This window comes from Pezoporus wallicus, unplaced genomic scaffold (assembly GCF_028554395.1).
Source record: "Pezoporus wallicus isolate ANWC-B61680 ecotype Strahan unplaced genomic scaffold, APGP_CSIRO_Pwel_v1 contig_8188, whole genome shotgun sequence".
NCBI lineage: Eukaryota > Metazoa > Chordata > Aves > Psittaciformes > Psittacidae > Pezoporus > Pezoporus wallicus.
The window spans coordinates 748,450-820,538 of NW_026640104.1; the positions used below are offsets into that span (position 1 = coordinate 748,450).

Genomic DNA, 72,089 nt, shown 5'->3' on the forward strand with positions numbered 1-72,089 from the left:
GCCTCCCGGGCTGCGCAGCGCGGCCGGCGAGCGGCGCGGGGCTGCTCCCTCCCTCCCCCTTCTTCTTCTTCCTCCTCCTCCTCCTCCACCTCCACCCCCCCCGCAGGGCAGAGCCGGTGGAGGCGGCGGGCGCGGATGGGAGAACGGCGGAGGTAGGAGCGAGGGGGGACGGGGATGTTGGGGCTCCCCAAGTTTGGAAGCGGCGGGACTTTGCGGGAAGTTGGGCAGGCAGCCGGGCAGCGCGGCTCGGCTCGGCTCGGCTCGGTACGGCTCGGTACAGCGGAGCGGAGCTCGGGGGGGGCGGACCCGGGGTTGTGGGGCTCCCGTTGCTGCAGCCGCTATGGAGGCGCGGAGCTACCCCTGGCTGCTCCTGCGTTACTCTGGGGTGAAACCTGGGGGGTGCTTCCCTAGCAAAGGGGAACCGGGAGCCTTCCTCTCCCCCCTCTCCTCCTCTTCCTCCCCGGGCTGGGGGTGCAGCATCCCCGGGCAGGGTGAGCGGAGGGGTGGCACTTCTCCCAGTTCGTGCCCCCCAGCAGGTTAGTGCTCCGGGGAGGGTGGAATGATGACAAAGATAACGCTGCTTGCTGTCATCTCCTGCGCTGGGCAGACCCTGCTGCCCGCCGGAGAGCCGCTCCTTGGCTCATCGCGGTGGTTATACGGCGGTTTGGGCGAGGAGACACTTGTAAAGCGGCGTTCCCTGAAAGACTCGTTGAATTCCGGCAGCGCATCCTACCTAGAATGAAGCCGGGGATGATGTTGCCATTCACTGACGAATATTTTTAGGTGAAGAGGGGTTTTTCTTATATGCAATCTGTTGGCTGTTGAAAATAGCTTCGTAGCATGCTTTTGCTGAGAATGCAGTCAAGGTTCAGCGATGGGTTATTACGGTTAGAGTCTGTTAAGCAACAATTCACCAGCTGAACTTTGGTGGTGTCATAGATAGGTTTGGGTTTTGTCTGTTTTCTGTGCTGTTTCATTGTAATACTACAGCTGTGCTCTGCAGTGAATTGACTTTCCCAGACTCAGCTAGATTTGTAGGTGAATAGGAGAGGGGATAGTATGCCTAGGCTGGTGCATCTAAACACCTACCAAACTTTCCGATATGGAAATGTATTTATTTCTATGATATGGTTCTGTGGCCAAAAGTTCTCTGCTTATTGATTTTTCTTGTCTGTAATGCAAGAACGGTTTCACTTCTTGAACTGTTAGCCAGGCAAAAAACATCATTACCATCTCCATACAACAAGCATGTATCTTGTGTATTTTGCCATTAGAAAACCCCAGGGTAGTCAGCTGAAATGATTACAGATTAAAACTCAAAGTTTGCTGGCACTGTTCATGAACAGTAAATATTTTTAAGGCTTAACTCAAAATCAGATGCACTCTTGTGTGTAAACAGAAGCCTAATTGAAGAGCGCAGCACTTGGTAGTAATTGGGGACTACTTGATCCCTGGCAAAAGGGGAAATTTCCATCAATAAAAGGTCACAACATACATATTGTTATACAGTTGTATTTATATCTATGGTATTTATATACATTGGTATATGTATTTTATATACAGACACATATATATATATACACACGCACTCACCTACAAAACAGTAAATACTAATGGAATGGTTGTCTTGAAGCTTGGTTTGTCGGTGATTAAAGCGTTGTCACACGTCTCTTGCCCTGAGAGCTTCCCTGCTGCTGCTGCTTCACTCCTGGGCATTGAGTCAAAGGATTCATCTGTCTCTTCACATGCCAAAAGAAAGAAAATCAATTTGAATGCAGAAAAGAGGAAACTACTTGTATGAAGATTTAGTAGTGAAACTACCTTGGGTTTTGTTGTTTTTTCTAGATGTTACTTAGATGCTGTGTCTGTAAGTGCAGTCAGCATGCAGCTCTGAAATCAATGAGAAAACAGTTTTAAGGTTCAGGTTTTGTAATAGGAAGACTGATCTCAAATTCAGAGTGTTTTATTTGGCGGTCTGTAACAGGAATATAGTGAAACAATGGAGATTTACATGACAAAACACTTTATTCCCCATATGCAATGGAAGACAGCAATGGATTTTTATCATTGCTAAACAGAAAGTAGGTATCTGGAAACTGCATAAATGAGAAGGTTGAAGCAGACTCTTGTGTTTGAATTATTCCATGAGGTTGAAGTGGAAGGGTGAAGTTATGTAATCCATTAGCAGCATTAGCAAGGATGGAATTATATAGGCATAATCATAGAGATGCAAATAAGATAATTGCTTATATTTTAAGAGTATTTTAACCCACCTGCAGCATGAGCTCTGTGAGAACCAGGACTTTCAGTGGGCAAAGGTGATGTGATTTCAGTATTACTGTGCATGTTTCTATAGGCTGTGTCCCAGTACTAAGGTACCTCTCAAAGTATTGGTTTGTATTTAAGATCAAGTTGTGAGGTGGATGGCAGCAAACTCTTCCAAAGTTCATGTGGTATCACCAGCCATGATGCTACAATCCCTCCACCCCCCAATAGCGATTTCTTATCAAATTCCTCTGCCAATTAGGAAGGGAATCATTATTAAACTTCTGCACTGAGTGCTTCCTCATGTGCTCATGGGAGCAAATTCTTACGAAGCTGTAACTCAGCACTGTGTTACTATTACCTTCTGATATGTGTTCTCTAGAGATAAGCTAGTGGCAAGGGCTGATCTTGCCAAAATGACATATTGATTTAGGGAGTTACAACATCCAACTGTGTTTCTCTTTCGGTACAGATACATCACTCAGGTGAAGAAAGCCATGACTTAAACAGGTGCCAATATGCTCCCTCTCTTTCTTAATTACTCTTACAGTTACTGTGGCTTCCAAGGCTCTATATCCCACAATCAGAAACTCCAAGGAAATGTGCTATTAAATCACTCAGTGATACTCTGGATACTTGAGTAATGTGAATCACCCTGTTTCCAACAGCTTATAGAGTTTGCAGGAGCTGTACCCTGGTTTGAACTGGGTTTCTCAATTGCTGTTTTCAGGCTTCAATTCCTCCCTTAACCCACCTATTTTCCTCTGTACCTTGCACAGTGAGGGATATAACTCTGGATACTTCCAGCTTAGCAACATAACTCCAGCCAAGGAGAATGGTGGGAACTCAAAGTGCTATGGAAAACCAAGGTAGATTTCCAATAAGAGAGCTATTTTTTTCACCATTTCCCCACAAGTTAGTATTTCTTATTTATTTATGTTTTATAGCGAAGTGCACTGTTTTTCTTAGTGACAGAGTGCGGTGCCAGATTTGGAGTCTAAATACAGCTATTCACGGGAGGGAAAGGGATCTGTAAGCTCCTACAAGTCCTTATCTCAAAGCAGCCTGAATTACACCAATCTCTCCACTTATACTGCAGTTTCACTAAAATTAACTGTTTACACACAGCATTGTTGACCCATTGCCTTAAAAATGCATAGGGCTGCCGATGTACCTAACAGAAACCGGGTTGCACAGTCACACTGGCTGTTTGTCCTGGTTCATTTGTGTTTCCCGGGTTGAAAGACATGGTTACAATTCCATCCTGGTTACTCGATTGGGTTTTTACATGCGAGGGAGACAGGAAAGCTACCAAAGAGGTAGAGTTCAGCAGGCATGTTGCAATGGGAGCACTGTAATCCTTTGATTACACAGCTGTGCCTGACATGCCACTAAACAGCACTTTGAGGGCAAGCAGTTAATGTGGCTTTTCCATGGAATATTTATTAATTTATGTTACACTTGGTTTCCAGGAGCTGTTGAATGCGGTTTGTAAGCACTAGTTTTAAGGTGTGTGGTGTCCTGTCTAAGAAGAGATGAGCATGATAGCTTGCAAGAAGGAACAGAAGGAAACATGATGTCCAGGTGGGTATTATTGCCTGATGGCAATGACATCATTGAGGTGCAGTGGTGGTGTTAGACCATATGTGATGGTGAAGGTGAATAGGAGTGAGGGGTCCATGGCAGGCTCTGTCCCAGTGCTCTACTTTTCTCCCCTTGTGGCAGCACACCAGAAGTCATAGACTTGCCTACCCCAACCCATTGCTGTGCCTTTTCTCATTCCCAGATCCACCTTCTTAACATTCCCACAGTAGCTTGAGCTGGCTGAAATGCTTGTTTTCCAAGCCTCTGAAGTGGCAAGACTGCTGCTTGCCTGATGAACTTGCCAGAAATGAGGTGGTAGATTTAGGCTAACCCAGCTCCAGAAATACTTGTGAAGCTCATGGTGCACTGAGTCTTCCTCCTTGGGTTTGCAGAAAGCAGCTAAAGCCTCTGCAGCATTAGGGATGGTGAAAGGCACCTGGCTGCTAAGGAGCCTGCCTTCTGTGTAATGGCTTTCCCCTGAAAGTCCTGTGAAGAAGAACCGGGTGGGACGGGGCTTGGAGCAAGCTGCTCTAGTGGAAGGTGCCCCTGTGTGCAGCAGAGGGTTGGAACTGGATGAGCTTTAAGGTGCCTTCCAACCTAAACCATTCCGGGATTCTATGATTCTCTGGTAAGAAATGTGCTGGAGAGACAGGGAAGTGACATATAACAATATATATACCAAGCACTACCAAGCACACTTTATATTCTAATCCTTAATGTGTCATCATTTGAAGTCATCAAAAAAGCACACCATTCTATAAATGTGGGGGGCTTTATGCTAACTCTGTATCTAAGGTGGGTCATTCCTCACTGTACAAAGGGCAGATTTGTACTTAAATAGCAAAATCCTAAACCTGACTTTTTTCATCTGCTACACACCTTCCAGTGAGGAAAAATATGTTTCACAAGGAGATAAGTTTCCTGTATAAAACTTTGATATTCAGTGTGGGTGAATGCACCCTGAATTATTTATTTTAATATTAGAATTATTCTAATATAATTATTAGGATTATTATAATTAGAATCATGAGAATTATTCTAATAGAATTATTTATTCTAATAAAATTAGAAAAACTGACGAGATTGATAAAGACTTCTGTATTTTTATTTTTTATCCTGTATATTTGTTCTGCACATTTTTCAGCCAGGTTGGACAGAGCTTGGAGCAAGCTGCTCTAGTGAAAAGTGTCCCTGCCCATGGCAGGGGATTGGAACTGGATGAGCTTAAAAGTCCCTTCCAGCCCAAACCATTCTATCATTCTATGATCATACAAAAAGAGTGAAGATAAATGTCAGGTTTTAGGATGTACAGAGGAAAGAAGACTGAGTTGAAAAAAATGTGAACTTCTGAAACATCAATAGCAAAAATAATACAGATTTAACTGCAACACTTGTCCTTAGGGGATGGAAGAAGCCTGGTTGGTGGTCATGTTGAAAGAGCGCCATGAAAACGGGCAGCACGTTAGATGTGAGTTTGCAATATTGGATGGTTTCAGATGATTGAAGATGATAATGTCCTTATATGTTCTATATGCTGAGTTAGAGTTCAGGTCTTGGAGCAGTAAGGGGAAAAAAGCACCTTAATTAAAGTGCTCAAGATCTGGCACCAAATTAGTCGTGAGATACCAATAAATAACAGAGATCTCAGGAAAAAAAACATAGAAATCAGGATTCTGGAAAGTTTTGCACATGATTTGAAGAAAATATAAGAGCTCAGTGTTAACCCTGATGTGCCTGAGGTAGGATATAATGGCTTATGAGTGCCAGAATTTATTAAACCAAAGAAGGACTCAGTTTGACTGGTGCAGCCAGGAGGTTTGACTGTCTAAAGCTAGAAATGGGAGGAAATAAAGAAGGATGGTTTAGTAGATTGTTAGGTGTGTATATCAAATAATGAGATGGGATTGCCTGCAGGCCCAGCTCTTTGCAGGGGAGCTTCATCTCCTGAAAACTCTTTAACAGGTTCTTAAAACCAACACTGTTTTTTTCTGTCCATCAAATGCCTTATCCAATATTCCCTTCCAGCCTCATCAGTTTTGGCTACTTATAAGTTGAGAAATTTGTCTTCTGACTGAGCTATGTAGATATTATAGAGACAATGCTAAATAGATATTGTTAATTATAGAATCCCAGACTGGTTTGTGGTGGAAAGGATCTTAAAGCTCGCCCAGTTCCAGCCCCCTGCCACTTTCCACTAGAGCAGGTTTCTCCAAGCCCCGTCCAACCTGGACCTTCTTCACAGGACTTTCAGAGGAAAACAGGATGAACAGCCCCAATTTTCATGGCCTGTTGATGTTAACCAAATTAAATGGATAATAAACCTGAAACATCTAGGATTTTTCAAGGAATACTCTGAAAGCTTAGCTTTCCCTAAATCCATTTCACCATGTTAGGCCAGTGGTCATGCTCCTCTTCTGTCTTCATCCACCACTCAGTGCATTTATAGGACTGCTGCTTTACAGTTCACAAAATCATAGAATGGTTTGTGTTGGAAAGGACTTTAAGACCACCTAGTTCCAACTTCTGCCTTGGTTGCTAAAGCCTGAGGCAATTCCCTGAGGCCATTTCTGGAAGGGATTTTGGATGCTGCTGTGTTGAAGTGGAAGAGGAGCAGGTTGCATGTGTCCATCAGGTTTTGAGCCCATGCAGAGCTCCCTAAAGGAATATGGGTTCAGGGGTTCAGGATTAGAGAGTTTTGCTTGTTTCCTGGCTCCCTGGAGCTCTAGCCTGAGATAACACTGTGATGCGTGGGTTGTAAGTGCATTTATTGCAAGTGCAGAGGTCAGGTAACAACATTGCTGTGCATTAAAAGCTACCAATAGGAATTACAACATGAGATATAGTGGTGGTCTCTTCATTTAAAAAGACAAAAACATGTTCTTGAGCACTTCAGCACAGAGTAGTGCAGCTTTATGCCTTGAGTAACTCATCAGAACCATTCGTGAAGTGAATAATTTAGATGAAAAATGTCATAAATTATAGAGCTATGAAAACAGTATCTCAGGTTTAGGATCAACTTGCCTGAGGAACAGCTAAGGATAAATCAGAATGAAACCACTATCGCTCTTGACATTTAGTATTAGAATTACTTCAGAGAGCTATTTATACCAGCTTTACAACAGTTTCAGCAAGAAATGTGAGAGGTGAATAGAAGGGAACAGTGGAACTTAAGCTTATCCTGCTCTTCATAGGAAAGAGAGAAAATGAATTTCTCTAACATCAGGCTGTTTTGAACCCTGAAGTGTTTTAAGTCTTCAGAGAAGATTTTTGAACATTGCTGAGGAGATCAGCAAAGTTAAAAATAGTAAAATGGAATATTTGTTGGTAGCCATGGAAATCCCATGTGGATTTCTCTTGCATTAGAGTAGATCAAGAGTAATTCTGCTTTTGGTTTTCACTCCTGTAAAAGGGACCAGAATGTGGCTTCTCCAAACTGTTGGGCACTGAAAATGTTTTCTGGTTGGTTTGGAAAAGTCCAGAGTCTTCTGCTTGACAAGGTGTGTGGCTATAATGATAACACTGGTGAACCTAAGCATCAGTCTACTGTAACACTCTAGTACTTGACAGTGAGTAGCTTTTAGCTGAAGTCCCCACTAGTTAGAAAAGAAACCTTTAAAAAGACGTAGATTTCAGAAACTCTTTGGGTAAAATATCCTTATTAGATGGCTTCAAATGACCTGCTGCTTATTTGTGCATGCAGCTTTATAAACAATATTCTTGTTGTTTGATATCAGAGTTGTAATGATGCCATACATCATGCTGGTGTAATACAGGGGAATGCATAAAAAGCCTCTGCTGTGTTTTGATAGCTTTTTCTTTTAATGGTACCCATCAAGTGGGTGTAGTAATCTGTTCAGTTTTCCATTTTTTTTATCTTGCTGTACTAGTACATTGGATTAGATGTACTGTGAAAATACAGGTAAGTATGTAAATATCAACAGTGATTTTTGTTGGACTATTACAATTCTTAGATTCGAAGGCTTTTGGGTATTAGAAAATGAGCTGAAAATTTATGACAATGTATATTCCTGCATTAAAAATACTTGCCTGTTACTGAAACAAGATTATCCCCATGCTAACCACTAGAAATTTACACTGCAGTGTTTTAATAATCTTCTCTGTATATTTTTAAAGGTAACAATTCTGAAATAGCAAATACCATTAAGTTGCACTTCAGGAAAAAAAATGGAGGGTTTCAAATGAGGTCATATAAATGCTGTGTTCGTTCCAAACAGCAATTTGCAGGATGAACCTCTGGCTTCATTAAAGTCAATGAAATGTCTTCCTGCTGACTTCAGCATCCCAGGATTGAAAAACAAAGTAAATTGAAATGGGATCTCAAGAAGTTTTATTCTTAGGGATTGACCTGAGTTAAAGTCATTCAGATGCTCCTTTCTCTGCATATGTTCTTTAGTTCAGCCAAGCAGTCTTAAGGTGAAGATACTGTCTGGTGGGGATGAGAGTATGTGAAAAGGATATACTATTTCTCTTTGGAATAATCTATCAGTAGTTATGTTGTCCCAGAGGTCCCCTTTTATTGGGATACTGCAGACGTGTCCTCGTCTCTGTGCTAAGGGATGCTGACCGTGCAGGTTAACATTCCTGTTGAAGATATTTAGGCCTTAAAAGTGATGGAAAGCCCCAAAGTCTAACTCTTTATTTCAAGTATACTGCTACTGCATTGTGTCGGTAGGAGTCTAGGCAGTCATTTCCATCAAGTGCAGCCTTCAGGCATGGTTTTAGGGACATTTTTAGCTTTGTCCTTTTGGCATCAAGGATTTTTATGCAGCAGTTGAATAGGAGGAAGGAATTAATTTGATTTAGTGATGTCAGACTGAAAATGAAGTTCCTCCTAGCACATCCTTCGAAGAACACTCAATGGCTCTGGATTTAGCCTGCCATCCGCCTTATTTTTGCAGGGATATTTTTGAACTTCCTCTGCTGATAAATATTTAGAGTCTGTTTAGATTTCATCTCATTTCTCTTAGATTTTTTTTCCCCATAAATACTTATTACTGCAGAAATGGGTATTACAAGCCTTGAAATCGCAGTGCCAGCAGTTCTGTTGTTTTAACTGTGGCTGACTGACAGTGTATTTATTAATTATCCAAGAGAGGCTTAGAGCATTCAAAAAGAGAACTTCATTCCTGGGCTGTAGGAGTTGGAAAAGGAACTGTAATTGCTTTATGTCTGGAACACAGGTTTAGGAGCAGAAGGCTTGGCTGGATTAGATGTGACCATGACTGAGGATCGATAAGGTATGGAAAGTGGAAAGGCTGCTTCAGATCTGTAAAAGTTTCAGTCACCGGGATGCTTCGAAGCTCAGAATGAAAACTGGAGCTGTTCCTCCATGGTTTAATTAAAATTGAATGAAAAACAACTGGGAGCAACCTGAGTTGATATTAAAGACTTCAGGCACTTGAAGGATTTCCTTTGCGGAATTCAGTGCAGCCTTTCCTCACAGCCTGCCTCTGCGTGGCTCTCACTGGTGTTGCCCAGCTAAATCTTTGTGCTGTTTCGCTATGCCTTGCTAATTCCTTTTTGGAATCGTGTTTTTCCCGGTGTGAAGATGACAATCCCACTTTAATTAGATAACAGCAGTTGTCACCGTGCATGGGGACTGTGATGCCTGGGAGCCTCAGAAGTCTCTGTGTCAAAATGAATAAATAAAACATCTAAAAAGCTTTGCTAAGAAGCAGTAAACTTAAAACCTGAGTCGGTTAACAGCATTGAAATGAGTTGTCTTATTACATTACAGTGTGTAGCCACCAGATGTCACTTATTTTGTGCTGGGGAGAAACATGTCCTGGGTATATAAAAGATTAAAGAGAAAGAGCAACTTGCTCTAAGTGGCTTTGTTACTGTTTGTATTCATAATTGGCTACTGTCTTGCTCGAGAAATATTTTCATCTTAAAATAGATTGTATAGACCCGTTTCTCACAGGTAAGACAGACTTGCGTTTTTAATGAACCTTAAATGTCAGCAGTGACATTTTGAAACTCAGTCTTTAAGAAAATAATGAATAGACTCACTAAGTTTTCAGAAGGATGAAAGTAAATTTGATGGAATGGACAGTTTTATTACTATGAACTCTACTATCATTAAAGACACTTTAACCAGTGGCTTAAATGTGTATTCATCTTCAGCCAAGTTAAAAGCAGGGAGATGAGCCTTCAAGTCCTGCAGGGCTGAAAGCAAGGTGGAAGTACGTGCAGGCAGGGGAAGAACCACTTCTAAAATCAGAGCACAGCATCCACTTACAGAAGGATGCAATTCACCCTCAGGGTTTAAAGGCTTCAAAGAAAGGTGTAAATAAAGCTAGATGGATGGGGATATATCTGTAAAGTGGAAAAGGAACATGTAATACTCAATGCAAAACTGCTTTACTTGACCTGAGTGAGCATGAGCAGGGCGAGATGCCTGATTGCTCATCAGTGAGATGGAGCAAAGGGCTGGTGGTCTGGGTCATGGTGTTCAGCAGAGGTTTATTCCTCCCATTATTAGAGATGCTAAACCGACATGCGCAGGTATCCTTCCTGCTTCACGGTCACATAAGCATAATGCTTGTTTGTATTTTCTGATCTGTACTCTAAGGCAGCACCATTAGAAAGGGGAAATTTAATTTTCTGGACTTGAAGTAGAAAGCCTGAAAATGGAATGATTTCCCAAGGGGCAATTATTAGTATTTATTTGGGATTTTTTTTTCCTTCTCTCAGTGATAGCACTGTTTGCTTCTGGAACTTAAATGTGTATTCTACCTCAGATATCAGTTTGGGATGGAGTCGTACTCCCTCTGCGCATCTCGTGCAGGTTGGACATAAATCCATTGCTCCAAGTGAGTGATGTGAGGACTGCTTTCCAGATTATTTTCCTTTGGAGTCCTCAGGAGCAGCTGTTTTGAAAGACTGCCTGCCTTCATTTTTCACCTGAAAAATGACACAGGCATTTATTCCCCACCTTTCCTTCTGTGCTTGAGCAAATCTAGGGGTGAGCAAAGCCCTCCTTGACTATGGTGTTGACTTCAAAATGCAGTGAATTAGTGCTTTAGCAGCCAGTCTGAAAACAATTCTATTCATGAGCTCCAGCTCTTAACTGAGAGTTGGTTATGAGACTGAGGGTTTCACTTCCTAGCTGGAGGTCTTGCACCGTCACTCCTGAAAATGCCACCTGCCAGCACTGAAAACTGCTCCGTGCTACTGCTCTGCAGCAGCGTCCCAGTGTGGCTCTGGGATGGGGCGCTGGATTGCAGCTTGGGAAGGCTGGAAAAATGCCTCCTCTGTCTTTCAAGCTTCTGGAAAGACTGAAATTCACCCCATTTAATATGATTACTGGGGGAATTCAGGCTGAGTGCTGTCTTAGATGTTTTATGTAGAAATTGGATTGCCAATGACTTTCTGTCTCGTATATTTTGTTCAAAGTCCCTCAATCCCCATGTAATGGGATTCTGGATGGTGAGTTAGGAGAGCCTGATTTTTTTTCCTTGGACTTCTCCCATATTATGCCATATGGTAGCATAGGTAGCGCATGTCAGTACTCTGTCATCTTGTCAGCTGCAGATTGAAAAGCACCTTTGAAAAGCACTCTGACACCTGCTGTTGAGAGTTACTCCACAAAAGTGAATACTGTCCATGCCCCAAGGGTCCGATGCACATGGACGTTAACCAAAGTCTGAGATGCATTTAGTGCACTCCAGCATCCCCTGAGCCTTCTGTGTATGGCATAAACGTTTGCAATGAATGTACCACCTGTACTCATTTAAATAGTTTTTCAGCCTGGACAGAAGCTTCTATTAATAAAATAGTGCATATATTGTATTTAAATGGTTGTGTTTGGAGGATACATCTTTGGTTGTTCCAGATAAGTTTTGCTGGTGTAGCTTAGCCCTGTACAAGGAGCCTTTAGGAGGAAAGTAAGAATAACTTCAAAGTCAACTTTTCACAGGTAAAGGAAGAAAAAAGCATGTCATTGTAAGGTTTTATTCCAATTTGTTACTATTACCAAAGTCTAATTTATAACACTGTGCCATGCAGTAAAGAAACTCAGGTATGTTATTGGCGTATAATTTATTTTTTCACTTAATGAGGAACTGTGACATTTTCTGAGTTTATAGATCAGTCTGAACTTCTGAAGTCACTTACTTTGATTATAATGTTTTGGATGCTGAAGGCTTTTTTGCAGGATTTAAGCACGAAAGAAAATTCTAAATGAAACGGTCAGTGGTGAGGCTATCTCGTCTCTTACGCACCTCGGATGGATGGTTTTCTAGCATGCCTAATTCGCAGAATCACAGAATAGTTTGGGTTGGAAGGGACCTTGACGATCACCCAGTTCCAACCCCCCAGCTGTGGCTGCCCCATCCCTGGCAGTGTTCAAGGGCAGGTTGGACACAGGGGCTTGGAGCAAGCTGCTCTATTGGAAGGTGGCCCTGCCTGTGACAGGGGGTTGGGACTGGGTGAGCTTTAAGGTCCCTTCCAACACAAACCAGGCTGGGATTCTATAATCCTATGACAACACAGGGTGGAGAGGTTGAAGTGTCTGAAACTGCTCCTGCTGGTGGTTGAGTTGCATTCCTGAAGCTCTGATGGAAGACGTGGTATTTTGCGGCACTTTCTTGCACGTTGCTGTTTTTAGATGGGGGAGTGGAGTGATCTTTGTAGAACACAATGATTGATATGGCTTTTTGCAGCAGCTGCTCTGTTTTGTTAACACCATTCTCGAGGGTGGAAGGCATTAAAGGAAACTGAGCATGGGCCAGCTTCTGCAGTGCCTTATTTCTGAAACCATGCAGTTCCTTTGGGTGACTACTAAAAAAATAGGGTAACTCAATAGTGCTATTGATAGAACAGCTCAATATAGACCCATTTTTCATGTTTCTCTTGATCTGAGGCACTAAAACCCCCTGTTTCTGGAGCTGCAGTTTGGTTCATCAGCTGGACCGAGCTCTTTTGCTGATAAATACAGCATATTTCTATACCATTGTCTGCATAAAATGTACATATTTTATTTATTATTGTGTTGTAGTGGCTGCATCTCACTATATGAATGCTGCTTTCATAGAATGCTTGTGTTGCCACTTATTTGATGGGGTGTCAGGGGTTTTCCTTGGTGTTATTATTGATATTATATAGTAGTGCTTAGAAACCGTAAATGGGCTTGGAAACCATCTCTTCTAGCCTAAGACACCATACTAAGCTTTTATTTCAGTGTAGTTCCTGCTGCAGACACCTATTAAGGAATTTCTAGCTTATTCCACATAAAAAATACCCCCTCCAAATGCATCTGTATGCTCCCGATGCCATCTTAGTCTCCTGTGTGTCTGAAAGCTTTGAATGCATTAACAGCCTAACCCAACTTATTACATTAATCTCATGAAATCAAAGATTTGTGTCTGCAGCTCAAAGTAAACACTATTTGCAATAGGGAAGTTTAACAGATGGAAATACATTTCCAAACTTGGGAGGTATTTTTACTGGGGATGTTTTTTGGCTAGATGTGTTACTTCTGCTAAAGTTGGGTTTTTATAAGTCTTTGCAGAATATTTTGTGGTGTATATTCTGCTTCTGGTTCTCTGCAGAGTTTTATAATGTTAATGCTCAGTTTTTCTGCATTAGAAACGAAGCTTTTTGGGTTATCATTAACAGTCATGCATCTGTTCTTGAAAAGCTGGCTGCCAACTACAGCTGATGGAATTTCTGTCACTTCAGGGTTCTTCTGTGAATTGCTTCAGTAAATGGTTTATTTCAAGAAGTGGAACCTGAGCTCCAGAACTTGTGTTGAACTGATTTCAGCTGCAATGTCCTACAGCGACTCTGTGTCCCTCTTTATTTGTATAGAACCAAATATATCAACAAGAACTGCTGTTTAAAAATAAAACCTCCTTTTACCTCCCACTTTTCACTTCTGAGTTGTGCCCTCCTACCCCAGGGACATGGGGAGTTTTCATCGGACCGAGAGCTTCCCGGCTGGAACAGAGCATCTGGGAACAGTTTTTCTTCCTCTCTCCTTAAAGCTGCATCCTTAAGCTGTTGGAGTGAGTCCAGAGGAGGCCACAGAGATGCTGCGAGGGCTGGAGCAGCTCTGCTCTGGAGCCAGGCTGAGAGAGCTGGGCTGGGTCAGCCTGGACAAGAGAAGGCTCCTGAAGGGGAGACCTGAGAGCAGCTCCAGTGCCCGAAGGGGCTCCGGGAAACCTGGAGAGGGGCTTGGGACAAGGGCCTGTAGGGACAGGCCAAGGGGAATGGCTTTAACCTGCCAGAGGGGAGACTGAGATGAGCTCTTAGGCAGAAGCTCTTCCCTGGGAGGGTGCTGAGGCGCTGGCACAGGGTGCCCAGAGAAGCTGTGGCTGCCCCATCCCTGGCAGTGTTCAAGGCCAGGTTGGACACAGGGGCTTGGAGCAAGCTGCTCTAGTGGAAGGTGTCCCTGTCTGTGACAGGGGCTGGAACTGTGTGAGCTTTAAGGTCCCCTCCAGCACAAACCAGTCTGGGATCCTCTGGGCCATCTCAAGAGATGGTCTGTCCAACAAAGCATGTGGGATGAGCATCCTGGCCCTATGCATCCCTGTACAGCACCCACATGATGTTCAGGGAGGATCAGTGAGGATCACCGTGTGAATTATGCACTTGTGCCATCTATGAGTTGTCGAGGGTGGGTTTTTTTCTTTCAACCTTTCAATGAAAGGCTTCACTGAGTGAATTTTGACCTCTCCGCAGTGTCAGCAGGGGAGAGTGGAAGGTTAATTTGATAAAGTCTCCCTGCAACAAAAATTAATTACTTAACATCTTCATTGGAAGAAAAAGCCTTTTAGAGAGAGAACTTGCCTCAGATTACCTCTGCACCACAAATAAAGACCATCTAGTTTGCTAGGCTAAATGTTGGCTTTATGTTGCAGAATATGTTGCAGAAGAGGCAGGGTGTGAGGGAATGCATGCCACATTTTCTGTGGTGCGTTCATAAGTACGCAGGGTTGGGATTTGGTTTATGTCTTTTTCCTGGTTTCTTCCCATGGAAATTCAGTAAGGAAAGTTCTCAGATATTTATCTTGTTTGTTTACAATCTGCAGCCCAGCAAAGTGCAGTGCAAAGCATGAAAAGGTATTTGTGGTTGTGTTCTTTCCAAGTGGAAAACAAGTGGACTGAAGCCAAACATGGGCAAAACCTGCAGGAATACACAGTTGAGTCAGAGGAGGCAGCGACCCAGTGGCTGAAGATCAGATTTATCTTATTGCTCTGAATTTTACAGTAGTTACTTACCAGGTCCCATACATAGCATGGCTTTTTTTGTATTACTACTGTTGTAAACAGGGGTATTCGTGCAGTTGCAAGATTTCTGAGCTAGAGTTTACCGTGTAATGGATATCGTATTGAGAGCTGTGATATTTTGAGAGGCTGGTGAAAGAATGGACAGTAAATGAAGATATGTGAGTTTCTTTGAAGTCTGTAATAAAAGCGTTGTTCTGTTGCTAAAGATATGAAAGGACAATAATCAATTTTTAATCCATTAATGAGTGGATTAGGTTCCACATCAGTTACATGCTCTGCCTGTGAAGATATAATGTTCTAAGCCACAGAAAACAGGGTATATCCATGCAGAAACATCTTCAGAATGATTGTATCTTGTAAGATGGTTAGTAAAGAATTATTTCCCTTTGTGTAGCTAAAGAGCACATAATACAGATGAATGATGGAGTCTAAGCCTTTGATGAAGCACTTATGAATAGCAGTAGGAGACTATAGGAGTAAATGTTGCTTGACTTATGCAGAATAAACACTTTTCCAGGATGTTGAAAGCAATTTCATCTGTTATATCAGAAAAGCTTTGCTTAATTATCTGTAGCCAGAAGTTACCTGCAGGAATTTCATCTGATCTGCTTCACTTTGGATCAAGTGTATGGCTTTTGGTTAATGGGCTGAGATTTATCTGCTGCGTTGTTGCTTAAAGCGTTAAAGTTGTTGGACATTTATAAAAGTTACTACTAAGCTGGGAACACTTTTTAAAGTATTGAAACAAAGCCGCAGTTGTGATTTGGCATCAGTGAATGGTTTTTGTTGACTAATTTTTGTTTGAATTTACAAGAAACTTTAATGACAGACTCTAACACTGAGTTTGTCTTTTCAGGATGCAGCTGTGTATGTTTCCTTTCACCCACTCAGCGCTAGATGAAAGATGAAATGCCTTATTCATGAAAAAGCACTTTCAGGGTACTTATATACAAATGAGATATGTTTTTCCATCCATTTTAATGTCTGTCTCATGGAGAAGGTACCATAGATGAGTCATACCAACAAATTTCAGATGACTGCATTAAGATAGTAAAGTTTATGGAGAAAATTCAGTTTGGAGGTGGAGGAAAATCCCTTCTCAGTCACTAAAAATCAAATGAGCAGCTGTTAGCATGTACATTGCTCTCGAATTGTCACAACAATATTGTGTTTAAAGCAATGTTAAGTATCACATAGACTGATCCCCCTTCAGAAAGACTGCTTATTTATGAAGTGTGAAGGTATATCAAATGAATTCTAGTAGATACCATTTGGTTGCATTATTGCATGCAAAAACATTTTGCCACACCATGAGACAAACAGGCACTGAAGGCATTACCTTATGCATGTTCTATTTATTCCATATAATGTTACTCATCCCTCAAAAGCAGCCTTAAATTAGCAGCTGATCTCTCACAACCCACAAGATTTAGCGATTCGTACCATTTGTAGAGTGGCAGCAAGTATTACATTTCAGATGGTGGAAAGAATATGGTTCTCACTTTAAATCAGCTTGAGGTAGCAGCTGCTAAAATCAAGTAAAATCAAACGTGTAAAAAGAACAAGATGGTAATCAGAGTAACATAACTGTGAATACCCACTATTTTGCAGCATGTCGAGGCTGAAAATGCTTGGCAGGACTGTTGGAAATACTCTCTGAACATTTTTCTCCCACGTCCTGGTTCTGGACCAGTAATCAATGCAAGAGACAAAGGCCCAGGCTTAAAATAACTCTTGAGCACTGACAGATCTCTTCCTGCAAATTCAACTGTGCTACACTAGCTCTCCATCTCTCCCTCAAATAAATCAGCTGCCACTCTGAATGTGAGCATTTATTCTTCTTTAGCACAATGAGGCTTTGGTGTTCATCTCGTCTGACCTTAGAGGTGTGGATGGCAGAAGCCTAAATCTGAGGCAGTCACTTGAGCATTGCATTGTAGCCGACACAGAGAAATTGGCTGTCCAGAGCAATTTGCTTGTGTTCAGATAAGGTTATGACAATGAGCGCGTTGTCCTCACCTAACTGAGCTTTGCGTGAAGAGAAACCCTGTGTCTCTATTGAGCAAGTTGCTCCAGAAGAGCTATTTGAGTAAATTACAGCAGTATCTGTCCAGAGACTCAAACAATGAGGCAGACTTGGAAGCCTGAAAATACAGCAGGATGGGCAGATGAGATGCAGAACAAAAAGTGTCCTTTTGATAAGTGAACTCTGTCAATACCAGACCAATTTTTGCCTCTGGAGTTTTCTGGAGATAAGTACTTATCTATTTTTGATTACACCTGACTGCAGGGTGTATGGAGCTGTATTTAGATAGGATATTTCCCCCCCCCCCCCGCCAATCCCCAAGCCCCATGAATTTGTTTGATAAACAAGCTTCATAATAGATTCACCTTCATGCTTCATGTTTCCCTGTTGTGCTAGCACTATATATAGGACCAAGAATATAATATGTATAACAGGAATCTTGCTGATTTGAGGGATGATAGTGTGATTTGTTCCTTGAAAGAGCATGTGAATTTCTATTATTGTGGAGTAATGTGTTGGGAATAAGCCTTCAATGGCTGTTTGATGTTTGATTATTTGATCTTACTGGTAATGACGTCCACTGCCTGCACCTGAAGTTGTATTTCAGTTGATCGTTTTACTTTTCCTGTGAGCTCTTTGGTTATTTTCCTTTTTCTACATAACAAAAGAAAACAAATATGGAAAATTCAGCCTGGAGAAAAAATACTGAACTTCCACCATGCATTTCTTAAAATAGCTTTTTTGTGAGAGACGTGGACTGGAGTAATTCATGTAAAGACAAAGTTTTTCTACAGTATGCATTCTTTTTCATATTCAATATAAATCTGTCAGTGCTTCTGTAGCAAGACAGCATGTGAGATGAATAGAAACTAAGTGAAGTGAAAAGATGAATTGCTGGAGAAGTTGCACATCGTAGGCAGTGCTTTAATCAAGAATCGAGAAGCCAGTGTGTACTGTAGGCAAAAATCTGCTCTGAGCATCCTTAGAAATAGAATCATAGAATAGTTAGGCTCGGAAAGGACCTTAAGATCAACAAGTTCAAACCCCAAATACATGAGAAGAGAATTTTGCTCCGTGCTTGTACAAGGGGAAGGACTTAAGTCCATTAGTGTGAGCTCTACCTTGACGCATGGTGAGGGATTAATGGTGCAGGGGCCTTGTGCGTGGTTGGGTGGCTGGCAGTGGTGCTTGTATTCTCCCAGGGCTCTTGGAATCACATTTCTGGAGAAGTGGTTACAGTGCTGATGCCCCAAATCCCTACAGAGCTCTTCAGCTCTCATAAAGCCTTCGGTAGATATCTTGCATGGGAATAGCTCTTGGAAAAGACTTTTGTGGGTCTGTGGCAGGTGTTGCTGTGGAAGAATTGGCGAGATCTCATTCCTGTCTTAAATGTAGAAGAACCAGTCCATTATAGTCTAAATCCTTATGTTACTTAGATCTAACTGGGAGATCGTAATATAGTTTGGAGTTATCAGTAGGCTGGACATTGGCTGGTTTTGGTTCTGCTTTATTTTCCTATCTGGACTTCTTATTCTTCAAGCAGCCAAAAAACAAATGGTGGCTCTGATTCTAAACTGACTGGAATCAGGTGAAATCAAAAGAAAAAGCCAAAGGGAAGTCATGAAATCTGTAGTGATATTTTTCCTGCTGACAGATAGTTTAAATTAAAACTGGGTGATATCAAGCTTAATTCTCATTTTTACATTTTTAAGGCAAACCAAACAATAACACATCCGAACGTGCAGATGTGGCATGTTAGGAATGCAAGAAGCTGGACCTTGGTAATTTCTAGGAACCCGCACATGACTTCAGATGTAATAACAGATTTCTGGGGGAAGTCATGACCATGCTGATGCAGAACAGTCTCCTGCTTCCCTTCCCACATCCCCCTCTTTTCCCTTGCTTCCAATAACCTGTTTATTCAGGCAGTGTTTATGTCCTAATTGAGTGGTGATTCAAGCTCAGTAGCTATTTCCTGAGCACTGCAGCACAAATAATAGGAGTGGGTCCTTATTTGATTGAAACAGCTACCATTACACTGATTTTAGGGGAGTTTGCTGATTATTTTGCAAATGGAGGGTGTCATTTATTCCATTCTCGCATTTTCTGTGGAAGTTTATTGATGAGGAAGGAGGCAGAGCCTCTTTGGATCTTGAGAAAGAAAGCAGCTGGGTTATGGAATAAGCCACACTTGTTATTTGGGTGAGATTGCTGATTCAGTGGTGATTCAGAAGCTTTTCTTTGGCTTTAAAAGGCTTCTTTAAAGAATATGTTAAGCTTGAACAAGTGTTCAGCAGTTGTTGGACAGGTCGAATCTGTAATCATGGGGGATGACCACATCTCTGGGCTTTTACAAGTAGCTGGTTTTAAGTGATTGCCTTCAAAAATATTTGCAGTGGGTTCATATAATTTCTTGGAAGATACATTTATTAGTTTGGGAGTGTTTTTAATTAGTGTTTTTAAGCAAAGAAAGGAGCTTTACATCAGTCTGCAGGAGGCTTCTGAGCTGTGCCATGAGTCCTGCGGCTTTTCTAAACCACTGCTATTGCTTTTTGTTTTATTCTCTTGCAGAGGTCAGTGATTCATGGTTCTCATTTTATTGACATATCTTCTTTGTGGCAGCTCGTTGATTTCTCTGAGGTAAATAACTGTGAGTTCAAGCAAAGTTTATTTCCCAAAATGTTAACTCAAGGAGCCAAACGTGTGCAATAAACGGAACAGAGAGAATGTACAATTATTCTTCTCCTTTTCCGACCTCATTTTCATTTTTCTTAGCTAAGGTTTTTATTACTTGCTCTGTTTTAGTTTTACTGTTATGGTACAACCTGCCCACTGACAGGACGAACTTCCTCGCACTGTACAAATACCTCGCTACACTTGTAAAAACACTTCGGTTTGCTGTGAAAAGGCCATGTCTGAGAGCAAAACCGTTGTACAGCCTGTAGTCTGGTTCAACTGCTATCATTTCCAGTAAGCTTGATAGGTAAAATGTATCCATAATGGTAAAGTTTGCAGGTTTTTTTGTGTCCAGAGGTCATAAACTTCTGTATGGGTTGAAGAATTGCTGATGTACAGGGACAAAGGTGGTCCCTGCTGCCATGGGCCCTATTGCTTTGGGGGAGGGAGGGATGGAAGAGGAATTAAGTGGTTGTGCTGCACTGCTGCTAAATATTGCTTATCTTTTGTCATGTGAAAATGTGATGAAGGTTTTACTCCACCAGCATCACTCTGCCCTTTCATGTTTCCATTCCTCTTCATGTGAGTCATGGAAAGTTTGGTACGAAATGGTTGTGGGCAGCATTTTACTGAGCGACCTACATCTTTCTGTGACTAGTAACAGCTCCATCTTCATAGGAGCTCTTGATAGAGAAATGTTACCAAAGGGAAGTTCATTTCTGGAGTGTTCATGGAGGGTGGAGGATCAGCTTTGCTCTGAGATTTCAGAAAACATTAACAGTGCAAACTGAGAACCTGAATTAGACAAATCTGTCATGGAAGGCACTTAGGCAGTAAGGTTATTTATCCAGATTAGTGAAAACAGGAGAATATGAATAAAACAACACAGCTGTTACTCAGACAATGTGATCAGATATTATTAAATTAGAAGCAGTGTGCTCCTTCAGAATCCTAGAATCCCAGCCTGGTTTGTGTTGGAAGGGACCTTAAAGCTCACCCAGTTCCAACCCCTGCCACGGGCAGGGACACCTTCCACTAGAGCAGCTTGCTCCAAGCCCCTGTGTCCAACCTGGCCTTGAACACTGCCAGGGATGGGGCAGCCACAGCTTCTCTGGGCACCCTGTGCCAGCGCCTCAGCACCCTCACAGGGAAGAACTTTTGCCTAATATGTAATCTAAATGTACTCTGTGTCAGTTTAAAGAAGTTACTGACCAGATGAGCTCCAGCAGTATTATCTTTTGCCTAATCCTTTTTGATTGATTTTTTGCTAAAGGTGCTTATCATTTTTATAGGAGCTGTGGTTTTCATTTAAAAAAGAAGGGGGGCAAAAAGCTAACTGCTGCAGGGGATGTGTTCTACATGTCTGCTTTGGGGGATGCTTCAGCTGAAGTATCTTCTTGCGGTGCAACTTCTCATCATATGGAGAAATAACAGACATCATAGCAGCTGAAAGTCTACGCGTAACAAGGAAGCAACAGAGCAAGAGCATGAAGCGCTCTTGTGTTGCCACATATTAATAGTTCCATATTTTCATTTTTGCTTAGAAGTAATAAGATTCCTTGGGAAAAAGTGCTCCTTTTTCTCAGCTCTAACAAGTGCATTAACACACAAATCCTCAGTGTGATGTATGGCAGGAGTGGCAATAGGCAAATGGACAGAAAGAAGAACGATGTATTTTGTGAGACTGCAAAGCCTGCCTGTGGGAGCTGTAGCTGTGGGGCATGCTTTGACTGGGCTTTGTCTCATCTAACCTGAGAGTTGTTGGGTTATTTTCTGTCTTAGGCATCCCTATTTTAGGCTGTGACCTGCCCAACAAGACAATTTTAGCTCAAATTATCACCTGGCACAGATACCTCTGTTCCTCTCTCCTGCCTCTGGCCATGGCCATGGCCAGTAACAAAGGCTTAATGAAAGAGTGTTAGAACAGGTATTAATAGATTTCTCCAATCCCCATCCTTTTCTAGCTTCTGGGAATTGAGGATAGCAACTGCTGATAGATTCATTCTCCATTAATTGTCTACTGTCTTTCAAATGCATTCATCTTTTGGCCTCAATGTTTTCCACATTTTAATTATCCTGTGTGAAGAAAGGAAATAAAGTGCTGTAGCTCCATGGACATAAACCAGACAAACTGTTCTACATCCAGCTGAGAATTGTTACTGGTGTACTTGAAGTGTGTTTATAATAGGTTAACAGCATGCCACTCTTTCATGTGCTAGTAGGAAAAGCTGAATATGATTAAAAGTAACAAGGCTAGTATAAAATTTAGCCTCAAGATTACTAGCAAAAGTTTGTTTTGTCTTCATTTTAAAGACTTATGAACTAAAGCACATGAAATATTAAGGCTGGTGACCTGAAAACTAGGTGGTATGCTTAGATGTCCAGAAGATGTGTGTGCAGATAAAATCTGTTCCATGTGTTTTATCCTATTTGTAAGGGAGAATTTTAGTTGTATGACTGAACATGTGAAATTAATTTCTCTTTATAGCCTGTCAGTCTTTTCCCCCAAGTAACAAGCAATAGGACAAGAGGAAATAGCCTCAAGTTGCACCAAGGCAGGTTTAGATTGGATATTAGGGAGCATGTCTTCACCAAAAGGGTTGTCAAGCACTGGAACAGGCTGCCCAGAGAAGTGTTAGAGTCAGCATCCCTGGAGGTATTTAACAGACACGTAGATGTGGCACTTAGGGATGTGGTTTAGTGGTGACTTGGCCGTACTGGACCAACAGTTGCACTGATGATCCTAAAGGTCTTTTCCGACCTAAATGGTTCTATGCTTCTATATCCATTTTGATTATAGTCTTCCCTTACAATCTTTGAAGAGAAAGGGGAGGAATTTTGTGAAATGTTTATTTAATAAAAATAAAGTAGAATTTTAAATATTTTCTATATAGGGAATAAAAATAAGTGAATGCTGGAAAACCTTGCATGCTTTATTATTGGTGGAATTTGTCTTTTTACTTTATTTAGCTTCTCATATGACAATTGGTAGGACATGGTTGATACTGCATTTTCAGTAGTTAATTGTAAGATCCTGCTGTTCACTTTTGTGGTACCTGCAAGTGTTACCTGCCAGCTTTCTCTCCGACACGTGGGGCACCCAACACTTCCTCTTCCTATATAATGAAGGCATTGCACAAGGAAACTATCAAATAAAGGCTTCACCTCTTTGCTATTAAGTTCTTTGTTGCATATAAATATGTTTGCTAACTTGAATCTGCTTCAATTTGAAAAAGTGATGCAGGTCCCATTAGCTTCAGTAGGAGTATCTTGAAATACAAGGTAGCTCATAATTTTTTCCCATTTCACTCTGTGCAATCTCTTATACCCATGTTTCCTACTTAGGCATTCCCAAAAATCCTCATTTTTATAGGGAGGGCTGCTTTTGACCCAGGAGCTTGAAAAGATTTACGTTGATTTCTGCTTTGTGGTTAAAGCTGGTCTACAGTTATGTACAACAGACAAATACCATATAGTATAGACATGATCATAAATAATTCACCATTCTCTTCAACAAGAGGAAATTACTTGCTACATTATTCAACAATATACAAAGACGCTGCTTGTTGTGTAGAGAGCAATATTCTGGCAGGGAACAGACAGCAGTTTTGCAACTAAAATATAAAAAGACATAAATGGTTTATTACCAACTCAAATCTCATAACCTTTCTGCTGCCTGCAATTCACATCCTTCTGCTTTCAGTACTGAAGTACAAGAAAGGTGAAGTATATCTGTGGCTGTGGTTGTGACTGCTGGAAGTGTTGAATGGAAAAACAAGCAAGAAAAGATACTATAGATACATTGATTTCTTGGGGTGGATGAGGAAAATGAGGGCTGCTTACGCTGGGGAAAGATCCTGGCCTTCTTGTGAGCACCCTTTTTTCCATAGCGAAAAGTTAGGGAATGTATTCAAACCTTCTTTGCTAAAAGGAAGACAGTGGCAGTAGAGAACCATGTCCTGACTTTTATGCGTTTATTAAAACTGGGTATTTTATTACGTGAACATGACTGTGGAAAATCATGTAAAATGGTATGTCTGCAGCTAAAAAACAATAAAATTGATGTCTCCTTTAGCTGAGTACTATGTCATATCGTACTGTGGTAGATCATCAAACTGATCATCTAATTAAGCAGCCTGTTGTAGTGTGTCTGCATAAGTTGGCAGTTATAGTTGCTGGGGGAACTTTAAATTTCCCCTCAGGGCTGGTGTGATGAAGTTCTCTGTTTTACTGTAGCCTATTGTTTTCCCCTTATATCAGCTTCCCAAGAAAGCATTTTCCTCAGGTGTCAAAGATGTAGTTAACGTGTTTTTCCTTGAGTTTGTCATATTTGCAATGGAGTTTCATGAGAGGCGTCGGCAACTGGGAAAGGTTCAATAAATTCCAGCTCATTTTGTTAACATAAAAATGGACATGAGCTAGGACAGTGAATTTTCCGTGGTTTTGCTAAGATCTTGTGCTCTGAATTCATTAATGTATCTTTGATGGCTCTTTTTAAAAGTTTGAGAATTAATGTCAAATACACAGGGCTTGAATTGATTCTGTGAGGCTACGTCAGATAAACCTCTTCAATCAGTGTCACTGAGACAATTTCAGATCCCGGTTAGAAGAGGACTGGAAATAAATTGGATTTATATTTTTTTCTAAACAGACCGTGCATGGTAACTGAAAATAAACTGCAAGGAGCTGGGAGAGCACTGAGATACTCACTGGGTGTCAAAGCGGAGGAGTTCAGGGTGGAAGGATTACATGAAAACAAACATGTAGCACAGGATAAATTTAGTTGAAGTGATGCTATAGAGCACCTTCTGGTTACCAGATCTTTATATAGTTGCCACTGTAACCTGCAGTCTCTTTATGCATTGTTAAGTCCTTTTTTCATCTCCCTTTCTTTATTTTTTTGTTATCTCTATCCCCCCTTTTTCAATAGTCTTTTTTGGGAACTATCTCTGCTTTCATGTTTTCCTCTATTACCTCTGTGCATGATGTCCAAATCTGTCCTGGCAACACTTGTCTCCTGCCTCCTTTATTTCCTCTTTTAAAATCTTTGCTCAGGTGTCTTACTGTTGCCCCAAATGTTCCCTTGAAAACTGTAAACTTTTCGCTTCTCTTCAGGACCTCCCTTTCTTGTCCTCCTCTCCAGCCATTAGGACCATCACTGCTGTTTGGACAACTGCCGGGTTCTTTCCTGCTTTAAACCTTGGCTTCCTTCCAGAGTTTTTGTTTTGGACGTTTTCATGAGGAGGGGCTTTGTTTTACGTGTATGGAAGCATAAAATCTCTGGGTTTAATATTGCACAATATGAACCCAATTTTGGCTCTCCAGTCATTCAAACTTCTGTCAAAATCATCTCAGGCCCATTTCTTTAGAGAAGTTTTTAAGACTAGCTTATTTAAGAAGTCTTACACTGATTTCTTTCACTTTGGTTTAAAACAGAGTAATGGTTCAGCAATGATTTCTGTCTGCCTCATCTGACTGTAGAATGAACTCATTAAGGAAATGAGCCTTTATTTTTTCGTAGGAAGATATTTGGCAAATACTTTTATAAAGTATTTATCTAAATAATGACTCTTGAGTCCTTGAGACACAGCGTGCTTGCTCTGATTGCAGAAATGCTCCAACAGTGACAGGGTTAGGTGGGAAAAACATCAAGAATACAAATAATTGTACAAAAGCACTTTGTCTCATGCAAAAACCGCACTAGAATAATGATGATTAATGCAGGATCTGAAGTGACGGCCCTGTTTGATCTGGACACTTTAGTGCAAATGAATGAGGACTTATTATCTGGGATTATAGCAATGTTTCTTAAGAATTCAAAGTAAGTGTTGAGAGAGCTAAAGGCAAAATTGCCAAATTCTGGGACTTATCATTAGCAGTCATCATTAGTGATGATGAGTCCCATTACATGGGGGTTGTCCTTTCCAACCCAAACTATTCTATGATTCTAATGATTGTACTTCTATGATTTGGGTGACATGGTTTAGTGTGAGGTGTCCCTGGCCATGGCAGGGGGGTTGGAACTGGATGGTCTTAAGGTCCTTTCCAACCCTAACTATTCTATGATTCTATGATTCTATGATTTGATGTCTTGTAGGAGTACTCTGAGGTCCCTTTCTGGATACTCTGTACTGCCAGGAGAAATTATTTTTGTTATTAGTGTCTTGGACATTACACAAATGTGCACTTCAGAAGTAAGCCGTTTTTTTCAGGAACCAAGGGATGAAGTCAGATAGGAAGAATTCTGCTGAAGACATAAGTGTGCAAATGCATGAGCCAAGTTAGATTGTTTTGGGTGGAACGAAGAGCACTGTAGGAGAGGGAAAACAGAAAGATGTCTGGAAACAATGCAGAAGAAAACTGTTTCTGAGCCTTAAAAAGAAAGATAGACTTTTGTAGGGAAGGAGTAACTATTGCGGGTCCAGAGGAGGGAGCCACTGGCAAAAAGTAATGAAAAGAAAATCTGTACATGGTTACTGAGGTGTATTTAAAATAGGACAAATGTACCCACATGAGAATCATAATGGTGTGGATGTTTTGATGTTACTGTGATAGCACACTGATTTTTCTAAGTGTGAATTGTCAAATCTCTTTTTTATTTCATATTTCGATTAAAGTGACTTGGAAAATGTATTTTCATTTAAGTATTAAAAGTGAATGTTGGACCTTTAGATATCCCATACAGCAGTGAGTTGGTTCTCTGGTCTAGCAAAGTTAATTATAACATGGATTAACTTAATCTAACACATAATTCTAAATAATTCATATTTAATCATCCTTAGTCTTCTGGGCAAAAGATACTGTTCGTTCAGGCAAATTCTTCCAAGTCCTTCAGCTGCTGCTTTTATCTGCAATAAGGTGTTATATTTTATGTAGAAGGTGCAGTCCTTCTGTTCTTCAGAAGCAATATTGAGCCTCTTAATCAGCATATGGTTAAAACTGTGTGCATTGAACCTTCAGGGTAATTACTCAGGTTAATACTGGGTTGTAGCAAACCAAGTCCTGGGTTATGCTGAGGAAATGGAGGTTCTGAGAGGGGATCTGGATAGCTGCTTTCACTAGCATCCACATTGGAATGGACAAGGAACATCACAGCACTGGAGCCTTAAGGTGTCTTCATTCCCGGTGGCTAAAGGGAAGTTCTGTCTTTATCAGGGACAAAAACCAAAGAAGGATTTACCTGTCAGAGCATTGCTACTGTCCTTAGGTTTTCCCCATATTTTTTCTCTTCACCCTATGCCAGTTTATTGGTTTGCTTCTGATTATTCACGATTATTTTAAAACATTTCCTGTCTAATTACCCCAGAAAAGTAATTTTAGAAAATCAGAGTATTTTCTAATATATAGAAGAAGATATAACATTATCTGTGAACTTTTGTGTTTGATAATCTAGCTTCTCAAAGCAGAGAAGCTGATTTTGACCTTAAAATGTGGGTTGTACCAGCAAGGTGTTTATAAGCCATGAAAAAAAAATTCTAGAGGAACTATGCATAAAAATGCTTTAATGAGACCGTCCTTAAGCTGATGACTTGTTTGTGATTTTCAAGTATCTCTGCTCTGAATGTTGCCTGGAAACCCAAGCATGGATGTGCTCAAACCAAGACCATAAATACTTTAAACAGCTCTGGTTACTTTTTGGCTGTAAGACACCATGGTGTTGAAGTATTTATGTGAGGGTGGCACAAACCCTGTGCACAGGTTGCTTTAGCCCCTGGTCTATATGGATGTGGACATCTTCATGGGACCCACAAGTGCTCAAGTCCCTGCCCGTGGTGCCTGCCTTGTAGCAAGGGGACATCACTTCCTATGTTTTCTGCACCACCTCTCGGGTACTAAAGTGCACGCCATTAAGAGGATTTGCTGGATGCAGGGTCTTGCCTTAAAGCTGCAGCAGTGTTGGTACATTTCATTTAAGTAACACCATTTGCCATTTTTATCAAGTACTATGTTTTCAAAACGTATTTGGCCAGTAGCACTGAAAGTACCTTGGTGACTGCAGTGTGCAGTTACTCCCATCCCAGAAACATTTGGTCCAGAAACCAGAGATCCTCTCATGAGCCTTTGCCCGTGTCTATTATTCAATCCCTTCAATTTCACTTGTAACTTTGGGGGTTTTTGTTTGGCTTTTTATCTTACACACTTGAAAGAAGACTGTAACCTTATCCTCTGTGCTCTTAACTAGGGTTCTACTCCGTTTCAAGACAGTTAACTTGAGGTCCCCAGGTACAGATAGAATGTAAATATTTGAACCAATATTACTGAATACTTCCACCTTTAAGAAGCAGACTGAGATCTGCTGGATAGGTTAATGAGCAGCTGAGGGAGTTTCTGTACTGTTACCTGTGGTAGCAGATCTTTGTTGAAGTGAGCAGATGGGTGATGGAAAAGAAAGGGCAGCTTGCTGTTGAACTTGAAGCCAAACGTTTCCTGGGTTTAATATCGTGAGTGCTGTAATTAATATACTTGGCAAATAGAAGTCATCTTTCAAATACAGTTGGGAAATTACTGGAGGTAGATTGGTACTTTGCTGTGGCTTTGAATGAAGCTGAATGTAGATATTCTGTCTGCTGTTCTGTGTGTATGTATATATGTATTTTTGCCTTTTTAGGTTGTATGATGCAAATCTTTGTCTCTGGGAAGATGAAGCTTCCAGGAGCAGCACTCCAGTTTGGAGCCCACTTGCTTTAAGTCTACCTGGGAATTTCTACCCATACTTGCCCATTCCAGCGTAAATCAGAAGACAATGAGTTATTTTTATGTTTTGCATATTTTCATACCGCGGAACAATTTTTCTTTCTTCTCCTTTTGTTCGATGGGAAAAACTTGAGCTGGTTGTTGTAGCTGATTCTTCCTTCACCACATTCCTCTTGCTGAGCCAAATTCTTGGAAACCACAACCACACTACGTCTATTTTTGTGTGGGGGTTGTTGGTTTGGTTTTTTTTTTCTTTATGGGACATATGTCACTTTTTGAGTGCTTTTACCTATTCTGGTTTGAGCCTGTCTTTTTGCATTGCTGATTAGTTGTAATCAGGAACTAATAACTGTAAACTCAAGGAATTAAGTAACTTCAGACTTACAGAAGATGACTCATATGCTTCAGAAACCTTTTCATGGCTTTGCTTGGCTCATTAATACAGGAGTTTAGCAGTAGTAATATGAGGTATTGCATTAATTGCTGCATACATTTATTGCCAAATGACTTGCACAGACAGTGTTTCAGATGCCGTGGACCTAATCATAATAACCAGAAGTGTCCTGTTTGCAAAGAAGAAAGTAAGATCCCTTTGTACACCGATAGCAAGCAGATGAAGTTGCTTGCAGTTTTGGAAGTAAGGACTGATCACAGTGAAAGCTGGAATGGAGTTTTCTGTTTGAGGAAGGGGAAGCTATGCAGCTTGATATTTGGGTTGATTATAATGACTCTAGTGATGGCATCCTACATACTGACTGGAGCCAAACACGGCCTCTTGTTAATACCATCTCCCTTCCATTATGGAGCTTTTACTAGCAATCCAAGCTTAATGGACAATGAAAGCCTTAGTGACATGAAAGACCATTACCAGCCTTCTAAAATGAATATTTCATACGTAAAGGATTATCCAAGCATTAAATTAATTATTGACACTATTACTTCAAAGATAGAGTTTATAACGAGACAGCGCCCTGATTCAGAAGAACTGAGGAAACAAGAGCCACATGTAAGTATGAATTGAAGTGTGTCTTTGATTGCTCTATACTTGCTTATTTCAAGACTTTTGGGTCCATCTTCAAATTAGATAAAAAAAAGTGAGACCACTCAGATGTTCATGTGGTGATTTAAACCATCTAGAGCCTCCTGGCTAACACCAGCTGAAAAGATGATGATGTAGATCACATCTTTCTGAGTCATGGGCAAAATAGGTGGGTTATGTAAATGGCTTTGACACCTAAAACAAAAACCAGGCAGCTCTCCGACAGCTGTACAATCTCGTTGAATTTTCACCTTGTCTCACGCAAAATCATTCTGACTTAAATTTGTCTGTCAACCTAAATGATAAATAAGAAAAGAGCCTTTCTAATAACTGGCTACCTGTGTGCCTCCCTGAAAATCCAGTCATTGCAGACCTTGTACTTTAAAGGTAAAAGCTGTGAGTTAATTTGATTTGAGTATTATGTGGTTGACTTTAAAAATTAAATCCTAGGGTTACAGTGGAGTTGGGGGATTACTGAGGTCCTTTCTGGCCTTAAAAGCAAAGGATTTCCGACTATTCTTGTCTCCTAATCCAACTGTTTGCAAAGGATTTGGTTCTGGTGTCATCAGAAGAAATAGGTTGGGTTTGTAGTTAACAAAATAAGGGTTAAAAATGGCCATATAGTGATTTTATTGTGTCCTCTTACTGTGCTAAGTTAGAAAAGTATAACTGTCAACTTTTTTGCTGCCTTGACTGAAATTGTTGTTCTTTATGTTGCAGATGTTTTCAGTAATTCCTAATAAATTCCTTCCAAATAGCAAGAATCCTTGTTGGTATGAAGAGTACAGAGGAAACACAACCACAGATCCTTATGCAACAAACTCTTATGCACTGTATTCAAAGCGCTTTCGAACCATATTTGATTACCTCAGGAAGGTATTTTGGAACCACTTGTACCATTATAAGGACAAGCACTACCGCCTACGCTGTCTCCCCCATTTCTACATCATTGGCCAGCCCAAGTGTGGGACAACTGACCTGTATGATCGGCTCAGGCTGCACCCTGATGTTCGGTTCTCAGCAATCAAAGAGCCACACTGGTGGACAAGAAAACGGTTTGGTGAGTAAATGTGTCCTCTGGCATCCAGATGAGTTGTTTCTATTAAACTTTGATATTTCTTGTATATATTTGGGATGATGTTTATGGATTTTCTCTGTATTGTCTTCCCTTGAAGTCACTAGAGTTAAAACTTAGACAGGGGAGATTTAGCTTAGATATAAGGAAAAAGTTCTTCCCTGTGAGGGTGCTGAGGCGCTGTCACAGGGTGCCCAGAGAAGCTGTGGCTGCCCCATCCCTGGCAGCGTTCAAGGCCAGGTTGGACACAGGGGCTTGGAGCAAGCTGCTCTAGTGGAAGAGTCTCTGCCCATGGGAGGGGTTGGAAGTAAATGCTGTTAAGGTCCTTTCCAACTCAAACCATTCTGTGACCCTATGAACAGTTTTGAAAAATCCAGGTGACGAATTCTCAGTATGCTTCAGCCTGTTTTTTTTGAGGTGATGCACTTTCATTTGGAAAACCTAGGGAAAAATAAAACCATTGGCTAAAACCAACCCTGTGAACTTGTAAAAGCCGGAAAGAAGAGCAACTCAATTGTGATGGGAGATTTAAGGAAGAGCAGTGATAGTTTTGCATTGCAGAATCCTGTAAAGCCCTTCTGACATGCATAAATGATGGGCCAGTATTTGAAATGTAGGTGGCTTCAGTCCTTACGGTTCAGTAAATAATACAACTGTGCTTTGTGGTAGGAGCTTCATTAGCATCGCAGCTCTAGTCAAGCACTGAAGAGCAAAGGTGCTCTGCATGAGAAAGCTGCCTCACACCGAGGAACCTGCATGTATTTTTGATGCTCTTTTCCTGGGTAACATCCATATTTCATGAAGTGACCTTTCGTTTCTGAAGGCAGACTGGAATAGCTGAGGTTACGGCCTGCTGGAGCAAAACTCATGCACCCCTCATGATTGCACCTTCTAAGGGTGTCTGAGGGCAGTGGGGTGAGAGCATCATTTTATCCAGCTGAAGGGTGTATGTCCTTGTTCTCTCCTCCCTGGGTGCCAAGGAAGGTCAGTCTTGTGATCAGAGACCAGACAAGATGCAGAACACCCATTTTCAATTCCTGACTTCTATGTGCTTAGTGCCTTCCTCTAAATACAGATCCGTATAATTCTTGCTGTATTTCACCCAGGCTTTGGATTTTCCCACTGTCTGGTTTAGCTGTTAAGTGCGATTATGCCCTCACTTTGTATGACTTTGGTATCAAAGATCGCAGGCTTTTCAGTGATATTGCTATTTCCAAGGGAAAGATCCTAGTTATTTTACGGTGACATTGTCACTTCTATTTCTCATTTGCTGATGCTTTACTGCAGACACTGCCTTTGGAACAAGTTAAAACCTAGCTCTGTGGGATAGACAATTGATGACTTTGCATCACTGCTTTCCTTTGGTGCTTTTCTAAGCTTCTTTGAAATGAGAAACTCTCTCTTCTGATGAAGTGCTGTGGCTAAAGGCAAGGACAGACACTGTCTGAGGGACTGGGGCACATGCAGTGCTGCTTCTGTTCTCTGTTTTGGGGTCATACCTTCAATTCTTTCTTTCTCCTACATGTGGTGTTGCCATTTCCACCTCACTTCCCTGTATCCTGGAGCCCAGAAGAGTCTCTGAGCTCCTGCAGATGGGGCTTTGTTCCTCATTGCTCAGTGAGGAGGAGAGCTCAGCCACAGAGCCAGGATTTCATGTTTGTCCTGTGTTCATAGAGTTTGTATTTTCTTCCATTGTGAATGCCATAAGAAAATGGCTAAAATAAGTGGTTTAGACATTTTCTAAATGTTTGTTATAAACTAAAAGTTACAACATTATGATGAACATGCAGCTTTGAGATAATTTATCCCAGTTTAGGAGGCACTAGAGACAGCAGTAGTGGGAATTGAGGAGTCAAAGTCAAACAAGAGAAGCATCGTGGTGCCCCCTGAAGCCCCATTAGAAAACACTCATTCATCACAGTCAGAGGCTGACTGAAGATAAATGATAAGGATTACCTCCTGACCTGAAGGGGGTAAGTCAGTTCAGTGAAGAAAAGAGATTTTAGGCTTGGACACTTTCCAGTGCAAATTCTGTGTATAGATGCAGGGACTGTCAGCAAAAGCTGCTTCGAAGATTTTGTCTTCCATGAGAGTGCTGGCAGGAAAGGGTGAGCTGAACTGATACATTAAGCTGAAATCCTTTACACTGAATAGTTCTCTACACCTACACTAGCCTCAAAAGTTTGGAATTAACGTTGGAGGAGGTAGTGTTTTCCAACCTCACCAAAGCAAGACTGGGCCAGCTAAAGCTCAGAACTGGACCTGCCAAACAGGCAGAAGAGTGTAAGAAATCCTGCTGGAGTGCATATAGTTTCATAACAAGGATAAATTCCTATCTCTGTGTTGGCATTCACAAACTCTCCACTTGCATGGTCTTGTGGTCAGCCACTGGGGACAAGTGCAGGTCCTTGAAGAGAGCATTCTTTGCATAATTACATTTTCTGAAGTGACTTTATAAAGCTGAAGAATGAGGAAGGAATGCAGAACTCGTGATCTCATGGGAGGGAGATCTGTAGAGCTGACCTTCCGACCATCTAGGGCTGTCTGCCATCGAGAATGAAAGATTAAGTTAGCCTCTGGTGTCTTGTCCTTTCATTCTGCCTCAACAGTGCATTAGCTAATAGTTACTATTGAAAAAATACAATAAGAAAAAAGAAGAGAATTTGACAAATAGAATAACAAGTGAAACTGAGACAACCTCATTTATGAGCCAGATAATGAATATGACTCTAATGCTCCTGGCTACTAATTTGGTTTAGTTTGTAACACTTATCTGGACGAGAAAATCTCTTTGTTCTGTGGCATCCTCTGATTCAGTGGATCTTTATGAGACTGCCTAATTCCAGCTGGAGCTAACCAGCCCTCCTTGGGAAGCCCTGTTTCGCAAATCACCACTTTCCCATTCCGCTGGGATGGCTGATGCTCCACAGGACTTTGTCCCAGCTTGACTGTCTCTCTTTCCTGGCTCGTAGCCACCATTTCTATTCTCATGAGTGGAGTGGCAACAGACCAAGACACTCTGTAGCACCACGAGTGTACTTTTATTTCCTTCCCTCAAAACAAGTCATAATTCACTGCTGAGCTTTCTTCTACCCTCATTAAATCCCACTCTTCTAAAGGGGAAAATAACTCCCTTGCTGAGGTTTCCTCTCACATAGTTGATGATTAGTGCCCTTGCAGGAAGAAGAAAGAGAAAGATGAGAATTCCTGCTTTATACTCTTAGGTTTCCTCCTACCCTGTTGCCTTCCCAGTATTGTCCTTGACCATTGTCCATTTAAGAAACTCTCTTATGGTGTGTTAAGAAGCAAGAAAGCAAAGATAGGCGTGGGCAGTATGTACAGAATATAGAAAAGTGAGACTAGATTTGGATAGAAGAGTGGGAAAAAAAAGTATAAAAATCACAGATGTAGCTCAAGATGCTGAGGAATGCAGGGAGCAGGTGATACTGAACACACCCTGGAGTGTAGGGAAGGAGAGGATGAAAATAAAACACTATTGTGGAGCTTTGTTTTCATACTTATGGAAGACAAAACCATGAATGATTACACAGCTTTCTGATTTTGATAAGTGCATGTTGGTTTGCATATTTGGCACCAGAGCCTGTTCTCATTCTCAGTACAGTAAATCTAGTGGGAGTCCAATATTAATATTACTTCAATTTATATTGGTGCACATGAAAGTGGAATCTGGTCTTTTATATTCATTCCAAAAGCTAAATTTGGAAGAACATAAATGCAAGCTATTCATGCAGGAACTATAAACCAGAACACTTCAGATATTTCCTATCTCTGTGAATTTATGGCTTAATCGTATCGTATCTCCAATCTCAGCTACTTCATTATTGGCACTTTTATCTGAGTGTTACACTTCATCAGTCTAATTCTGTGCTGATGTTAACTGGCTCAGTGCCAGCCATGTCAGTGAAGCCATCTTGGTTCACACCAGTGGTTAATCTTGCTCTGCCTTAAACTTCTCTTTTTTCACTGTTTTTAGGAATCATTCGTCTGAGGGATGGATTTCATGATCGCTACCCAGTGGAAGATTACCTTGATCTGTTTGACTTAGCAGCACACCAGATTCAGGGTGTGCTGCAGAGTGAAGCAGCAAAAGAACATGGCAAGATGAACAACATCGTAATTGGTAAGGGAAATAACACTCTGGAATATGACTCTGTAGATCCAGGCTGGCAGCATTTGCAGCTGTGGCATGAGAGGGGAATTGTCCCACTTGTGAATGGTTCTCAGCACAGAGCTCCTGACATTAGTGCAGAAGTTATTATTTTGATCATCTTGGAGAAGGCTCCAGGGAGACCTCAGAGCAGCTCCAGTGCCTAAAGGGGCTGCAGGAAACCTGAAGAGGGGCTTTGGACAAGGGCCTGTAGGGACAGGACAAGGGGAATGGCTTTAACCTGCCAGAGGGGAGACTGAGATGAGCTCTTAGGCAGAAGCTCTTCCCTGGGAGGGTGCTGAGGCGCTGGCACAGGGTGCCCAGAGAAGCTGTGGCTGCCCCATCCCTGGCAGTGTTCAAGGCCAAGTTGGACACAGGGGCTTGGAGCAAGCTGCTCTAGTGGAAGGGGTCCCTGCCCGTGGCAGGTGTTGGAACTGGGTGAGCTTTAAGGTCCCTTCCAACACAAACCAGGCTGGGATTTTTGGCTTTTTCTTGAGGGTTGTTTCTTGCTTTGTTAAAACTGTGATTATCCTTAGAAGATGCCTGAGTAAGCAGTGAATGTCTGATGAACGTCATCATTTAATTGAGTCTTAAAAAGAAAACCCAACCAAACAAAAAAAGAGTAAGAATGATCTTGGTGGCTCCTTCAAACGCTGTTTTTGTTTCATTACGGGATTTGCCTGTAGTCATGGGGTTGTAGCATCAGGTTCAAATGCTGTAACAATGCATCTGGTATAACACACTAATTGTGATTTTATGACATACAGTTGTTGCTGTAGAAACCCTGTAGCTGAATGGAGATAGTTATAGCTCCAAGCAGCTTTTCTCAAGCTCCTACATAAGACAGACATGGGAAGAAAGAACCCTATTTTTTGAGTCATCAGTCTGTGTAGCCTGTGGTGGACTAAAATAAAAATAATTGAAACCCTGAATTGCTTTGTTAACAGCAAAGATAATGCAAGTTTCAAGAGCAGGAACATAGAGTCAAGCTGGAGCTATCTTGCATGGTTATTTCTTTCCAGATGTGGAACCTAGACGCACAGGATACTATTTTAAGATAATCTTACAGTTTCAGTTTACCTGATTAGCATTAAAAGTGGTTTAGAAATGCTGTTATATTGTACCTTATGGAAGCCCATGGTTAGAACTGGGCTCTAGGGAGGGCTCCCTGGATTGCTTTCTATGGCACAGTGTGGTCAGTGCACTGTGCTCATCCACTGCGGTCAATGCTACCATCAGTTCACAGTGCCAATGGGGAAGATCAGGAGGAGTTTCTAAATTCTGCTTTTGCTGTCTGCTAACACCAGAACAGTTCCCTGTTGAGACTTTTCAAATAGGCCTGAAGTCACTATTCTGTGGGAAACAGAGATGGTTTTTTGCTGCTTGCCCTCAGAATCTTCTTGATTTTGTCTTATTCTAACCAAAAAAAGTTTAACATTGTTGGCACGTTGAAATGGTGACTGTCTTACCTTGTTTAAACCAGAGACTTGGCTGGAATCACATTTGCTCAATGTTTCCTTGGCCTCCATTTAAGTCTGTCATTCGCTTTATTAAATATTCACAAGATGGGGTCTTAAGAATGTTGCCATCAAGGACATCTGCAGCTTTTCCTCCTCCTCACAATATCTCCTGTCCTTTCATGGGTGAAGTGCTTATACTAATTGAATTCACTAATCTAATTGGCAGCATACATCTTTGATTACTTACCTCCTGTTATGGCTTTTTCTAGAGTTCGCTTTGTGTTTCGTTTTCCTGTAGTCTCATTTCTTGTTTCATTAAGGTTCTGTTCGCTTTTCTTATTAAGTTTACAGGAAAAGTCCTGAATGATCATACTCATTAACTCAGTCTTTTATGACCTTGGTAAAACACAGAGAGGTGGTCTAAAATGGATATGTTTGTATATCAGGTTTCTGTCTTCTTATTTCAGATGACTAGAAAGAAAAACAAATGGTTAAACTATAAACCTTTAAGTAGTTTGTCATGTTACATAAAGTTCAGCTTCTTTGGATAGTATACTTAGTGGGTAATAATTGCATTTCCCCCTGCAAAAGCCCAGCATCTGCTCAGAGATGCACCAAAGAGGACAGCACTGATCTAGCCGGGGGCATTCTGAGCAGGACTTATTTATTTGTGATCATTAATATAATAAATTCAGAGGAATGTCTTGTGAAAACACAATATGATGTTAATCCATTAGTGACTGAATAAAGAGGTTAGACATCCACTCTTTAGGCAATTTACTAATTCATATGTTCATTAAGTCCATAAGAGAAAATACTGCAGTAATTTGACATAATTGCTCCAGTGATTAATTTATCTCATGTTTATTATGGTTTGTTGTTTTTGCAGATATTAAATCTACATTATAAAACAGAAACAAGCACTGTTAGGATTATTTTTGGCTGCTTCAGGAAATTACAGTTATAAGAGCCAGCATAGACCAGAATGCTGTTTGTTTTTCTAATTATTATTATTCCCTCCCCTTAATTCTTGACAGTCAGCTTGTTTTGGGAAGATTTGTCCTCTTGAATCCAAGCTGTCCTGGATCAACTGCATTAGAGCATCACCTTGAGTCTCTGTTAATGCTTTAGCATGACTGGCCTATGTGCCTGTGGTCTTCCTTTCTGTGTGTGCTGCCTGCAGAGCTTTGATGGTGGCAGCTACGGAGTGGTCTGATCTGTGATGTTAAGAGAATCTGCCCATTTGTGTGTAAATGCACTGATTCTACTTAGTTCAGATAACACACGTGTAAGCAGATGTTCCTAGATTTGGTCACTATATAGGAGCTAATTGGAATAAATCCAACAGAACATCAGATATGATCAGAGATTACAGCGCAGAGGAGCAGGAAGGAAGATCAGACAATCTATTCTAGAGCCGAATAAATGGCCTGAGGAGGTTGTGTGCTTCACTCTTTGGCATGATTTAAGTAAACATGTTTGAGGGAGCAGTTAAGTCAAGCCATTCCAGTCACGGAGATACAGCAGTGACTTTCCAAGGTCGCTCTCATCCCTGGAGTGCACTATTCCATAAATCCATGTACACAAGTGCTCATACCCGTTTGCATGATACCATCTTCTGATAGCACAGAAATAGCTGCACGATGTTTTTGTGGTACTGCTATTTCAGCTCTTGTCCTATATTTAGTCTTTTGTGTTTCTGCTGCACCCAGCATGGGAGCTGGGCTAATGAGTTTTAATTGACAAGTCAAAGCCCACTGAGAATTAGGCAGTACTTTGGCTAATTAATTTAGAATGGAAAAGCTGTGGACACCCAGCTTTAGCCAATGGACCTGATCTCCTCCTTCTGAAAAGGGACAGAATGAACACGACAGAAGATTAATGTGTTTTCTAACAACTTCCAGACTTTATTAATGAATTACATTATGTTAAGCTGAAGTTTGGAGCCAGTATATTTTCATGCTGTGTTTTTTGCCATCTTTTAAGATCTTTATGGGACTTTCCCAAGAAAGAAACAGATAAAAGGAGCGGGGAAATCATGTCCAAGGTCATGTGCAAGTCTGTGAAATCATGTTGTCTCATCTTATTCCTTTTGATTTGAAAAACCTCATTAACAAGAATTAACTCTCTTTAGACTGTCAAAGAGTGGAAGTTTCCAAAAAGCTTCTTTATATGTTTTATTAAGTGGTAGCATGCCACATAAATGCCAGTATTACTTAAAAAGACAGGGAAGATTACACAAGTCAAAACATCTTTTCAGATCATTTATTTAGCAGCTGAAGCATCATGTACCTTGTGTGGCTCAGGCGTTACTGGTTGTGTTTCTCCCTGTAGCATTACATTCAGAGTGAGCTTCTTCAGAAACCAAGGATGTCAGAATCTGGCATTTAACCAATGTGTTCTTTAGTCTGTAGACCTTTTGTCTAATGGTTGGGGAGGGAATAGTTATATTTGACTTCACCTACATGAATAATTGTAGTTCTATAAAAAAACTCTGATAATGGAATATTCTCAAGAAGGGATATTTCAAACCACAATGACTCAATTCAGCTGCTTAGTGCATTGTATTTTAACATTTCCCATGTGCTCACCAGCTCTCCTGTTTATGTTCTAAACACTATTGATCCACCAGTGTGGTGGTTTCTGCTTCTTTCTTTAGTTTGTGTCAAATTGTGCTATTTGTTAGCAGTTACTTCTCGAGACCAGGAGCATTAAAACCAACCCTTTGAGTGCTACAAAGAGCTTGGCAGGTCTTCAGTAGCTCCTCACTGGAGGACGTGCCAAAACCTGAAGCAGTCCATTCCAGCCCAGAGCAAATACATTTCCATGTGTTAACCACTAAAAGGAAGCAGTGTGGTTAGTGGACAGTAATATTTCAGGTGGAATTACATGAAATCTGCCTTACCCATCACTACATTCACACAGGTATAAGGCTGAGTGATTGTTCTGGCCCTGGGGGGAGCATTAGCTAGATCAATTTACAAGAACGAAGGTATGTTGAAATTAATAGCGTCAATTTTAGTCAATCTGCACCACTTCTAAATTCAGCCATTTCCACTCCAATACAAGAAATTAAATGAGTTACTAGCAGAGATGCTTTTAATTTCCAGGGGAGGCCAGCGCCTCAACGATGTGGGATAACAACGCTTGGATTTTCTTTTATGACAACAGCACTGAAGGAGAACCTCCCTTCTTAATCCAGGATTTTATCCATGCCTTCCAACCGAATGCCAAACTGATCATCATGCTGAGAGACCCTGTTGAAAGGTGAGCAATGAACACATTGCTAAAGTACGCAATGACAATTTCTTACTATGATGATTTTATTTGCTTTCGCTCTCTTGGATGCAAATAAATGTTCACGTGGTATTTGATGGAGTTGCATGGTTTGTGCTAAGAGCTGCCAAGGGGTTTTATTCTGTGTATTTTGGCATTGTAATAGTGTTTTAAAGAGGGACATGTGAGTGTAAATGCTACAGTGAGTGCCACACGTGGACACCTGAAAAGAAATGAATATGTACCTTGCCAAATGCAATATAACTCCATCACCTGAGCTAATATGCCCTGGTTCTCAGCAGGGCTCACTTGACTGAGCATGGCACTTGTATTTATAGGTCCCTGCATGTGTGGTCCTATACATGCCTCAGTTCAGGTTAAATAATAAGGTTTATATCTTCAAGGGGTATACTGTTCAAATTGATTCAAAGATTGCAGATAGCTCCAGAGTCAGCAAATGATACAAACTTCTTTTAAGTTAAAAATGCTTGGTGCAACAGTCATATAAAGCTTTACTGGGCAATTTTAGCTTGTTCAGCCAATAGGAGTTCATTCTTGGTCTTCCTGACTTCGTTTGCAGCGAAAAAGCTCTGCTTTTGCAAAGGTGCAGGCTGTTATTAAATTGTTCTCCATTGGGTTAGCCAGGAATGCCCTTTTTTCCACTTGGATTTCACTTTTTCTTCTGGTCTTCCTCCAGGTTTCTGAGGCATTTCTTCCCACTGTGTTGTCTGAAAGATGATGATAACGATGAGGGCAACAGGGAAGGTGGAGGGCATGAGGAAGGAGTTGAAAAGTATCAGACCAAGCGGGTGTGAATTCCTTCTCTCTGTAGCTCCGTAGGGATAGCCAGGATACTTAGGTCAGTGCTCAGGGGCAAAACCCCAGAAATGACTGAGAAGGAGAAGGGGCTGCAGATGATGGTGGGACCAGGATCTGGTGTGAGCTCAAGCACTGGGAGAAGAGCAGGATCGGGATGCTCTTGGAGGCAGCGGGAAGAGAAGGGTGCTCCTTGGAGGGTTTCCCTGATGGTAGGACACGGCTACTGAGGAAAGGCAGAGCTGTGAGTGCTTCTCATCTCCTTTGTCAGGAAATAGAGCTCTCAGCTTCTAATGGCATCTCCTGACCTCAGGATTTAACAGATGGCAATTTTCTGCTAGAGAGCTGGCTGAAGTGGCTTCCTCATGTAAACTACCAACAAATTCCCTGATTGCTTTAACCATCCTTTGTAATACAGGTGTAGTTCTTTGCCAGCTTTAATAAGGGTGAGATAAAAAGTCAGCTTCATCTCACTTGCTCTATTGATGATAAATTGGTGGCTTTTTGTTTGTGATTCCCTATGCCTTTGCTGTTGATAGCTCATCTGAGCTTCAGGAGCAAAAGCAGCTTTGGCAGAACGGGAAGCCCAGGCAACTCCATCAATAATGCAGTAGCCAGGAGAAAATCAGGAGTGTCTGGGCCAGGGTCTGATCTAACCTGCACAGGGTCTGGTCTATCCCCCAGTGGGGGATATTTGGAGGACATCAAGATTTGCGATGGTGGGTGTCAGTGTCAGCATTATTTCATTGTAATGGATGGTGATTGAGGTTAAGGACTTCAAGTAGCTGGAACAGCTGAAATCCTAATCAGCAAAGGTTTTAGTTCCAGGCAGATGTCCCCAGAATTAAAAACAGATGGAAAGAAACATAGAAAATCTCGACTGCCCTGTAGAGATGGAGCTTGTCTTGAAGAATGTAGTTTTCCATCAGATGTCAGCAAGTCTTTAAAATGATGCATTTATTTTAATGGATGAATAGAAATTCTAAGCAGTCATATTAAACATTGCAAATGAAATTGCAGCCAGGCCCATGCTGTACATGATGTCTGCTGGCTGATTTCCCTTAGCAAGAAGCTTTTCATCTTGTCTGCCGGGAGCAGTCGGTCCTGTCATCCCTGGCACAAGCCGGGCAAGCTCAGATCTTGTTGATGTACACACTTCTCTGCAAGCAGGAGATGCTGTTGTGCGCCTGATTTAGTTGAAGTCAGCTGGCTTTGTCCAGTAGCTTCTCCCTCTCATACCCTGTACTGATGGGGTGGCTCTTTGGTGGGTACAGCGTGAAGGAACCAAGGTCTGCCATTGCAGAGGAGACACTCATGGTGCCATGGTTGTGGTCCTCAAGGACTGGTGGGCATCACTTTGAAATAGGCTGCTTAACCAGCCTGGTCCAAACCTAGTACCATCCCTCTGCTCTGAGGTGGAGTGTTTTCATTTAAAGAAAACTGTCTGAAGCATATTTGCCAGACTGGAAGAACTGGATAAAAAGAGTCTTTTTCCTAGTTGGTCACTCCTATACATAGTATTGGGTGTCTCTGCCTCATCTTCTATAGTCTGCTATGAGTCTTCTTTTAGAACATGGGTAAAAGTTGAATGGGAAGCATCCTGCAACAAATGCAACCCTTCCTTTTAAAACTAGCAGAGAGCCTCTGTTTGTTTCATATGGGAATTAAAATCATGCTCTTGCAAAACGCTAACATAAATAATGAGTGTAGAGGGGCTATTCCTGTGCTTAAGTGCTTTGCTGGATTAGGGCCTAAACTTTCTAAATGAAATGATGAATTTTTAAGTACCTGTGGACACCAAGGGAAGTTAAAAAATAAATAAAGTGCGGTACAAAAGGTTACTGCAGCAATAAAATAAGACCGAAATAAATGGATTTTATTAGGTTTTTCCTTAGACACCTGTGTTTTTTGGAAGAGGCTGAGAGATATCTAGGATTTGTGAGAGGTGGGTGCTATGGAGGCACAATATTTGTGCTGCAAATACACTCGGAGAAATGACTCCTTCTCAATAACAGCATATCAAACAATACCTACAGTACTGGTTCTGGTCATAGTTTCTAAGCCTAAATTTGAAGAAAGCAGATCTAATATTTACGCTGTGTCAGGGCATTTCCTCTGTCTCTTTGAGCCACATTTACCTTGGAAAAGTTTAATCAGGGTTTGAGGGATTAATGCTAAAACAGTTATTTCACTTGCCTGGAGGTTTTGGGTTGTTTCACCACCACCCCCGTCCAGAGGGATTTGAATGTAGATAATCTTTTAAAAGTGATATTAAGCAACTGTAAAACTTTGGCTAAAAATGTGCAATAAAGGGATATTCCTTTGCTGTAGCTTTAGAGAAATTCCTGTTGCTGGTGGCTTTTGCTCACGGCAGCAGCTGTTGCAGGGGCTCTGCTTGCCTACAAGCTCCAAACATGCATGGGCTCATGTCCTGCTGTCCTCTGAGCAGAGGTGGGACTGCTTAGGGAGTGCGGCACTAGACACTGTAGCACAAATGTGAACCATTCACCTAGCTGGAGTATTTCAGCTTGAAAAAACCAAGAGATGGAATGCTGTAAATTGGAAGGTTTTGATGGAAAGCCAATATAGGGTTGGAGGGGGAGCTTTCTGAAAAAAAACTATGAAATCTATACTCTTTCCTGCTCTTGATGTTGGCCAGCTTGGTAATCATATACAAATCGCTCCTTATAACCCGTCCCATTCTCTGTTGGTTTTGAAATCAGCATTAAGCTTTTGGGATGGGGACTGTTTCTATCCATGGCAGTGTGGAGCACCAGATATAGAGGAGCACCCAGTCAGCTGAGAACAGTTCCATTAGTGGTAGATAACACAAAATAAAAGCACATACACTTGTAAAACTTGCTTTCAGGAGAGAATACTGGCTTGCACAATTACTAGGGTCAGGTTCTTGAGTGGTGCTGACCTTGAAAGGAGAGATGATGTTTAACAGCTCCCTGAAATGAATGCTACTCTGAGCCAAACCCCATCAAAATGAATAGAAAATGTATCCCTGGCCGACCAGGCTGCCTATGGGGCAATGTTACACACATGTACCCTTTCCCTTGATGCACTTAACTGGTTGCCATTCTCATGTAAATAAGTCTGCTTTCATTCCCTCTATCATTTACGCATCTCTCATTCACAGATTGTACTCCGATTATCTGTACTTTGCAAGTGCTAATAAATCTGTGGAAGATTTTCATGAAAAAGTGGCAGAATCACTGCAGCTGTTTGAAAATTGCATGCTGGATTATTCCCTGAGGGCCTGTGTCTACAACAACACCCTCAACAATGCCATGCCCGTATGTATTTCCAAGAATGTTTGATTCCTTGCTTGTGGGATGGTGCGTTGTGTCAAGGTTATTAAAACACCAAAATGCTGAGCAAATAAGCATCAGGAAATAAAACTTTCTCCGTTTTCATTTGTAAAGGGGATGACATAAATATATATGTAAACATATAAAAGCTGATGTACTGGCTCAGCTGTCTCCTCAGTCTGTTCCCTAATGAATGCCAACAGTAATAATACAGTCTTTCCATTGTGCAAGCGTATGGAGAGCACATTTAGTGAAGATTACACTTTAATGTGTAAGCTTTTTTTTGCAAATGTCTCCAAAAAGTAGTTCTGGCAAGGATCTTTCTGGTGTGAAATTGCCTCAAAATCAGAAGAAATGATGTATTCTTTCTCCAGAAAAGGCTACCAATAATTAGATAAAAAAACTTTCTTTTTTCAGTTGCGCACATCAGAAAATGATAAAAGGAAATACAGAAAGTGCTGGCAGGAGAATGGATGCGTATCACAGGCTCAATATTCCAAACTTCACATTTTCAGTGTAGTAATGACTTCAAACTTTGCTTGAGGGGGGAGAATAATATGGAACAGATTGACTTGAAGTATCACTTCTGGCCAGTTTGCCATTCAATCTTATTTTATCTGCTCAGGCTGTTGAGGACTTAGAGGGAATACTTCCCCTCTTTGTCTCCAGGAGGAAATTATTGCCCTCCTCCACTCAATAAAATTGCCATAAAAGAGTGTATTGCACAGCTTGAGCCCCACAGCAGAGGACATTCCTCTTACTTACCTTGGCAGGTAGACTGGAGCTGCTCATCCTTATTGATAGCCTCCAGGACCTTCACAGACACGAGCTGCTGCTGGGCAATATCACAGCATTTTCCAGCCATCTGCTTGTACAAATGCATTTCTTCCATTGTGGGGAGAGAAAGGCAGAGAGGGAACCAGAAGGAAAGAGTTTCCTCCTCTCTTCATCCTCGGGGTACAGAACCAATCTTCATTTGTTGTCTTAGGCAGCCCTCTGAAGAAGATACTTCTGCAAGTGAACAGAGGATGCCTCTTCCCAAAGAGCCACAAGCAGGTGTTTGTAATAAAACACAAATGCTATTCGTAATAAAACACAAATGCTAACTGTGCTCCTCAATGGGCTTTTTTAGCGGCTGCTTCATTCAAGTTGCTAAAGTCTGTTTGTTATGTGTATGGTTTGCTACATGTTGAAAAAGTAAGGATTATTTTCCCTGGTGAGCTCATTAGATTGCTAACTGTGTGACTATGCCAGAAGACTTTTATGTTGTTATTTGTTAATATATTCCTGAAACAAAAGAGGTGTCATAGACGTTGTTGCTGTGTTGCTGCTGATACCTGCTAACCTGTAAAGAAAGGGGTGTTTGGCAGCTTATCCTTAGAATCAGTGAAAAGCATATTACCCAAAGAAAGGCATGCAAAGCCAGGGTGAACAAACTGAAAGAATAGCTATTATGGAAGGGAGAAGGGCTTGGGAAACTCTACTGATGCCTTCGATGTATAGAGGAGAAGCTTTGGAGCTTTATGGAAGGAGATGATCTGGTTCAGAAGAACAGCGATGGAAAAGAAGTCAGTACAACACACTGTCTAGTGAATAAGATTCTTGCTGATTCCAAGAAAACTGAAAATTATAGGATCATATTAGTTAAAATTATGGGGACATGAGCTTAAAATTCTGCTTTCTGGTGGAAAACTTTAAAGAGGATTCTAAACCTGTGTGGGAAAGCACTGCAATCCCAAAGTATATCATGCAGCTCATGCTTGCCCTTTGCTCACCTCCATCTCCCAGGAGAAAGAAAAGCAAAACCCATCACTGAGGACATGTTTCACCCAGTATTCCGTGAAATGGGGCATTGACTGAGGGCTGGAGAGCTATTATTAGTATATGTGTCATTATTATTACATGTTAGGCTGATGTTTTAATTAAATGTTTCAAATTCTTGTGTAGCATGTATACAAAGAAGTCTGCTAAATATAGATGCTTACTGTTATAAACAGCCAAAGACTTGCATCAGAATCATACATTATGATAATAATGACTAGGAATAATTCAGAAGAGGGCTTATTTTACTGGAATTTAGGTATCAGTGTAGGCCACAAGTCAGTGTAAGAAGTGAAAGACACAATTGTTATCTGAATTCATTTGTTCTGCAGTAATGCGACTTAAAGATGTTAAGTCTTTTTTATGAAAGATGCTTATGACTTGGGATTCGTGATTCTCTCTTCTGAGCCTGAAGGGATTTAGGAAAGTATTTATAGGCACAGTTGGAGGTTGGACTTTTAAGAACTCCAGACTACCCTTTTTATGTTTCAGCTTGTTATGTAAAATTGAGGAGGGAAGAAAAACAGAGATTAGATCAGGATAGGCTGAAAAACTGCCTTTTCACATGCCTGGTCTAACATAGTCTGGCACTCTCATCGCGTACTCAGACAACGTGCCATTAACACTGTCTAGCAGCCACTGCTGCTTCAGCTTAGATCTAAATCTAATTATTGCAATGAGAGGATACAAGCAAATACATCCAAATCTAATTCTTGACACCAATTTGGAGTATTTGTACTACTCACAGTGAAGCCTGGGTCATCCCAAGCACAGAGGAGCATGGAGGTGAGATGGCCAAGCATCCTTCTTCATATAGTTGTTTCTGTGCAGTGCTTTTATGCAGACCTGTGCCTGGTACAGCAGGTACATAACCAAGCCCTTAGTAAAATGGTATCTCCAACCAATAGAAAGGCCATTTACAAAGATTTCCTTAAGCTGCACTGAAAACAAAAGGAAGATTAAACAAATGTTCCATGTTCAGATATTGTCTTTTTATGGTTCCTCAGAAGCACGTGTGTGGGAATTTTGCCCAAAAGGCAGAGCTGAGCTTTGGTTTCTTACTGCTACAAGTGTTCTAAGATGAATTAATCTTTATTTGCTTTGGATTTTTTTGTGCTTACAGGTAAGGTTACAGGTTGGGCTCTATGTCGTGTATCTTTTGGACTGGCTGACAGTTTTTAACAAAGATCAGATACTTGTTCTTCGTTTGGAGGACCATGCATCAAATGTGAAGTACACCATGCACATGGTGTTCCGGTTTCTGGATCTGGGTATGTGTCTTCTGGCTGATTTATCCTTCTTCTAGGTAATTTTTGCTTATTAGGAGACAAAATAGGAGCATGGGAATCTGGCTTGAAGTATGCATTAAACTTGTTGCCTGGAGTCGAGCAAAATTAAAGCTCTCAAATTCCCATAGAAAAGCTGGTGTTGGAAGATGTTAATAAGATTATGTCAAGGAAAAAACTCAAAATCATTCAGCATGTAGGGATATATCTGATAAATCTTATCATATGGAAGCCAGTCCTTCTTCTGAAGGCAGTCAGGGCTTGTTTGACATGGGCTTACATAGGTGCAAGAGCAATCCCATGCAATTTAAACAAATCGAAGTGTGCCTGCTGTTGCCAGCATCCACCAATCCAGGATCTAAATCTGAGTATGATGAAAGGTTGAGCTTCTAGCCTTGGGAAAAGGGGGAAATTGTGTTTTTGCTGTGTTGATTGAGACATCTGCTGCTAATCCTCAGAGAAACGCTGGCAGACAAAATGTTGCCCCATGTTGATTTGACAGTAGCAAGAGGATGAGAATGTGGCTGCAAAATAGTCTGGCTGGTCCAAACACTGGTCTAGATGATGAGAAAGTTTGAATGTAGCAGATTGAACAGATGAAGTGTTTGGCATCTCCTTCCTGAATATGGTTTACACTGGAAAAGTCTGTGGGTTTTTTATCTTGCTGAAACACACTGTCAAGGGCTTACTTTTGTTCCTGGAATAGGGGCATTGCTATACCCGTGGACCACTTTGATCCCACTGACAGCCTCTAAAACAAACAAAAAAGAGGGCTTACATGAGTGAAACCCATAGAGTTGCTGTCAGATATTAGACAACTCACATCATAAAATGAAGTGACACTAGCAAATAATTGCAAATCCAAAATGGATGGAAAGTTATAGTCACAGAATGGATTGGGTTGGAAGGGACCTTGAAGATCATTTAGTTCCAACTCCCTTCCATGGGCAAGGCCACCTTCCACAATGTCATAGCTGTCTTCTGAAAACACTTTTTTTCCTCCAGGAATGATTTATGCTGCTTGTTGTAGCAATGATTAATTAATATGGAAGGAAAACATATTATCTCCATATTTACTAACAGTGATTTATTTCACTAGTCTAAGCCTGTATTAAGTATTCTGAAACATCACCGCTGCTAACGCAAATTCCATTCATCTTCCCCCGGCAAACCTGATTTAGTCATTTGCTGTCTTTAGCATGGGCATTTTTAGTGAAATATGCCAAGATAACCTTCTGGTTTTCCACAGGACCTCTAAGTGAGAAACAAGAAGCTCTGATTACAAAGAGTCCTGCATCAAACACTAGACGACCTGAAGACAGAAGTCTAGGACCTATGCTACCAACAACGAAGGCAATTTTAAGAGATTTCTACAGGCCTTTTAATACGAAACTGGCACAAGTTCTTTTTGATGATGCTTTTTTATGGAAGAGGACATAATATGTAAATTTGGTGCCACAAATACAGCGCTTAAAGGAGTTTTTATTTTTTTAAATTCTATTTTTGTGCGTGGATATTTACATTTTTCCCATTCCAAAGAGAAGCCGATTGATGAGCTGAGACTCTCACCTTCAGTCAGCACACTTCATGACAGCTATACCACATTTTCCTTGTGAGAATGTAAAGCATCTTGTTTATCAGTTTATTGCAACTTCTTTTACCCCTGGAAAAGAGTGGAAAAGCATTAGTACAAAGATGATGTCTTACTCTCTCCATGGGGATGGTGAAGTTTAACCTTCTTTAAGATGCTGCAACACAGCACTAGCATCAGTTTCCTACAATTACACTTATAATCTCATTTTCAGTATATGTTATTCATTCATTTTTTCAAACTATCAATGTCATTTAGTCATTAAAATTTTTAATTGAATTCAACCTAAAATTTGGTTTCTTTTTGTCAGCATACTCACAAATGGTCTTCACTCTCAGTAAGGTTTTTATGTTTCCTTAATTCTGAAACAAAGATAAAGGATAATTGCATTTGCATAAATTTGCAAGTCTAATTTATACCTTCAAGATAAATGGACTTTCTTAGCCACAGATCTTGTGAAAGAACATTTTCTATTCCAGGTAAGAATGGATGACTGAAATACAAACAACAAGCCACATTTAGTGTCTAATATACAAATCCATTGTCTTCCATAGATTGTTCATGTAAATACAAATGCGTATCATTTATTCGTATTATTCACACATTTACCCAGGAAACCACTAACAGTCTTGGTGTAAAGTCCATTACTGGCCACGGAGAGCTTTTATGGAGTTTTCTGTTAGGTTCTACACAATTACTCTTCTCCATTGCAAAGAAATATGCATTTTAAGATCAATATGAGATCTTGTTATTAAATGCATAAATGGACAGGATGCACAGTATCTTGTGTCCTCATAGAGAGGGGGTGTTACCTAATTAATTGGTTGCATGTTGTGTGTTTCCCTCTTCAGGAAAGATGTCTACATCTAGTTAAGAAGGTTGAGATATGCAGAATTGATTAAAAAAAAAAGTTTTATCAATTATGGAGAAATTTTGGACTATCTGAAAGTTTTTCTTTAACCAAAATGTCCAAATTTGTCTATAAATGTGCAGTAATTCAATATTTGATTTCAAACACACCTGGTCAGGGTCACTGATAGCTACAGATGAAGATGGAACTGGCCGGCATGGACACATGAAAATGCTGCCTGTAGATGACTTCATTTTAAGGCCAAAATGGATTGTTTCTTCCCTGAATGCATGTTGAGTGGACCAAATGAAGCTGGTATTTAGCTACCAGGTATCAAAACCCCAAAGAATCATTTCTAATTGGCATTATGTGTCCTTTCAACCTTTACACAGGGCCCCACAATCCAGCTTCCTGATGGATTCACAAATAGATTTCAAATACTATGGGTAACTATTCACCATCTTCTTCCACAGGGACAAGTTATTTACCTCCTGTGTTTCTAAACTGAGAATTAATGCTGAAAACTTACATGAATCCTGAACATTTCACACGTGAATATGACTGATGCTGTGAGATTTTTTGTAACAGAAGTATATTTCTAGGTACTTTGCCAACTGTTAATGTGCTGTCTAAAAAGGGTTCAGTCTGGTGTTTGGAAAGACTAAAATAAGTAAATGAGGGAAGTAGTTCTAGACAACCAGAACAGATTAGTTCTAGTTCAGGAATGCTTAAAGACCAAAAATGGTTTGAGAACTGAGGATGGATTATTTTAGCAGTACAAAAAAATACCATGGCAGAATGAATCAGAAAATCAGAATAAATTCACCGCTGTTTGCAAATGTAAAATTTTCAGTCAACAGTTTATTGACATTAAAAGATTTCTGCTACCTGTGCTCTGAATTAGCGTCAACACTGTGTGGTCAGGATAATGCTATACACAATGTTTGCTAACCTGATCTGCCATGGTCAAATATTTCCATTACAACCACGAGTTCATGATGTTATCTTACCTGCCCTAAAAGCTAATGAATGTTTCTGCTATTATCATTTAGTGTGAGGGATAATGCCATGAACAAATGACACACAGTAGTTTGTGTCACACTGATGTATGGTGCTGAACTCTAATTTCTGCCAGCAGACTCATGCAGTCCATCAGTGGTTGGGGAAATTCTCTCTGCCTTTTGCCCAAGTATATAAACTAAATCAAAACATGCTTCATGGTCATAATTTCTGCTTTTTTTAAGGCTGAATCATACCCATCACCCTCCTAGATTGAGGTCTTGCGTAGTTCTGACTCAGAGTAAGGGAAAGACTGGAGGTTCCCTGTATGATGCTGAACAGTGGTGTCTGGATGTGCCCAAGGGTGGGAGCAGGCAGTGCACTGAGAGTCATTGTGCTGTGGAGAGCACTGCAACACATAGGGAAGGGGCTATAAGCTATATGTGATCTGAAAGCGAAGTCTCCAATGAGGCTGTGTTGTGGTTGAAGCTGCTTTTAGGTCTTCATCTTTTTCATGAGCTCCAAATTATGGTCTCTCACTTTAACACATTGCAACCTTATACTGTTGGGTTGGGGCACAACTAAGTATCAAAAAGTAGGAAATTAGCTGTCAAAAGGGTATCTTGGAAGTAAGGATATTGCTCTCTAGTCCATACCGTAAAAATAATATTGATCTGGTGACCTTAAAGTAAAAAAGCATTTGATTTTCTTGAATGATGTGACAGTGCTGGGTGTCAGAGCCCCTTTCTGTCAGCCTCAGAGCAGTGTATCGCTGCCATTCAGTGGCTTCACTCCAGCCTCACAGCAGATCTCTATATTGGATAAAGCTCATGCCAATTTCTTCCAATTCCCTTCACCTTTCTGTTGACAATTCTAGCTGTGAAAGAACTCAATATTACTGTTATTTGCTGCAGCACTGAGCTGACCTCCATCCCCAGAGCAGTAATTTGCTAAGGAATTGGACTAGCTATCAACACAATAGATTTTCATGTTTGCCAAAGCGTAGCAGCGGCTCTTTGCAGAGACCTCCGAAAATGTGTTGTCTCATACTGCGTTCTCACTCTTATCCCTGCTGAACAGAAGTAATCAGGCAAAGATGCAGCTTTGCTGAGTGCAAAGGCACTGAGGGAAGGGTTGTTTCCAAATATTCTCCCTGCTACTGCAGAAGAATGTGAAATGTGTTTTCTGTAAGACCTCGCATGTTTGGGCCAAGCAGCTTGGCTGGCTGAAAGAAGCACAGTAAAAACAAAGGATCTCCGGCTAAGAAAAACAGGCACTGGTTTACATGGAAAATGTTAGTATCTGTTGAGTCCAGTGCACAGGGTTGTATGCTTCAGCTTAATAAACTGAAGATAAATGGTGAAGCTGCCACAGTTCTGAATACATCCTTCTGACAAGAATTTAATCCATCTTCCAACTAAGCCAAACGCTCTTTTGTTAAAGACAAGGCACAACAATGCCACAGGCAGTTACTCCTGATAGATATCCCTAACACAGGCACGTGAAACGATGCTCCATCCCTGGCAGTGTTCAAGGCCAGGTTGGACACAGGGGCTTGGAGCAAGCTGCTCTAGTGGAAGGGGTCCCTGCCCGTGACAGGGGTTGGAACTGGGTGAGCTTTAAGGTCCTTTCCAACACAAACCGTTCTAAGATTCCATGGCTCTAGGATGTCTTGAGCAGCTGTATTTTCCCAACAAACGCTTGTGTTGCAGCACCATCGTGTGGACAAAGCGGGCAACACTTTGTGCCGCGGACACGGTTTGGGTTTTCTCTTCCTATATTGAAAAAAAGGCAGGTGCAAAAAAGGGGAAAAATGATTTCCACTTCTCTTCCAATGCCACAGGAATAAAACTTCCCGTGCAGCCCAGGAGCTGGGGACCCGGTGGAGGTGCGCTGACTCCACATATCCCCAGCTTTGCAGAATCACAGAATCATTTAGATTGGAAAAGACCTTTAAGATCATTGAGTCCAACCGTTAACCCAGCACTGCCCAGACCACCACCAAACCATTGCTCTCAATGCCACATCTACACATCTTTTAACTACTTCCAGGGATGGTGGCTTCACCACTTCCCTGGGCAGCCTGCTCCAGTGCCTCACAACCCTTTTGGTGAAGACACGCTTTCTAATATCCAGTCTAAACCTCCCCTGGCACAACTTGAGGTTGTTTCCTCTTGTCCCATCACCTGATACTTGGGAAAAGAGACCCAACTCTCGCTACAACCTCATCTTTGCAACCCCTGTTGGGGAGTTGCTTCAGGGTCCTGCATGTGCTGCAGTTTCCCATTGGGATTTGGCAGCACCAATGCTGACCATTATGCAGCGCTTACCTCTGCACAGAGGGGATTTATTAGGTCATGTTATTGCAGTGATACTTCTAGTTGTTAATAGCAGAGCGGCTGCCAAACTGCTGTCAGGCTGTGGCCTGGGAAACACAGTTTGCAGAGATACTGTTAAAGCCTTTGGTCCACACTTCTGCCTGTGCTTCTCTGCCTGCATCAGGGGACATACGTCAGAGGCTGAGGCTGGGGAGATGCTCACCTCCACTGATCCCAGCACTGTCCTCCTGGGGACCCTTGCTTCTAAGTCACAGCTCCTGTGAAAACTCTGCCAGCTCTCTGTGCTACCTCAGTCAATGGAACGGCCCTTAAAATGATTGCCAGCATGGCAGGGGCTTAATGGGCTGCCAGGCAGAAAGCTGCCGTTGAAAATTAGAGGCCTGCTGGGTACGTATTAAGTCACAATTAACAGAAAAATAAGATTTAGAAGACACTCAAATAGTGATCAGCACATTCATGTAAGAGGAAACACACATCCCATCCCTCGCCCTCATCGTCTCTGAGCATGCATTTGCTAGGTGGAAAAGCTGCCCCTTTGAGCAGGTCTAGGTGTGCTGGTGTCTCCACAGCAGTGGAAGGGGCTGTTCCGACCCTTGGGCTGTGCCAGAGCAGGGGAGCACTGGAATACCGGGCTCTGTATGTGTCCACCTGTCTTCTCCTCCTATCACCCACCAAATGTACTTCTCTCCAATGATGGCTTCAGGAAGAGGGGGTAAGATTTCTGTGCACATCTGTATCATGTCTGTATCTTTTGACTCATCTGATGCTCTGCTGGGGTGAGAAGCCCCAAGCCCATGATGTGACTGGTTCATCACCTCCAGTCCTGGAGAAACAAGTCCCAGAGAGGGTTGGGAGTGCACCTAATACCTGCCTCCCTACCCTCAGATGCCTTTCCTCTTCAGTTTGGATTCCCAGCTCAGTGGCAGGATCCTACCCACTGCAACACTCCCTGTTTCCCACCTACCCAGGTGCTCACTCTCCTTTAGCTGCATGTCACAGCCAAGATCTAGAGGAAAATGCTGAAAATGCAACCTTAAGAGCTTTACAATTGCTGTTTAGTTACTGAAGTAGCAGTTGCTGCAGTAACAACTTACTGCAAGGTAGTGGTAGCACTGCAAAGCTGCTGCACAGGGCATCTTCCCAAGGAAACCTCAGGCAAGCACTGTCACTTAGTGTCAAAAGAGGGACAGAATAATTCACAGTTCTTTCCTCAGTCTAGGTATGTCTCACAAAATGATCCCTTCATCTACTAGTGAATGGGAATGAGAAAAGAGAAGGTGCTGATACTCAGCATTGCAGTGGAAGAACAGCCTCAGAGGAGCTCCCAAAGCTCTGTTTTAGGCTACAGAGGCATAAGCCATAGGTGAATGGCAAATAACTTGGGGCTTAGCTTTTGAGGAAGCTTAATCCTGATTGTTTAACATGCTGGGTTTCTCAGAGACCAAAGATGCTGTCTACTTCACACATGTACATGTAGTGAGACATCATCCATCAGTGGCTGCTCGCTGTTTATCCAGCCAAGCTGGGTCTTCTCCCACAGGGATATATTGAGAAAAGGGTTTGTAGAAAACCCAATTGTGTTTAAAATTTCAGTGTTTGTTTTTCTTGGTTTATAAACTTGTTGAACACATCCGCAAGTCAGATGAGTGTGCAACATAAGATTTAGGTCATTTCCAGCTTTTCTGTCTTCCCAGCTCAGCCCTCGTGGTGACACACAGCCTGTGTATATTTATTTATGCATATTCCAGGCCTGAACTGACTTAATTTAAGTGACCGTTGCTTTCTCAGGTCTTCTAGTAGAAGAGCAATTGCCAACTTTCTACTCAGGGGACAGTCATATTGCCATTAAATAGGCATTAAAGCAGAAATAGACTTGGATATCTCCAACCAAGCTATCCCAGGCCTGGAAGGAGCCAAGCACTGCCCCCTGTGCTGTCTGCCTGGGTGGCCCCAATTACCTGGGTGGTTAATTAAGTTTAAACATCTTAACTCTTCCTCTAGTATGTTGAAATCAGAGATAGAAAACTGCTGTCCATTGACATGAGCAGGGCACACAGGGCAGGGTCAGGAGGCAAAGGCTGTGATACAACAGCTACAGAAAGGGATGGAGGAAGGAGGAAAAGAAGACAGAAATCCTGCAGTTGAGTCAGATGAAATCCTGAAGAGCTGAGAGAAATCAATAGGGCAAAACTGCACAGAAGAAAGTAAATCCTCGCAAGGTAGCCAAAAAAATAGAATAAATCAGACAGAGAAATAAGCAGGAAGAGATGTAGGGCTGTCAGAGGAAAAGAAAAGATGGATTATTTTGACCATCTGAAAAGGCTTAGGTAAAGGACATAATGATATAACCTGGGGAAGCTATGTTGGCTTGGCTGGAAAGGTATCAGCTGAGCCCACCACAGACTTGTCTGTTGTTGCATGTTGCACTGGGAGGTCAAACCTCAGAGTCGGGAGGAGCAGGGATGGGATGGGATCTGCAGAAATGTGTGTTCCTAACCCCCCTTTGCTCAGCTCATACAACAGAATCCAGTGCCTCATTTAGGCTTGGGAAGGAGTAAACTCTGTTAAAGGGAACAGAGCAACTATTGAAGGGGAAGGGCTAAAATAAGAACAGGAGCTACTAGAGTGGATTGAGAGACTGAAAGAGGCTAAATGCTGCATTTATAGCTAAGAAAAGTGCTGACAGTGCCAACCAGAGGAGTTGTGGATGTTGTACCCAGAGAAGCTGTGGCTGCCCCATCCCTGGCAGTGTTCAAGGCCAGGTTGGACACAGGGGCTTGGAGCAAGCTGCTCTAGTTGGAAGATGTCCCTGCCTGTGGCAGGGGTTGGAACTGGATGAGCTTTAAGGTCCCTTCCAACACAAACCATTCCAGGATTCTGTGGTTGGGGGATGTCTCAGTGTCCCTGCATGCACACCTGGATGGGAGGACCATCCAAGGGAAGGACTGTGGTCCAGAGGGTGTGTAAGAGATGGCAAGAATGGCATAAGCCTTTCATTTTAGTCTCTGTGGGAAACCATGCTGGCAATTTTAGGTGGTGGGATGTGATGCTGCTGACAGAGGCAATGTGTAGCAGGAGCAGCACAGTACTTGCCAAAACCCATCTGCCTGCAGTGTGTTCACACACTGACACCCCATCCCCTCAGCTGCAGCTTTGAGGGGTCTCCAGGCGTTTATTTCCCAGGGGTGTAAGATCAGATGAGGTGCGATTAGGCCAGCAGCACACCACAAGAGGGCAGGGCATCTCTGGATATTCAGCTGCAGCTGGAAACACTGGTGTGCAATGGGCAGACCCAGATGCGCTGCTCTGCAAACGACATTCAGGAGGTAGCAAAAGAAACCCGGGGAAAAAGAAGGGACATGTCTGATAGTGACTGCAGCCAGGTGGGCAAATCCTGGTGAGAGATTCACTCACAAAAAGCTTTTAACAGAGGCTGTCTCAGAATCACACCAAGTGTTGAAGGGAAAGCGTTTCTCATGGCGCATAACACAAACGCATACATAACTCAATATATCCCTTACACAGCAGCATAACTCAATCTAACTTGTACATAACTCAACATAACTCAATATAACTCCCACATAACTCAGCATAACTCAATACAACTCGCACATAACATAACTCATACATAACACAAAGAGCTCTGGGAGAATCAGGCAAAAGGACTGAAACATGCACAGCAGTACAATTTACATGCACTGCTGTAATCATTTAGATTGGAAAACACCTTATAGATCATTGAGTCCAACCGTACAGCATTGATGCTATTCGTGTAGAGGCACTGGTATTGGGATCCTTCTCCTCTCTCCTGCATGAGCCCACCAGGTCTGGGGTAGCCCCACACCTTCTAATTCACTCTGATCTGTGCTGCTGAATACAAATCCCTTTTCAAACCTCAGTGCAACTAATATGGATTTTGAAGGTAGCAAATAAAAATACCACTTCCTTATTGTGACTGGCAAACATAAGCCCAAACTCTAGGAGTCTGTTAATTGCAGTGCATTATTTAGTTATCCTGGAGCATGATATATCAGGAAAAGGACATCTAAACAATTTATGCCCAGTGAAAAATCCTTCTGTGATGGTTGCACACTAAGCAGTCAAGTCAGTATTTATTGAATCATTAAACAGTATTTAAGTGCTCTGTTGCCTCACAGTGACATTACCAAACTGAGTGTTGCTGAAGCATCTTTTGGTTCAGTATTACTATGAACACATAAAAACAAGCTTAGACTGAAAAAGTAAGCCCTCTACATCTAAATACCACCTTCCAAAGAGGCACATATGAGCTGGTCTTTGACAGCGCTGTGTCATATGGCCCAGGGTGAATCCTGGACCGTTTGTTCCTACTCCAAAGCCAAGAGTGCATGATGTCTGGCCTGATTCAACAGTTAATATGTGCTTTGCTGAAACTGGATTACCAAGTGCATTTCATTTCAGCAGATGGTGCTGCCGAGCCGTCCCATACTTCTAAGTGGTTGAGCTTTTGTAATACTGTATTTGAGAAGTACTGGGTTTATACATTCATATTAAGCTGCTTTTCAATAGCTCCTTTCTTCTATATTTGCTACAGAAGTGTATATTACTTAATGAACACCCCGGTGGGTACTCATTCCTGTGTAATTAAAGACTGGGGAGCTGAAGGCAGCACAGCATGAACTGAGACAGGGATTTGAAACAGAACAATTGGGTAAGCAATCAAAATCCTCAGCTTCTGAAGCCAGAAGATGTAAAGCACTTGGACCAGTGCAAGCGTACTAGCATGAGTGTGGTAAAACCCTCAGGAGGCAGAAGCTGTAGGTGTCCAGCACCACGTGAAGCAGCATTTGCTGAAGTTAACTGCTTGCAGAACAGAAGCTCAGCAACAGAAGTGTTGGAGACCTGGAGAAGCCAGGTCAGAGAGAGATGAAAGCGTCCAAGTGCAGTCTTCCAACTGCAAAGGGAACCAACCAGTGACACATGTTCAGTGTTCACTGTTGTCTTGGCAGGCATCTACAGCATTTTAGACTGTAAATCTTTAAAATCTGAAGTGCCCTGAGCATTAAAAACAAATCTGTTATTGCTCTTAGGACTACTTTTGTTAGGAGGTGCATATTCTCTGTTCACATTTTCTTTACTTTCAAGAATGCTGCATCAAGGATTTGCAGCACGCAGTGTAACACCCAGCTCATGGTTGTAGCCATCAAAGCTAAAGGAAAGTAAGAGGATCCTGTAGCCAACATACTTCCTTGGGACTCAGAAGATTTTAATGATGTTTTAATGATACCCAGACCCCCATCAGATCTCAAGGAAGCCTCTCAGAAGGCAGACCTAGGACCTTCCTGCCCTTGAGGCTGGTGAGCATCAAGGAGGCAAATCAGCCATGTTTAGGCATTACACCTAAACTAATATTCCACCTAAGAGTATAGGATCATCCGAAGTCTTACAGGATAACTTGTCAATGGGACAAAAAGAGGCTACTTAAGAAACCCAGCCTGTGCATGGGCAGGAGTCCACACATAGCTCCAGGTGGGAAGAGTGAAGGATAGTCTAGAGAGCTTGGCAGGGCTTCTGTATAGGCATGGAGAGAAATCCCTCTTCTGTAAGGAACCAGCCTGATATTTGCCTGATTGGTTGCTTCAAAAGGACAATGCAACTGATTAGAGTAACTAGCTTGAGCAATATCCTGAGATGTTTTAATACGTGGAGCTCCTTACAAAGCTTTGTGAAGGTAGCTGGAACCTGGCTGCAACGAAGATGATTAGGGGAGTGGAACATCTCCCTTATGAGGAAAGACTGAGGGAGCTGGGTCTCTATAGTTTGGAGAAGAGGAGACTGAGGGGTGACCTTATCAGTGTCTATAAATATATAAAGGGGGAGTGTCACGAGGATGGAGCCAGGCTCTACTCGGTGGCAAACAATGACAGGACAAGGGGTAATGGGTACAAACTGGAACACAAGAGGTTCCACTTAAACTTGAGAAGAAACTTCTTCTCAGTGAGGGTGACGGAACACTGGAACAGGCTGCCCAGGGAGGTTGTGGAGTCTCCTCCCCTGGAGACATTCAAAACCCGCCTGGACGCATTCCTGTGTAACATTATCTAGGTGTTCCTGCTCCGGCAGGGGGATTGGACTAGATGATCTTTCGAGGTCCCTTCCAATCTCTAACATACTGTGATACTGTGTGATACAGTCCCTAATGTAGAGTCCCTCCCCAGCATCCCTATAGGCCCCCTATGCAGTCTTTTAGGAGGCCTCCCAACTGACATGATGTTATGATATCTACCATGTGCTTGAGAAGAAAAAACTCTTAATTTATGAGAGGAATTTGTAATATATCAGCAGTTTCACCATGAGAAATACCACGTTTTTATTTAATCCCATTCAGGCCCAGTTCTCGTAACATTTGTCACCGGAGAAACTCATTTCTAGACACACGCTGCAGATTTTCTGCTCTGCAGCTCACACAGGTCCCTAGAATAAACTGAGCTGGTTCCTGATTGTGCTCGAAATATTTTCTCCCTAGCCTGGCTTTAATGCACATTAGTAACACAAATAACATGGGCTCAGGTTTGCAGGTTAGGCAGATGGAGGTACTTGCACCATAGAATCATAGAATAGTTAGAGTTGGAAAGGACCTCAGGATCATCCAGTTCCAACCCCCTGCCATGGGCAGGGACACCTCACACTAAACCATGTCATCCAAGGCTTCGTCCAACCTGGTCTTGAGCACTGCCAGGGATGGAGCATTCACAGCTTCCCTGGGCAACCCATTCCAGTGCCTCACCACCCTCACAGGAAAGAATTTCCTCCTTATATCCAATCTAAACGTCCTCTGTTAAAGTCCATGTCTTTCTTCAAGACGCCACTTGAAGAAATCTTCATTATAATTAATATCCCCTAAATAAAGTGTAAATTGTCTTTAAACAAATGGTTACTGAGCCCACAGGTGAATGGGAACAGTTCTGACAGTGCCAGCATGTCTGTTAGAGGGCCAGGCTGGATGCCTGGATAAGGACCTGAAGCACATGTTGATGCCAAAGTCTTTTCCTGCACTGCATAACATGTCAGGAAGAATATTACAGTATAAATATTGTTTCCCTGAATTACAGTCTTTCAAACATTCCATGTTTAGGAAAAGGAAAATGTACAAACTGAACCCAGAGAATATTACACAACAAAAACCTCTCTGAGTGAGTCACAACAGTAAACTTAGATACCTAAAATGTGCATGCAGTTATGTTGATTGCAGTTTAAAAATCATTTCACATGCTTAAAGTCAATATGAATAGGACTGTAAGGGGCAGCAACACTTATTTCAAGCATCTACTACCTTGTTTTTATAATTTATTGAATGTATTTGGGAAAAGAATTGTTTTCAAATTGCTCCAGCATGAAAATCAGATGAAACCCAGCCCTGCACAGCAGAGCTGAAGCCCTGCATTTCCTTCTGCTTTGCAGCAACCTGGTTTTCATATGGGAAATGTCACCTTGTTAAAGTGTGTGAGGAAGATGAAGGGAAGAACAAACCCACCTTGCATCTTCTGTGTGATGAGTGCCATGCACCTCAGCAAGGGATGGAAAGGAGAGAAGAGGCGGTACTTTCAGGCTGCTCCTCTAACCCAAACAGTTCCTTTGCTGCAAGTTTATTCTCAGTAAAGGGGAAATCCATTTATCTGACATCATTTCCTCAAAGGACCATCCCTAAGCATTTTCAGGCCATATGGCGCTTGTGTAACAGGCAGTTGAATCTCAAAGCACTCTTCTGAGAGGCAGCAGATACAGCACATACCACTGGTTGATCCCATCTCAGGTCATAAACACATTAGCTGCAGCCACAGCTGAGACATGCACCTGAGGCTGATTATTTCCTCTCCATTTCCACATGCTGCTCCAGTTAAATACTTGGCACCCATCAGTTCCACTGATGGAGAGAGAAGTGAGACTTGGGAATAGTAAGAGCTGAATGGGTTTGAGGGGTTCCCTATTGACTGTCCCTTCCCTAACCTAAATGTGTGCTGGTGGTCACAGCCTGGGGGTCTGCTGTAGAGGGAGGGGGGGTGTCAGGAAGGTTTCCAGCAGCAGTGAGCTGTGGAAATGCTTTGGAGTAGGGTTCTGTGCAGACAAGCACTGACTTGGCTGGTTGGGAGCCCCTGTAGTGAGGATTTTGTTGCTTGGTCTAAGGCCAGTAGTGGGGGGACTTAATGGAGCAAGGTCCTCTCTCTGTTATGCCTCTCTTTGGAGCAAGCAAAACTGAAGCAGAGTTGGTTTAGTTTAGGGGAGAGGAGCTTTTTACAAGGGCCTGTAGGGACAGGCCAAGGGGAATGGCTTTAACCTGCCAGAGGGGAGACTGAGATGAGCTCTTAGGCAGAAGCTCTTCCCTGTGAGGGTGCTGAGGCGCTGGCACAGGGTGCCCAGAGAAGCTGTGGCTGCCCCATCCCTGGCAGTGTTCAAGGCCAGGTTGGACACAGGGGCTTGGAGCAAGCTGCTCTAGTGGAAGGTGTCCCTGCCCGTGGCAGGGGTTGGAGCTGGATGAGCTTAAAGGTCTCTTCCAGCGCAACCCCTTCCAGGATTCTGTGGTGTATCTGGAGCTGCCGGGGACCCAGCAGCAAATCTGTGATTTCTGCTCTGGTGCATTTGCCTGCTGTTTGTCTCTGATTCCTGTGTGTCCAAGCAGAGTTCTGCTGCTTCAAAGGATTTCTTACTGGCTAAGGACTAAACAGAAATTGAATCAACATCACAAGACAGTATTTTGACTGCAATCACTTGGAGTTTTACTCTGAAAACAAAGGCTACATGAAGTAACGTTGCAGACATTGCAATGAAAAATAAAGAGATGCAATACAGTCACAGTAAAATAAGTAAAAAAATGTTTCATCTATATGCTACCTATAGACACAAGCAGTAGTGAAGTTCTGGGATCTCTAGAGCCTTTCTCTGCCCTCTGATGCATTTATGCATGCTGAGATGCTCTTTGTGGAGATTTATCTTCTTAAGCCTGTAACTATTGCTTAGGAAATAATTCTACTGGCAATCCACTGGAAGGTATAAAACCTTCCTCTGTTCCTACTGAGCACAGGTCAGTAAAACCCAACAGCAGAACCAGAAGGAGCAGGAGTAAGAGTGCTCCTCTGTGATTGCCAGCCTGGGTGTTATATATGCACAAGTCCCATGTTGGGTAGGAAACAGTGCCACTGTGCTGTTTCTCACCAGCATGAGCATCCCCTCTGGACATAAGCCCCAGGTGTGCACAACGGGGTATCTAAGGTGGCTGTAGAGGCTCAGCAGGAGAAGGTGGGGCAGTGCCAAAGTCATCTCTAATGGAGAGAACAACAGAAGCTCCTGGGAACCTCTCCAAAGTCCTGACTCTGGTTATTTCCTTTGGTGAAAAAAAACTTCCTTACTTCCTTTCTTCTCTCCCGATGTGTGAGGGTGGGATGGCACAGAGCCTGCTCCCTCTGTCTGTGAGGTCCTGGTGCTTTGCAGGAGCAGGAGATCCCAGCTGTGGGAGGTGTTTGCCCAGTGGTGGTCCCATCACGTGCCAAGGGAAGGTCACAGCTCAGCAGGTCCTAGGCAAATAGAGGTGCATCCAACACATCTGCTGGGAGCCATCTGTGGAGTGGGAAGATGCTTGGCTGCTGCTGGAGGGGCATTTCTCACAGTAGAAACTTGTTCTTACCAGCCAGAAAAACCCAAACAGAAAGCGTGGGATGCTGTCTCAGCCATGTGAGTTGATAGGCTGAAGTGGCCTACTTTTAATAGAAGAGGCACTCTCAGGTGAAATGTTGAGTCTTCTCATCCTTGGGAGAACATGTCTCATTAAAATTTTATATGCTCTTTGGATCTCGGTGGTTTATAAACAAAGCATTTCCAATGCATAAGTGAGAAAAGACTGGAATAGCACAAATTGCTTCTTCCAGGGGAAAAAAAGTACAGGAAGAAAGAAAAACTCAGGGATTTACTGAATGTATATGGAAATTTATATAGACATTTGGGAGTTTTAGTCAACAGCAATGTCGTTGCTCTTGCAGGGAATTAGAGTAACTGGTAATTTCCTACGTCATTCCTTCTTTCTCCCTGGGGTGCTTTATAACATGACCTTTGAATTGAGGTCCTGAATGTGTTGCTGGGATAGGTGGTGCAGTCTGTGGGGTGTAGGTCACCTCAGATGGGGTTTTAAGGGAGCCTTCTGAACTAATTATCCATGTCGAGGGGGTGGAACTTGATGATCTTAAGGTCCTTTCCAACCCTAACTATTCTATGATTCTATGATTTATATGGCTACCTTGTGTTACATGGGAAGGGACTTGATAACTCAAGTGGTCCCTTCCAGCTTCCCATTAAAGAAAACCAGTGGAAGAAGTGTTTGTTATTCTAAGGCTCTTTTCAGTTGCCATGAGGAAGCTCTCATATAGTAAAGAAAATAATAATCAGTCATATTAATGCATATCATTCATTGTACTGTAATGCTAAAAAAACGGTTTGATGCCTTTGTACATACAATCTGCCTTCCTAGTAAAAATAACATTTTTTCCTTTACATCAAAAGCAAAGCAAAACTTGCTATTTGTGCTGAGCTTTTTCAAGCCCAACTCTACAAAAATTCATTTCCTAAAACTGCAAAACGTGTTTCAAGTCTTTAAGGAATGAATAAGAGATCTTTGGGTTGGTATTGCTAAAGTACTCTAAGGTCTTTACAACACTGCATTAATTCCTGTGCAAACTTTTCCATCCTTCCCCAATATCCTTGTAATAATTCAGACTCCTTTTTCTATCTTGTATGGCTATTATTCATTGTGAGGGATGCTAAAGGAGGAGTAAGGCCCTGCAGTGCTTGTTGTGCTAACACAGAGGGGCAGTGGCAGCCCCAGCTTAGGCTGTCCCACGGCCTCCACCCACTCACACACCCCCATACACACAGACACACAGGCTGATGCTGGCTTTTCCTGAGACTTTTTAATCACAGTGTTATTTCTGTATGGTTTTGGTATGCTATAGCCATATTATCTTTGGCAGGCAGTCATATAAAGATTCGGATCAAACGAACACTGCAAGTTCTGGAAGAAAATGTCTTCCTTGTAGAACAAGATCCCTCTTTCCTTTGAATAACCCTCTCCCGGCACCCATTGGTGAGAGGCTATTTCCCCATGTCTCACCTTTCTTAGTATTTAACAGGTATAATCACTCTTCTGGCAGCAATATTGAAGATCTGCCAATTTTCAGAGCCTCTGATGTGTGGCATCCCACAGAGCTGCTTAGAGAACCTGGAAGTTATAGAGAGCTAAAGATCAGGTAAACACTTGGAAGCGTGCTTGCTTGGAAAGGCTGGGTGAGGTTCCCATGTCCTGCTTTCTCCACAGGCCACTTGTCATTTGAAAACACTCCGATCAGGTTGTTGGATCTCTGATGCTGATGTGCTCCAGGTCCTCCTACACCCTGGGAGCTGACGTGTTTTATCACAGAGAGACACAGCAGTAAGTGCTTATGAAATGGAAACACTGCAAAGGCTGCCAGTTGTCATTTGTTCAACCTGCAGAATGGTCAGCACTGGTTATAATGCACCACCACACCTCCGGTGCAACCCCAGAGCCAGAAACAGAACCCCTGCAATAAATACAAATAAAGCTGAGAAAGGGCTGCTGAGATGTAAATAAATAAAACCATCTGCTAAAAACTGACCTCACCTCTCTAACAAAAGCCCTCTCAAAACCAGAGGGTGGCTGCCAAATGCATGCTTGCTGCTTAGGCAGCTGTGATGAACGGCATTTACAGACTCGGAGTGGATCCTTGTGAGGTCACTGGCTCTGAGAATGGATCCATTTTGGTTCAGCGCTTGAGCCTGAGTTGTGGCACCCTTCCGGTCACCTCTGTTAGGAGACTGGAGATCAAAAGCAGGCAGTGGGATACCTCTGCTGACAGCGGGCTGTGCTGCCATACCCATGCAGTAGAAAGATCGATATGTTAATTTTACCCTGAGGATGCCTGGTGGCCAGCCCCAGTCTCTGGTTTCTTTACAGAAGACTGTTTTACATAGCATGAGTGGAGGGAGTGTTAGTCAATCCTTAGCACCTTGACAGGACTTCATAAAGTCACAGAATGGTTTGAGTTGGAAAGGACCTTAAGATCATCCAGTTCCAAACCCCCTGCTATGGGCAGGGATGCCATTAACCCAACATCATTTAAGTCAACAGGAATAAAATGTCTTATGAGAATGAGATTTGTGTGCATTGGATACCCATTGCCTTGTGTGCAGGTTGGGTTTGCTCAGTGCCAGTCACTGTCTGCATCCCTTGGTAATCTAAGCCCTTCAGTTTTCTAGGGATATAGTAAAGAGTGAGAAGAGATTAAGGAAGTGCTGGGTCAGGCTGGCTCATCAGGAAGCCACAGATATTTGTGATTGAGAAGCCCCAGGCCCATTGTTAAAAAAAGAGATATTTCTACTCTGAGTCTTTGACTATGATTTTCAAAGACATGTAAGTGCTGGGGAGGACTTCCAAGAGGTCTCAAGCAGAATATAGAACTGTGTTTCCTGTGGGTGGAGTGGAACAGATGCAACAGGAAGTAAAAAGAGCTTTCTGATGGCAGGTGTGGAGCACTTCAGACTCTCTACTGAACATAGCTCCCACCAGGCAGCCTGGGTGAGCTTCGTCTGGAGGATAAGGAGACAGAAACAGACAGCCACAGGACAGATGTATTATGATCTTTCCTGGGCCTTTCCCTCTGCAGGGTACAGCCAGAGCACAAGTGATGCCCTGAGGAGGCCAAGACGCCCCGTGGCATCGTTCCCCTTCCCTTCTATTACATTTCTTGTTGGAACTTCCACACCTTGGCAGCATGCCCATGGTAGCATGAGCTTGGTCATTTAGGTGGCACTTATAATCATGGCAAACAAAGTCATCATCCCCCTGTTTCCTGGTTCTGCAATATAGCTCAGCTGACATGGATATACCGCAGCTGGAGGTCTCAGCACCTTAGGGTTGAAAGATGAGGATAACTAAAGCCTCACCTGCCCCCTTTTTAAAAAATAGATAAAAAATGATTGAGTTGAATCACTTTTGTGCTGGTGATTTTCTCTTGTAAACTTAGAGCACTGTGTACCAACATATCTAGTACTTCCTCCACTTAATAGCAATATGAACGGCATAATTTTCATGGCATGGTCATTATGATTCCTCTTTTTTACTCATATCACAGCCCTAAATTCTGAGTTATGTTTTCAGTCACTAAAATCCCCCCTTCTCTTCTTAAAGTATCAGAAATTTCTGAGAGAATGAGCACCCAAATGTTTTCCAACCGCTTCACTGAATTTGTTGGCTTGCTGGCTAAAAGTGTTTGAAGCCAATATTTGTTTCAGTCACACTGGAAGTTTGTTTTCCACCAGTTCCTCACCACTTATTTCTGGCATTTTGTCTACTAAATTTAAACTCTGTTTCTCAGTCTGTTTGTAAGATGTTCTTTTTTTTTGCTTCAAACTGTTATACTAACTAGATACTAAAAGTAACTACTATGCAAAGTATTGTGCTAAAGCTAAAAATGGACCATTTGTTTAGAACTGGGCAAACTTTCAAGCCAAGGGATACATTCCTACTGAAATCTTACCGTGTAGAGAAAGTTGTCACAGTCTCTGTCTTTATAAGCAGTACAGCCAGCTTTTCTTTTGCTTTTTATGAGGAAGCACGTTTTCCAGGTCAGTGTATCTATAGAGTTGCTCTTGTTTCTGTTCAACTCCGGAGTCTCCACAGGTTATCTGAGACCCACCATGTTTTTACCTTATTTGTTTTTGAGTACTGTTTGATACCATTTCCAAATATCATTTTCATTATTATGCCTCTCATCCTCAATGTACCAGTCATTGGGGAGTTATGCCTCATTATTGTACCAAACAAGTATTTACTGCAACAGGTCTGCAAGTCACATCTATGTGCAACCTGGCTGAAAGCACCGTGCCAACTTCTGGGTGTTCCCAGTGTGAATGTGGAGAGAACTCCCACCACAACTGTGCATATTCTACATCTTGAGATATTTACCAGTTCAACTTTCTCCTCTAATAATCTTTTTCATCTACTGAATGTTGTGCATTTTCAGCTAAGAAAGAGTCAAGTTCTGCATCTGTTCTTTTCTTAGGTAGTATTACCATTATAGAAGCATAGAATCAGAGAATAGTTAGGGTTGGAAAGGACCTTAAGATCATCTAGTTCCAACCAAACAGAATCATGGAATAGTTTGGGTTGGAAAGAAACTTAATATCATCCAGATCCTATCCCCTTCCATGGGCAGGGACGCCTCACCCTTGCACTTTTATTTTCAAGGGCAATCATACTATATCTCTATGCTAAGTGATTGATAGGAAACCCATTGCTTGTGGAAGAATACCCAATTAGAATTTTAAGTAGATGAAGCAAATGGGAATTATTTTGCTGTTTCCAAGTGGACTGCACACAGGTCCAAATGAAAAATGTCTTTGAAAGTTGCCTTGGGGCTGCTGATACCAGACTGATTCTAATAAGCCATCCAAACTACTGGATCTTATTGACATTATCAAGTACAAGGTAATGTTTATAATCCTCAGCTCCTAGCAGTCTTTGCTATCATACAAAGCACCTGGGTTTGTGTATGAATATTCAGGAAAGCATCTTAATTTGTACAAAAGATGTGTTTCAGCCAAAGCATCAGTAGGACATGTCATTCTGTAAAGGTACTGCTCCAGACCTCTGACAGATGTCAGTTTTACTGAGTACTCCTGGATAAGGTTGGGGATCTCCACTCTTGGGCCATGGTATATCTGCAAGAAAACAGGAAATCTCTAAAAACCAGTTGATCATGTAAGAAATCCTATACTTTCAGTTAACCCAGGTTTAATTAAATGAAAAAAAAACTACATATATTGCATGTGAACTGCTGCTAATCCCATGTATTGAAAAACATGAGTCCAATCTCATAAAATGTGAGATTTATTAAAGTAAAACATTTGGGCTTTTTCTGAAGCTTGTGTTTCCCTGTTATCCACAGGTTTCCTATTTCATTTTCATGTTTGCCTTCCCAGCCATGTGGGCTAGAAATTTAAAAGGAAATTGAGACTCTTACATATTAAGTAAGTTCAGCTGATGGACATCTAAAGAAAATATTCATTACCAAGCCACATGTAATAAAATCTTTCATCAGCTCCGTGGTAGATGCAGTGTTGTTCTTCATGGGCTGGCTTCTTCCAGTATTCGGTGTGCATTGCTCTTAGGTGGCAAATGTTGAAAGCCTATGCAATTAACACAACTCCATGGACTGGCCTCGTTACTGTTGCAGGTGAGTTGGTCACTTGACAAGTAGTGTTGCTTAAAGTATTTGCATTAACCTATTTTCACAAGAGATTCTGCTTATACTTTTGGCCTTAAAACTATGCCTTACTATGCTTTTACCACAACAAACACTATATAAATAAAAATACATTCTTTGTCCTAATAGCTGAGACTCTTAGGAAATACCAAATCTATTCTCAGCTAAAGGATAAATTGCCAACACAAGAAAATAGAGCAGGCCTTGAACCAATTAGCATCACATGTTTCCATTTAATACATTTATTACAGTTCCTAACAAAAAGTCCTGCCAGTTACATAACGCTATCATTTTGTGGATGGCAGGACTGGAACTGTAAAGTATGATATTGTTTTGGCACATAATCCCAAGAGCTTTTTCACTTCTGCTAAGTTTAAGGAAGCAGAATGAGGCTGATCCTGATAGCTTAGAAGGAAAGAGGTGCAAGTTTTGTAAACTAGTAGTTGAATACTAGTTCTACAGGTGAAGAGAAATTCCACTTGCCATCAAGTTGTGCTGGACATCATTGATAGAGAAAGTGGAACAAATACACAAATCAAACGACTTTACTGCTGCTCAGGGTCTGCCACAACCCAGGACAGATACAGAACCTGCAGCTGGTCACTGATGTCCTTAGGGAAAAAACTCTCTGTGTTGTAATTGTGGCTCTCAATGGGGTAACTTTCTCTAGGCTGCAAAGGTGACTGTAGGATGCCATCCTGGAATGATAGAATGGATTTTCTTCAGTTAAATTTAACTTTCCAATGCCCCAGATTATCAAAATGAAGGCTTGCAAAGTGCTTTCTCAGCATTGGCCAGAGAGCTTAAATCCATTATATCTCAAACCTTAACTTTTATCACCCCTTGCTGTTGTCACAGATCTATTCCTAGTCCCTTAAGGCAACTTCCTGATGGATGGCAGAGCTGGTGAGTGACTTACTGAGAGTCTGAGAGACAAATAATTATCTATGTGGAGCTAGTATCAATGTACATCCACAGATTTATGGTACCTAGATATCAAAGCTGAGGGAAGTTCTCATATCTGTATTAGAAGGGCGGTGGTTAGTAGGTCGAGAGAGGTCCTCCTTCCCCTCTACTCTGCCCTGGTGAGACCGCATCTGGAGTATTGTGTCCAGTTCTGGGCCCCTCAGTTCAAGAAGGACAGGGACCTGCTGGAGAGTCCAGCGCAGGGCAACAAAGATGATTAAGGGAGTGGAGCATCTCCCTTATGAGGAAAGCCTGAGGGAGTTGGGTCTCTATAGTTTGGAGAAGAGGAGACTGAGGGGTGACCTTATTAGTGTCTATAAATATATAAAGGGGGAGTGTCACGAGCACGGAGCCAGGCTCTACTCAGTGGCAAACAATGATAGGACAAGGGGTAATGGGTACAAACTGGAACACAAGAGGTTCCACTTAAACTTGAGAAGAAACTTCTCAGTGAGGGTGACGGAACACTGGAACAGGCTGCCCAGGGAGGTTGTGGAGTCTCCTTCCCTGGAGACATTCAAAACCCGCCTGGACGCATTCCTGTGTAACATTATCTAGGTGTTCCTGCTCCGGCAGGGGGATTGGACTAGATGATCTTTCGAGGTCCCTTCCAATCTCTAACATACTGTGATACTGTGATCTTAAGAAAATAATGCAGCTCGTTGTGCTCTTTCCTTTCGCCTTTCCTCCCACATTTCCTTATTATCCCAAACTTTTGGTGTACCTTCCCCTCCCCTTCTGACACTGTTCTCCATAATCAGTTACATTATGCGTATGTTTGGTTTTGTACTGGTACATACCATCTCACCATATACATATCCATATATGTTTCTATATAACACGCCATGTAAATTTCTAAACCTTGATTTACGTGAAGAACAAAAGGAATAAAGTCAGACATTTGGTAAAAAAACTAAAGGAAGAGTACAAATACAAAAAAAAAAAGAAAAGAAAGACTGGAAGAAACGACATTTCAACACATCATCCCGAAATCTCCTGTTTCTTGGTTCAACCTGATTCATGGCTGAACTCTTTGTCAAGACCCTTTTCTGTAGACCTATTCTCTTTGCAGAGCTGGCATTTTACATCTGAAAACAAGCACAGAAAGAGGAGTTGTGTTCCTGTTGAATATAAGGCCAATTCCATTGATTTCCATGGTAATACTTGAGCAATAAGTGATTGATATATATATATTTCAAACAAAAACTCAGAACTAAAATCTGAATTGATCTCTCTTTCCCAATGAAAAATACTTTCAATGTCTGATCTCATGCTGCTTAATGCCTGATAGCACTAGGGACCAAATCCTGACTACTGGTAAATTGTTTATTTAAATCACCACAAAACTCAAATATCTGCAAATAGAGTACTTGAGGTTTTCTACTATTCAGGACAAGGACTATACCAGCAATAGGCTGAGCTACGAGTATATGATTTTTTGGCCACATCAGTCTATGTTAGTTAAATAAAACAGTGGGATTTTGAGGATATTGTCTCTGGGAATTCCCACAGTAGTTACTGTGGGTTAGCACACAACATAATCACAGTCTTATAAGTGATAATTGTTCTAAAAAGTAGGACAAAGATTATATGCCTGATGCACAGTCAACTAGAAAATTGCTTTCTTATTAATGCTCTAACTTGAGAAGAAAAAAACTGTGACTCAGAACTCAGTAGAACATTAGGAAATAGAATAGAATCTTTTCTTCTTTTTGTTCACTTTTTTTCTCCAGTGACAACAATAACAATAATAACAACACAGGTTATTCCTTTCATAAAACTGAATAAGTTTTCTTGGTTGGAGCACAATAACTTTGTTTAGTTTGCCTGGACTCAGCATGGCACTTGTCTCTGTAGATTTTTATTAGCATTTAAGGTTAATCATCTTTTTTTCTTTTATGGTAATCAGAAAATTGGATTAATTTTTCTTCTTTTCACATGAAATCCCTATCCAAATGAAGTCAATGGGGCATGCACCACTGACTGCAGCACTAACACCACCAAATTCAGTATGCTACCTGTCATGTACCACACAGCACAGTTATGGTCAAGGACATGGTAGCTTGGGAGGTGGGCTACCAAACTGCCTCAGGTCCCTTATCCTTTGTGACCCATGTCCTTGTCTGCAGCACAAGGAGAGAAGGATGGACTTGTTCCTTCACAGACATCTTCTGGGGACCACAGGGTGATGAGTGCAGGAGTCAAGCAGAGGAAAGCTTAGCTCCAGAAAACCTGGGCTCTGTGGCACTGCATTGGCCTCTTAAGAAACCTTCACTGAGGCACAGAGTGCATTTCCTCAGCCGGACTAGGGGAATTGTAACCATCACTATTCAAAGCCATACACACTGAGGAGTGCCACTGAAATCTCTCTTCTGAGCTGATTTGTTTTTCTTTGCTTCACTTAAAGAACGTATCTGGATATGCTTTTGTTACTGGAACAACCTCTGGAAAGCACAGAGTGACTGCAAGCAATAAAACCCATATTTTATTAATGTACTGTGGGTTATTACAAAGACATGGTTGCAAATTAGGAAAAATATGTTCTTATTTAAATGTAATAAACAATCTGGGCTTGAGATCTGCAAAAGCCATTTAACAATATTTCTGTCTCCAATTTGACATTGGTTCATGCTGATAGATATGAAGAATAACTTTGTGGAAGTTACACTGAAGAAAAATGAGTGTAACAGGAAAACTAAGGAAAGGAGCAGAAGCCACAGCCTCATGGTACTGGAAAAAAGAAAGTTATATGTTGAAACTTGTACTGGAAGCTTATCTTCTGCACTGACAATTTGAGGCTGTAGTTGAGCTTGCTGTGAAAGTAAATATTATTATACAAAGAAGAAGAAATTGTAGGGTCCTGACAAAACTAGATGCCAGCAATTTGATTCATTGCCTCAAGTAATACTTGCATGTAAACAGAACCTTCCGAGCCTGCTTCTACATAGTACTGAAAATGTTCACTGTTTTCTTTTGTCAGCTGGATGAACGTCATGTCACAGTTTGTTTAAAGAAAACGCTTTATATTTCAGAAACCATGTTTTCTATTAAGTCATAAAAGACCTGCCTGTGTAGCTGAGGGTGCAGCAAACTGAGATCTAGGGTAATCCTTACCCTGAGAATACAAGGGTAAACAAAATACCTTTTGTAACCAAAAACATCTCTGCCTTCCTTGGACATATTTTGTGATGAAGCCACAGTGATTTTACCTTCTATAAGACAGAGAGTTCTTTAAGTGGAGAAAGAAAGGCTTCAAATAAAGTTCTCTCTCTTGAGTCTG

The 72,089-nt window shown here is 41.8% G+C and overlaps 1 protein-coding gene across 2 annotated transcripts; it reads left to right on the forward strand.

Moving 5' to 3' along the window:
• Window positions 1-3,737: 3,737 nt before the first annotated feature.
• CHST15 (carbohydrate sulfotransferase 15) lies at window positions 3,738-48,634 on the forward strand. 2 transcript variants are annotated; one of them, XM_057417257.1, is made up of 9 exons: window positions 3,739-3,849; window positions 10,661-10,837; window positions 28,416-29,507; window positions 30,261-30,600; window positions 34,610-34,756; window positions 39,354-39,510; window positions 43,481-43,637; window positions 46,597-46,744; window positions 48,009-48,634. In XM_057417257.1, the coding sequence occupies exons 3-9, from the start codon at window positions 28,920-28,922 to the stop codon at window positions 48,197-48,199; spliced, it is 1,728 nt and encodes a 575-aa protein (XP_057273240.1). In that variant the 5' UTR covers window positions 3,739-3,849; window positions 10,661-10,837; window positions 28,416-28,919; the 3' UTR covers window positions 48,200-48,634. The 2 variants fall into 2 exon arrangements, with proteins under 2 accessions (XP_057273239.1, XP_057273240.1); XM_057417256.1 differs by lacking the exon at window positions 10,661-10,837 and having other exon boundaries at window positions 3,738-3,849.
• Window positions 48,635-72,089: the final 23,455 nt, after the last annotated feature.

Excerpts from the sequence above, each read along its gene's own strand:
- CHST15 (XM_057417256.1), top strand. The coding sequence starts at position 28,920 with ATGGCTTTGCTTGGCTCATTAATACAGGAGTTTAGCAGTAGTAATATG. Across the intron at positions 29,508-30,260 it reads TGAGGAAACAAGAGCCACAT|ATGTTTTCAGTAATTCCTAA; the intron begins GTAAGTATGAAT and ends TTTATGTTGCAG. Across the intron at positions 34,757-39,353 it reads GATGAACAACATCGTAATTG|GGGAGGCCAGCGCCTCAACG; the intron begins GTAAGGGAAATA and ends TTTAATTTCCAG.